General features: G+C 45.5%; 3 protein-coding genes across 6 annotated transcripts; 2 read left to right on the top strand and 1 right to left on the bottom strand.

Annotated features, from left to right (window-relative positions):
* Positions 1-7,845: 7,845 nt before the first annotated feature.
* Positions 7,846-16,746, bottom strand: LOC121586186 (zinc finger protein 135). 4 transcript variants are annotated; one of them, XM_041902703.2, is made up of 9 exons: positions 15,761-16,746; positions 12,873-13,466; positions 12,123-12,289; positions 11,881-11,976; positions 10,990-11,783; positions 10,675-10,810; positions 8,951-10,495; positions 8,597-8,815; positions 7,846-8,547 (listed from the first exon to the last, which is right to left on the bottom strand). In XM_041902703.2, exons 2-8 carry the CDS (start codon positions 13,171-13,173, stop codon positions 8,642-8,644), a joined length of 3,213 nt encoding a protein of 1,070 aa, XP_041758637.1. In that variant the 5' UTR covers positions 13,174-13,466; positions 15,761-16,746; the 3' UTR covers positions 7,846-8,547; positions 8,597-8,641. The 4 variants fall into 4 exon arrangements, with proteins under 4 accessions (XP_041758637.1, XP_041758636.1, XP_041758638.1 ...); XM_041902702.2 differs by having other exon boundaries at positions 7,846-8,815; XM_041902704.2 differs by having other exon boundaries at positions 7,846-8,815; positions 12,873-13,206.
* Positions 16,747-17,101: 355 nt separating this feature from the next.
* LOC121586185 (glycogen synthase kinase-3 beta) lies at positions 17,102-43,088 on the top strand. The gene is made up of 10 exons (XM_041902701.2): positions 17,102-17,688; positions 22,292-22,479; positions 28,999-29,082; positions 29,188-29,298; positions 39,548-39,678; positions 39,998-40,202; positions 40,332-40,427; positions 40,741-40,927; positions 41,116-41,193; positions 41,326-43,088. The coding sequence occupies exons 1-10, from the start codon at positions 17,514-17,516 to the stop codon at positions 41,391-41,393; spliced, it is 1,323 nt and encodes a 440-aa protein (XP_041758635.1). The 5' UTR covers positions 17,102-17,513; the 3' UTR covers positions 41,394-43,088.
* Positions 43,089-48,606: 5,518 nt separating this feature from the next.
* Positions 48,607-65,011, top strand: LOC121585373 (zinc finger protein 585A-like; the record flags this gene model as incomplete). Its single annotated transcript, XM_045216520.1, has 9 exons — positions 48,607-48,692; positions 50,481-50,638; positions 53,405-54,188; positions 54,238-55,248; positions 55,449-55,678; positions 55,921-56,100; positions 56,599-56,696; positions 59,015-59,109; positions 64,863-65,011. Coding segments are annotated over exons 2-9 (2,703 nt in total), but the record flags the coding sequence as incomplete, so codon positions are not given.
* Between the last annotated feature and the right edge of the window lie 3,528 nt (positions 65,012-68,539).

The raw sequence follows: 68,539 nt of genomic DNA, 5'->3' as shown, positions 1-68,539 counted from the left end.
GCTCATTGAGAGCAGCACACATTCCGGGCTACTTGAACGTAGGAGCAGACCTCATGTCAAGAGGGGGTCCTCGAGACGACGAGTGGTGTCTGCATCCAGACATTGTTCTCCAGATTTGGGAACAATTTGGGAGAGCCGAGGTGGACCTATTCGCGCCACGCGTGAACGCGCAATGTCCTCTGTGGTTCTCTCTGAGGGAACAGGACGAACCGCCACTGGGAAGGGACGCCTTTGCGCACCAACCGTGGCCGAGAGTTCTCCTGTATGCATTCCCTCCGCTGTCCTGCATTCTCCCACTGCTAGCCAGGGTGAGGTCAGGGGGCTGTCAGTGATACTGATAGCGCCCGATCGCCCGGGGCTCCTTGGTTTGCGGAGATGAGTCAGATGTTGATTGCGCCACCTTGGCCAATTCCACATCGACGGGACGCGTTGTCTCAGGCGGCTGGCACGATAGGGAAATTGCCCATAATCGGCCAACCACTGAAGGCCTGGCTGCTGAGAGGGACAGGCTAGAGCGCCGTGGGTTATCTGATGCAGTGATCAGGACCATACAGGGTTCACGTGCCAGTTCCACTTCTAAGATGTATGCCAGTAGATGGAACGTGTTTTCACGATGGTGTGTCACACAAGGTGTAGACCCCATGAGCTGTCAGGTGGAGAGTATTCTCTCTTTTCTACAGCTCATGTTTGATAAGCAAAAATCGCCTGCCACGATTAGAATGTTTGCAGAAGCGATTTCAGCTTGTCATGAGGGTTTTGGCAGAGACAATGTCTTTAGCCACCCTCTAGTGAAACGCTTCCTATTAGGAACGCGGCGACTTAGGCCAACACCTAGAGTCACGCTTCCTCAGTGGGATTTGGCTTTGGTACTCGAAGCGCTATGTAAGTCGCCGTTCGAGCCATTGAATCAAATACCCCTCAAGATGCTGTCTATAAAGACAGCACTGTTGCTCGCTTTGACTACAGCTAAGCGGGTCAGTGATTTGTGTGCTCTTTCGACCAGACCTGACTGCTTGGCCATCAATGGTGACCTGAGCAGAGCAGTGTTACGTCCTAACCCGGCATTTGTGCCGAAGGTTATTAAGAGTTCATATAGGTCACAGACCGTGGAGCTGTGGGCTTTTTCTCCTCCTCCTCATAGAGAGAGGAGTGAGGAAAAGCTCCATCGCCTGTGCCCGGTACGTGCTTTGGCGTGTTACGTCGAGCGCACAGCAGCGATTAGGTCATCGCCTCAGTTGTTTGTGTGTCACGTGCGGCTGCACTAGGTAGACCACTTTCAAAACAGAGGTTGTCTCATTGGCTTTGTGAAGGCATTGAGACAGCTTATGAGGCAGCGGGGCGGCAATTGCCTCAGGGTATCAGAGCTCACTCCACTCGTGGAGTAGCGGCTTCTACTGCCCTTTTCAGAGGAACAGGAGTAGAGGATATCTGTAGAGCAGCATCCTGGTCGACGCCGTCTCCATTTATCCGTTTCTATCTCTTAGATATGTCTTCTAATTCTCTGGCTCGATCTGTACTCAGCGTGGCTGAAGGGAGATCTTGAGCAAGAAAGAGAGGAGAAGCAGGACTGTGGACACAGGTTTCCATCAGGTCCGCTTTGGTTAGGAAGACGTGTTTTTTGACAGATGTGTTTTCTAACTCTTTGGCTCGGTCTGTACTCAGCATAGCTGAAGGGAGATCTTGAGCTAGGAAGAGAGGGAAAAGCAGGACTATGGACAGGGTTTCCATCAGGTCCGCTTTGGATAGGAAAACATATTTTGTGGCATGAATCCTGACTGACAGGGTCAGTACAGTAGAGGCATGCGTTGATTAACAGAATGTGAGGTCATCTATCTGCTTGTTCAGTTAGTATGACTCATGTTTTTGTTCCTGCCCACTAATCTCTGGGATTCCATTGAGTGAGTGAGGCGGTCTACCGCGTTTACAATGTAGAGTGACACTTGGTGTCATTCCATTAGTGGTCGGTAGTGTTTTCACAGGATATTGAGGCACATCTATCTGCTAGTACAGATTAGTATGGCTTCTATTCTGGTGATCTGCCCACTAGTCATTGGCATTGCCATTGGACTAGGTGGGGCGGGTCTTTAACCGATGACACAGTATATTGTGACGCCCGTAGGGGTTTTTAGTTGCAGTACTGCGGGACTCGGTTGCAGCCATTGCTAGGCCTGACTTTCTCGTTTCGATGGGAAGTGTTAGGCTCGGCAGGGAGTACATTTTGGAGCGCTACGCTCCACCTTAAACCATTAGGAGCAGAGCTCCCCTATGGGGCGGAGCTCCACGATATAGAACGATTAGTTACCGGAGTGTAACTCCAGTTCTATGAGTGGAGCGGAGCCCCATAGGACTTAAGGCCCTGCCGACCCTCTCTAGTCTCGCTGAAGAAAAATATCTTGGGAGGCTGATTGAGGGGAAGCATCCCCTCTTATAGGGACACCTGTACTCCTATTGGCTGTAGGTGTGTGCATAATTTTGTCTCAGGCTGCTGCTGCCGTAGGGCAGAGGGTAAACCATTAGGAGCAGAGCTCCCCTATAGGGCTCCACTCCACTCATAGAACTGGAGTTACACTCCGGTAACTAATCGTTTTCTGTTATTTATTTTTTCAAATATTTTGAAAAAAAATATTTTTTTCATTTCACCTATTTTGTGTATGCCCATTACATGAAATCCAAACAAAAATCAATTTAAATTACAGGTTGTAATGCAACAAAATAGGAAAAACGCCAAGGGGGATGAATATTTTTGCAAGGCACTGTATGTCCTCCGAGGCCCACCCATGGCTGCGCCCCTGCCCAGTCATCCATAGATTAGGGCCTAATGAATTTATTTCAATTGATTTATTTCCTTATATGAACTACAACTCAGTAAAATTGTTGCATGTTGCATTTATATTTTTGATGAGTGTATATATATATATATATATATATATATATATATACACAGTGGAGGAAAAAAGTATTTAGTCAGCCACCAATTGTGCAAGTTCTCCCACTTAAAAAGATGAGAGAGGCCTGTAATTTTCATTACTGTCAACTATGACAGACAAAATGAGAGAAAAAAATTCCAGAAAATCACATTGTAGGATTTTTAATGAATTTATTTGCAAATTATGGTGGAAAATAAGTATTTGGTCAATAACAAAAGTTTCTCAATACTTTGTTATATACCCTTTGTTGGCAATGACACAGGTCAAACGTTTTCTGTAAGTCTTCACAAGGTTTTCACACACTGTTGCTGGTATTTTGGCCGATTCCTCCATGCAGATCTCCTCTAGAGCAGTGATGTTTTGGGGCTGTCGCTGGGCAACACGGACTTTCAACTCCCTCCAAAGATTTTCTATGGGGTTGAGATCTGGAGACTGGCTAGGCCACTCCAGGACCTTGAAATGCTTCTTACGAAGCCACTCCTTCGTTGCCCGGGTGGTGTGTTTGGGATCATTGTCATGCTGAAAGACCCAGCCACGTTTCATCTTCAATGCCCTTGCTGATGGAAGGAGGTTTTCACTCAAAACCTCACGATACATGGCCCCATTCATTCTTTCCTTTACACGGATCAGTCGTCCTGGTCCCTTTGCAGAAAATCAGCCCCAAAGCATGATGTTTCCACCCCAATGCTTCACAGTAGATATGTTGTTCTTTGGATGCAACTCAGCATTCTTTGTCCTCCAAACACGACGAGTTGAGTTTTTACCAAAAAGTTATATTTTGGTTTCATCTGACCATATGACATTCTCCCAATCCTCTTCTGGATCATCCAAATGCACTCTAGCAAACTTCAGACGGGCCTGGACATGTACTGGCTTAAGCAGGGGGACACGTCTGGCACTGCAGGATTTGAGTCCCTGGCGGTGTAGTGTGTTACTGATGGTAGGCTTTGTTACTTTGGTCCCAGCTCTCTGCAGGTCATTCACTAGGTCCCCCCGTGTGGTTCTGGGATTTTTGCTCACCTTGTGATCATTTTGACCCCACGGGGTGAGATCTTGCGTGGAGCCCCAGATCGAGGGAGATTATCAGTGGTCTTGTATGTCTTCCATTTCCTAATAATTGCTCCCACAGTTGATTTCTTCAAACCAAGCTGCTTACCTATTGCAGATTCAGTCTTCCCAGCCTGGTGCAGGTCTACAATTGTGTTTCTGGTGTCCTTTGACAGCTCTTTGGTCTTGGCCATAGTGGAGTTTGGAGTGTGACTGTTTGAGGTTGTGGACAGGTGTCTTTTATACTGATAACAAGTTCAAACAGGTGCCATTAATACAGGTAAAGAGTGGAGGACAGAGGAGCCTCTTAAAGAAGAAGTTACAGGTCTGTGAGAGCCAAAAATCTTGCTTGTTTGTAGGTGACCAAATACTTATTTTCCACCATAATTTGCAAATAAATTCATTAAAAATCCTACAATGTGATTTTCTGGAATTTTTTCTCTCAATTTGTCTGTCATAGTTGACGTGTACCTATGATGAAAATTACAGGCCTCTCTCATCTTTTTAAGTGGGAGAACATGCACAATTGGTGGCTGACTAAATACTTTTTTCCCCCACTGTATATATATGCACTGCTCAAAAAAATAAAGGGAACACTTAAACAACACAATGTAACTCCAAGTCAATCACACTTCTGTGAAATCAAACTGTCCACTTAGGAAGCAACACTGATTGACAATACATTTCACATGTTGTTGTGCAAATGGAATAGACAACAGGTGGAAATTATAGGCAATTAGCAAGACACCCCCAATAAAGAAGTGGTTCTGCAGTTGGTGACCACAGACCACTTCTCAGTTCCTATGCTTCCTGGCTGATGTTTTGTTCACTTTTGAATGCTGGCGGTGCTTTCACTCTAGTGGTAGCATGAGACGGAGTCTACAACCCACACATGTGGCTCAGGGTTTGCTGTGTCTGTCAGCGTAGTGTCCAGAGCATGGAGGCGCTACCAGGAGACAGGCCAGTACATCAGGAGACGTGGAGGAGGCCGTAGGAGGGCAACAACCCAGCAGCAGGACCGCTACCTCCGCCTTTGTGCAAGGAGGAGCAGAAGGAGCACTGCCAGAGCCCTGCAAAATGACCTCCAGCAGGCCACAAATGTGCATGTGTCTGCTCAAACGGTCAGAAACAGACTCCATGAGGGTGGTATGAGGGCCCGACGTCCACAGGTGGGGGTTGTGCTTACAGCCCAACACAGTGCAGGACGTTTGGCATTTGCCAGAGAACACCAAGTTTGGCAAATTCGCCACTGGCGCCCTGTGCTCTTCACAGATGAAAGCAGGTTCACACTGAGCACATGTGACAGACGTGACAGAGTCTGGAGACGCCGTGGAGAACGTTCTGCTGCCTGCAACATCCTCCAGCATGACTGGTTTGGCGGTGGGTCAGTCATGGTGTGGGGTGGCATTTCTTTGGGGGGCCGCACAGCCCTCCATGTGCTCGCCAGAGGTAGCCTGACTGCCATTAGGTACTGAGATGAGATCCTCAGACCCCTTGTGAGACCATATGCTGGTGCGGTTGGCCCTGGGTTCCTCCTAATGCAAGACAATGCTAGACCTCATGTGGCTGGAGTGTGTCAGCAGTTCCTGCAAGAGGAAGGCATTGATGCTATGGACTGGCCCGCCCGTTCCCCAGACCTGAATCCAATTGAGCACATCTGGGACATCATGTCTCGCTCCATCCACCAACGCCACGTTGCACCACAGACTGTCCAGGAGTTGGCGGATGCTTTAGTCCAGGTCTGGGAGGAGATCCCTCAGGAGACCATCCGCCACCTCATCAGGAGCATGCCCAGGCGTTGTAGGGAGGTCATACAGGCACGTGGAGGCCACGCACACTACTGAGCCTCATTTTGACTTGTTTTAAGGACATTACATCAAAGTTGGATCCGCCTGTAGTGTGGTTTTCCACTTTAATTTTGAGGGTGACTCCAAATCCAGACCTCCATGGGTTGATACATTTGATTTCCATTGATAATATTTGTGTGATTTTGTTGTTAGCACATTCAACTATGTAAAGAAAAAAGGAGTTAATAAGATTATTTCATTCATTCAGATCTAGGATGTGTTGTTTAAGTGTTCTCTTTATTTTTTTGAGCAGTGTATATATACACAGTCCCAGTCAAAAATTTGGACACACCTACTCATTCAAGGGTTTTTCTTTATTTTTACTATGTTCTACATTGTAGAATAATAGTGAAGACATCAAAACTATGAAATAACACATCAAAATATATTTTAGATTTTAGATTCTTCAAAGTAGCCACCCTTTGCCTTGATGATAGCTTTGCACACGCTTGGCATTCTCTCAACCAGCTTCACCTGGAATGCTTTTCCAACGGTCTTGAAGGAGTTCCCACATTTGTTGAGCACTTGTTGGCTGCTTTTCCTTCACTCTGCGGTCCAACTCATCCCAAACCATCTCAATTGAGTTGAGGTCGGGTGATTGTGGAGGCTAGGTCATCTGATGCAGCACTCCATCACTCCTTCTTGGTCAAATAGCCCTTACACAGCCTGGAGGTGTGTTGGGTCATTGTTCTGTTGAAAAACAAATGATAGTCCCACTAAGCGCAAACCAGATGAGATGGCGTATCGCTGCAGAATGCTGTGGTAGCCATGCTGGTTATGTGTGCCTTGAATTGTAAATAAATCACTGACAGTTACACCAGCAAAGCACCATCACACCTCTTCCTCCATGCTTCACAGTGGGAACCACACATGCAGAGATCATCCGTTCACCTACTCTGAGTCTCACAAAGACACGGCGGTTGGAACCAAAAATCTCAAATTTGGACTCATCAGACCAAAGGACTAATTTCCACCGGTCTAATGTCCATTGCTCGTGTTGGCCCAAGCAAGTCTCTTCTTATTATTGTTGTCCTTTAGTAGTGGTTTCTTTGCAGCAATTCGACCACGAAGGCCTGATTCACGCAGTCTCCTCTGAACAGTTGATGTTGAGATGTGTCTGTTACTTGAACTCTGTGAAGCGTTTATTTGGGCTGCAATTTCTGAGGCCGGTAACTAATTAACTTATCCTAACTCTGGGTCTTCCTTTCCTGTTGCGGTCCTCATGAGAGCCAGTTTCATCATAGCGCTTAATGGTTTTTGCGACTGCACTTGAAGAAATGTTCAAAGTTCTTGAAATGTTCAGGATTGACTGACCTTCATGTCTTAATGTAATGATGGACTGTTGTTTCTCTTTGCTTATTTGATCTGTTCTTGCCATAATATGTACTTGGTCTTTTACCAAATAGGGCTATCTTCTCTATACCAACCCTACCTTGTCACAACACAACTGATTGGCTCAAACGCATTAAGGAAGGAAATTCCACAAATTAACTTTTAACAAGGCACACCTGTTAATTGAAATGCATTCCAGGTGACTACCTCATGAAGCTGGTTGAGAGAATGCCAAGAGTGTGCAAAGCTTTCATCAAGGCAAAGGGTGGCTACTTTGAAGAATCTCAAAAATAAAATATATTTTGATTTGTTTAACTCTTTTTTGGTTACTACATGATTCCATATGTGTTTTTTCATAGTTTTGATGTCTTCACTATTATTCTACACAGTAAAAATAAAGAAAAACCCTGGAATGAGCAGGTGTCCAATCTTTTGACTGGTACTGTGTGTGTATATATATATATATATAAATAAATAACAGTTTAGTCATTGAGGAGAATGCAAGGACATACATCATAAGAAATGTATTGAGAAGACGAAAGGCGAATACTGCACATTAAACAATATAAAGTGTTTGTGCCCTTATGTTAACTTTCCCTGGGCTTGATCCATTCTTCAAAAGGAAGGAGAATGGGGTCCAGTCTCACCCCCAATCACAAGACACACAGTAACAGAACAAAACAGTCATAACATATTATCAAACATCATTTAATCATTAATTTATCTATTTACAGCAAAATGAGGAAAAGTCATTGTTTTCAAAGTAAAAATCTCATATTACAGACGAGCACTGAATGAACATCCATGGGCAGTCAAGAACATGACCGAAGCACAGGAAATGGCCCTCGATTCACGTCTGTCACAACTACCTCTCCGCCACCACTGACCGGATCTGACCTTTCTTTCTGAACATGAGATCGTAACACAAGTTGGTCTGTAGGAGTGAATGAACACCCATTGTTGTCCTGCCTGCGGCAATTGTAGACAATCATTTTTATACTCAACAATGACAACCACACCAGCCGTTTTTCTACACTCCTGTAGTTCACTAGATCATAGTTTAATGTTTCTCCCACTCCTCCCCATACATTCACCCCAATGGGATAACGATAACAGTCAGTAAAACATGCTCTCTGCCAGTCAAGAGTCAGTACAGTCCCACAGCCCACACAGGAGGTTCTGTCACGGTTCTCCGATAGTTGAGCCTCTCTCACTGGCTCTCAGTAGCTGTAGATCATTCTGTGAGGCTTGTTTGATGGTTCTATGACGGTTCTGTGATAGTTCTGAGTCGTGTCTCTTTGACCCTCAGAGTATCTAGATAGTCGTGTGTGGGTTCTGTGAGGGTTATCTGATGGTCCTGTCATGGTTCTGAGTTGTCTCTGTCTGGCCGTTAGATGAGCTGTAGGCTTTCTACAGTGATGGAGTCCATCCCCAGACTGTTAGATGAGCTGTAGGCTTTCTACAGTGATGGAGTCCATCCCCAGACTGTTAGATGAGCTGTAGGCTTTCTACAGTGATGGAGTCCATCCCCAGACTGTTCTCCAGGGCTGTGTGGTAGATCTCTATAGCCTCAGCCAGGGGCAGGGTTCCTCCCTCACTGGTCTCTATGATGGCGATGGTCTCCCCAAACTCATTACACATGATGGTGGGAGTGCCCTGGGTCTGGATAGGAAAGGAAGCATTGTATGGAGGATGTGAGAGAAAAACATATTTGAACAACATATTTTTTCAATTTTACAGACTCACACACCCTCAGAGTCCGCAGACAGACAGACCCCGCCAGCCCCTCCCCCTCACCTGCTGGAGGTCCGACGTCTGTATGTGGATCAGCTGAGGCTGCCCATTGGCCAGTTCCACCTGGGATGCCTCCACTAGCGCCACGGCGGCGCTGGTCTCCATGGCAACCTGTGCTGCGGCCGCCTCCTCCTGCCCCTGCTGGCGTGCGTGGGTCTTCCTGTGGTTCCGCAGGTTGGAGAAGGACTTGAAGGCCTTGCCACACACCAGACAGGCGTGGGGGCGCTCCCCCGTGTGTGTACGCCGGTGCTCCGCCAGGTGCATGCTCTGGACAAAGCCCTTGTCACATATTTCGCAGCGGAACGGCCGCTCCCCTGTGTGTGTGCGCAGGTGCTCTCGCAGGTGCGTGTTCTGCCGGAAGCGCTTGCCACACAGGTTGCAGGGGAAGGGGCGCTCTCCTGTGTGGATGCGCTGATGCAAGGCCACGCCAGAGGAGGAGACAAACAGCTTACCGCAGGTGAGGCACTGGTGGGATTTACCCCTGGGCACTGCACCACCACAGGACCGACCAGGAACCAGGCCGTGGCTCAGCTGATGCAGACGCCAGTTCGCTGCAGAGTTGAGCTTCTTCCCACACACAGTGCAGTCCAGGCCCCCTCGCGTGCTGCTGGTGGTCCCTGGGTCTTCTGAGGTGGAGGGCTCTGAGAGGGGCTCCCCATCAGGGCACACTTGGCTCTCTAACCCTCCCTCTCCGTCTGCCTGAGCCTCAGTGGGGTGGACCTCCTGACAGTGGCGGTCTCTCTTCCTCCTGTGCAGGAAGCCAGCCTGGCAGTGGGTGCAGGAGAACGGGGCCGGGGCCCCCGGGTGCACAGTGTAGCGGTGGGCGGCTAGCTTGGCCGGCCGTACAAAGGTGGCGGGGCAGTCCGGGCAGGGCGAGGGAGTGAGGTTGGCATGGAGCAGGCGGTGCTGCCGGAGGTTGGATGACTGGGTAAATGTCCGGTGGCAGATGTCGCAGCGGTAGGGGCGCACGCCAGAGTGGGTGAGGTTGTGGCGAGACAGGTTGGCCAGGGACGAGAAGGTCTTGCCGCAGTCTGAGCACTGGAAGGGCCGCTCGCCGGTGTGTGTGCGCAGGTGGTTGCGTAGGTGCATCTGCTTCTTGAAGGTCTTGGTGCACACGGAGCACTTGAAGCGGCTCTCGGAGACGTGGGCCGTATGGCGGTGTTTGACCAGGCGGAGCAGGGAGGGGAAAGACTGAGAGCAGGAGGGGCAGGGGAACGTGCCCCGGGGGCCAGAGGGGTTAGGGTCAGTAGAGGAACCAGGATCAGCGGTCTGTTCTCCAGGTTGGGACTCTCCACTGCCCCCTAGTGTCCCCTCCACATCCACCCCGTTCTCCTTTTCCCCCTCTGCCCTGCTCAGGGAGCTGGAGGCAGTGTCCTCCCCCGACCCGCCTATCTCCATCTCAGCCTCAGTGAGTGGGGCCATCAGGTTCTCCTCGCCCCCCTCCGCCTCCATGGGGCTGCCCTCACCTCCGTCCCCCTCCCTCAGGGCCCGGGCTCTCTGAAGGATGGACAGGGCTGACAGGGACACCCTCCTGGGGGCTGCTGGGACCTGCAAAGGACAACGTCAAAACACATGCTAATACATTGACCAGTATGGGACTGAATTTAACTGGAGAAACAAAACATTTGCACACATTTCTCATTGATGATTTGCGCAAAACATTTCTCAAGTTAGAATTTGGAACTATATGAACTATATTACCATTTTTAAAAAGAAAACGTGGTTACCAGGACGACAGGGGTAGGTGTAGCGGTGGCCACTTTGGTGGTGTGTGTTCTACGGTGGTACAGGAACTTGGTCATATTGCTGAAGGTCTTGGCACAGTGCTCACACCTGTGGAGCGGCTCTGCTGTGTGAGACTTCCTACAGGACAGAGGAGGGATGAAGAGACAGAGGTAGAGAGGGGAAGATATAAAAGAGAAGAGAAGATTTGTCTCAGAGACTTGAATCCAAACAGCATTCAAAAAAGCAATAGACAGAAAAACATTGGGGATTGTGATGGTTCATGACGATGAGAACATGATGTCTGTTCAGGCACCTACCTGTGTATGATGAGGGTCATTTCGGTGTTGAAGCCGTGACCACAGTCCACACACAGATACCGAGCCTCCCCGGAGTGAGTGCGCATGTGTGTCTGCAGCGACGCCGCCTTCTTAAACACCTTGTCACATTCCCGGCACTCGTACGTGCCATGCTCGTGCACGCGCCTGTGAGCCGCCAGGCGATTGGCTGACGTGAAGGTACGCTGGCATTGGCTGCACTGCAGGCATAGGGGTGTGTTTCCAGATCTTTTAGCCAGGGCGCGTCTCCCTGTTCCCTTCCCCCTCTCCTCTGCCACCCTCCCCCCATTCTCCTCCCTTCTCTCCTCCTCCGTCCCTCTGTCCTCCTCGTATCCCATCATCACCCCGTCCTCGCCGCTCTCCTTCTCCTGGGCCAGGAAGTGCTCCCCCTGGTGTTGCAGGAAGTCCTCTGGGGTCTGGAAGAGGAGGGCACACTCAGAGCACTCATAGGGGTGGAAGATCACCACCTCCCCCTGCTGCTGTTTCTCCTCCCGGACAGCAGACAGCGCCACCTCCAGTCTCTGGAGGCCGTTCTCTGGGACCCCCAGCTTTCCTACTGAGCCCACCCCAAGAGGAGTGAGCAGAGGGGGCAGCAGCTTGGCACGCCGTAGGCCGGGGGTACTGGAGCCATCGGCCAGGGCCTGGGCACTGCAGATCTGGAGACGCATGGTGGCCGAGCCGAGAAGGGGAGAGGCGGGGGGTAGGAAGGTGGCCCGGGAGGGGGTCGAGGGCTGAGGGGCAGACTGCTGTTGTTGTTGCTGCTGCTGGGCCAGGACCTGAGAGGGGGGCACAGACATGATCATTTATGAGTGAGAATAACTGGTAACTGGTTTTTAAAAGCTACGTGTTTTTGACATGAGGTGTGTACAGTACCTGTGCTAAGATCTCCCCGGCTTGTTGTTCACTCAAGACAAAGTTCTGAACACTGACCAAGGGTGTCACAGTACCATCGGGCTGCAGCACATACTCCTGGGAGAGAGAGGAGGGGGGAGGAAGTTTGAGCCAAGAAAGGAAACACCTAATTCTGCCTGTCTGCTTTTGCGCTAAAGAACTTTAGCCTGTAAGCCCTTTGATGAAAGGTTTACTGATGAAATGTGTTGGTATTTAATACTCACAGTCTCTGTGGCACTGTGTGTGCTGCTCTTGCTGTGGGTCTGTCTGTGGGCCAGCCACACCTCCGGAGAGTCAAACAGGGCCAGGCAGTCTAGACACTGGTACTGGATGGGCCCAGACACCTGGCCCTCTGTCCCTGCCTCGTCTGTCTCCAACACCTCACAGAGTTCTGGGGAACACAACGTTCAGCAGGTGAGTCTCACTTTATTTAACCAGGTAAGCCAGTTGAGAACAAGTTCTCATTTACAACTGCAACCTGGCCAAGATAAAGCAAAGCAGTGCGATAAAAACAACAACACAGAGTTACATATGGAGTAAACAAAACATAAAGTCAAAAATACAACAGAAAATATATATATAGTGTGTGCAAATGTAGCAAGTTATGGAGGTAAGGCAATAAATAGGCCATAGTGCAAAATAATTACAATTAGTATTAACACTGGAATGATAGATGTGCAAGAGATGATGTGCAAATTAGCAAAATAAATAACAATATGGGGATGAGGTAGTTGGGTGGGCTAATTTCAGATGGGCTGTGTACAGGTGCAGTGTTCGGTAAGGTGCTCTGACAACTGATGCTTAAAGTTAGTGAGGGAGATAAGAGTCTCCAGCTTCAGAGATCTAGCCCCTCTACGTTCAATCAACCTCTGCCTTTCCTCCTTGAAACAAACCACCACCTTTCACCCCCACTCCCCCTCTCTTCAAGACACATATCCACCCTTTCCAGTCCTCCACCATCCTCCCCCTCTCACCATGCTCCTCTGTCTCAAACCCTGCCTCTCTCATGTGCAGCTCCTGGTGCAGTAGCAGTTCATCTGGGTTCCTGAGGAGGGCGCCACACTCCAGGCACTGGTACTGGCTCTCCCCGTCCTCTGAGATGCCCTGGATGGCCATGGCCTCCCCAGTCTCCCCCTCTTCTCCCTCCTGCCCTGTGTGGATCTGCTGGTGTACCAGCACTTCTTCTAGGGTATTGAAGAGCTGGTGGCACTCGCTGCACATGTACTGGTGCTGCACGTCGTACATGCCCTCTGGGTCCTCCTGCTGGTCATCCATGGCTACTGCAAGGCGGTTTTTGTAGGACCGTGTCTGTGTTAGTCAGCACAATTAAATGAATGAGAAAAAGTATCCAGTCCTGGTCTGAGTTATATCTCAGTGTTACAATCCTGATACAAGTGTGCCTCGATGGTTGAATTGAAGACTTTGAAGTCTGTTAGCGAGCAAACAGTGTGTTGTGAGTTTTAGGGCTTGAACCAGTAACAATGATTTGTAAAGTCTAGTTTAGCTAGCCTCTTTCCTCATGTCTCGCACTATGATGTTCTGTGATGTCAGGACAACAGGGAGGGAGCCTGCAAAAAAGCAAAATACAGTAGGCTCAGTCAGCTATTTGGTATCACCTGTTCCAAACCCCAACTGCCCCATGGACATTATTTTAGTTTACAATGATGTAGGTAATTTCCATATAAAAGGACCCATGAGCACCAACATGTGAAGTTCATAGGAGCATATAACAATCTGGCCCTCATATAATCATGGCCACCTAATCATCCCCAGCTTCCAATTGGCTCATTCATCACCCCTCTTCTCCCCTGTAACTATTCCCCAGGTCTTTGCTGTAAAAGAGAATGTGTTCTCAGTCAACTAACTAAGGGTTAAATAAATACAATAAAATTAATTTAAAAAATATATATATCAAAATGGGTGTCACATTAAAGCTAAGAGTCTATATTTTTGGGAAATGAAGGCATAGATAAATGTTTCTAGTAATTGCTTTGATTTCTGGTCAAACAGATGGAAAAGGGGTCTTAGAAAACATCTACCAGAAAAAGTCTTAAAAAGGTATTAGAAATACATCAAAACACAATAATGTTGAAGTAATATTTAAGTAAATCTATATTTCGTTTTGGAGAAATTATTTGCCTTCTTAAACACTGCCTTGTGCCTTGTAATTCTGTTACCAAAAACCCACATATCTTTAAGATATTTTCTAATTTCTCTCCCTCATGAGGAGGGAGGATAATGAAAGTTCACAGAAGTAACAAGTAAAGGTAGACCTACCAATTAGTTAGTGTTTTTACGGTTTATGAATTATTAAGTGATTAAAACTCAATTCTGTTACCAAACCGGTAACAGAATTACAGATAAAACAGTAACGGAATTACAGCAATTGAATTGGCTACAATGTGAAATCAAATCATAGTCACAAACCACAGTTTGGAGGGCTAATGTCCTCACTTCCACTGGCATACTGTTATGTTCAGCTCATAACTGTTTTCTTTCTCTTTCTGTTTTCTGGTGGTCAAAGCGAGAGTGTGAAAACAGTCTGGACAACCCCTCCCCCTCTCTCTTCTCGCTCTCTCTCCAGTTAATGTTACCTCTCCCGGCTCTTACTGACACCTACCCATGAGCCCCCTCTCTTTCCATTTACTGTTACTGTAACCAGCATCCGCACCCGCTGAGCACCGACCGACACCGGACGTTGAAAAATAGTTGAAATTTCAACGTCCACTGACGTCATTTTTGGGGCCGGTCCAGACAAGCCTTGATTTGGCCCAAACATAGATGTCCATGATTGGTGACCAGACCAAATCTGAACCAATCATAGACGTCTATGTTTCACAAGTTTGGACAGCACAGTACAGTGAAGAAAAGTAGAGTATAGTTCAGTACAGTAGAGTTCAGTACAGTAGAGCACACTAGAGTACAGTAATGTACTGTATTGTACTGTACTCTGCTGTGATGTACTGTACTCTATTGTGCTCTACTGTAATGTCCAAAACTTGTGAAACATAGACATCTATGATTGGTTCAGATTTGGTCAGGTCCAACCGAATTTGGTCTTGTTTGGGGGCAGAGCTCATTAGAATAATAGCCAGCGTGTAGAATGATACCCATATATGCAAAGGATGATATTGCATATTTCTACCTTTGTGTACCTATTCAGGATAAATCACAATAAAGAAAATGACATTCATAGCCATAAATAATGCATTTCTGTGTAGTACAGATCAGGGACCCATGATGTAATTCCGTTTCTGTAATTCTATTACTTCACTTACTGTAGTTCAATAACCAAAAGAGATTTACCGTAATTCTGTTAACAAACTTTGCATCTACACTATTCTTCCAGTAAATGTTTTTTGTTTAGCATACATTTTAAAGTGAGAAATCTGAGTCTCAGCCTAATTCTTGCCCTGTAGCTATTACATGGTTCCATAAAATCGTCATAGAAAATAGAGCTCATAGCTACAAGCTAATCAGAAGCTGTTACAAGCAGCAGAAGCTAGCTGCACGCAGGCGCCAAATGGTGGCAGACGGGATGTGTATTGTTACATGCATTTTTTCCCCTACTCAAATATGGCATATAATTCATGCCATTTAGTTTATACAAGCTACATTGCTGCAGAACTGATCCTGTGTAGCATGATAGCTTGTAACATTGCTTCCTGTGTGTTATCATTCATGTGGCGAGCTGTTGGCGGCGCTCTCTCGGATATCCGAGACCTCATCGGGAGGCACCGCTGTCTCCTGACTGTGGCTCCCCGGCTCAAGGCGGTCGTCAGGCGGCGCTATCCACTTTTCCCCGCAGGTCTCCGGTAGACACGACAGGCCCTTCATTCCCCTCCCGTTCAAATAATCTTACCTCTCATCTACTGTCGTTGGGCAATCCGTCGTGAGGTAGCCACAAAGATCCGCAGAAGCAACAATGCACTCTCCGTTCCGTCTTTAAGCGAATAATGCACTGATTCAACGATACGCTTTTAAAATCGTGAACCTTCTGGCAAAGAAACATTTCGGTGCACGAAAAACATCGTTTGTCCGCGGATCGTTCCCCTGTTGTCGGCACGCTGGGCCGCCTGGCGCTCTGGCCCTGTGACTTTGGAAGGCAGTGATTGGATACATTCCCTGTCAGTCATCAAGCAGTCTTTGCTTGGCAGATAGGGCATTTTCACATAACGTACTGTATATTTGCTGTAGTGGGAGTTTACTGTCGCCATGTCGGTGTAGTTTGTCATTTGTTCTTGTATCTACTTTAGACCTGTTTTACAATTTTTTCAAACAGCACTCATCTGATCCTATTTGTTTAAACTTAAAATAATGGAAACTTTGAATAATGGATAATTGTTACGCTATATTAATATCACCATAATGAGAATATGTTTGCTAACCCTGCCATCTGAAACAGCAATAAAATGACTTCTATAACTTATTGAATTGCCACAGGCTGACACTCACCTCTGCTCCAACTCCTAAGCTGTCTGAATGAAGACTAGAGTGGCTAAAGGTGCTTGCCCACCAGGCAGTGAGAAGAATCCACTCTCAATTCTTCTGGTGATAACACCATGTGGACCTGCTATATTTTTTGATTTTCAAATCTCTTTTCATGCCAAGATGGTCAACTTGGTCTGCTCTTTTCTCTACCTTTGTGTGTGTATGTCTGTCTCACTGTGTGTGTGTGTAATTCTAAGGGGTCAGATCTTCAAACTGCATTGCTGACTTTTCCCAAATATTGCTTGAGATGTATTTATGCTGTTGTTGAGCCCCTGGGTTTCTCTACATCAGTGGTTCCCAACCAGGCGTACTAGGACCCCTGGGGGTACTTGGCCTATCCACGGGGGTACTTGAGAAGATTCAGGAGACCATAGGCTTACTGGTAAAATGCACATGAGGGGGTACTTCATGGCTACTCCGGGCAGAGCAAAATTCAGTTGATGGAACATTAACCGAAAAAGGTTGGGAACCACTGCTCTACATGTTCAACTCCTTAATGCAAATTACATTTTAGAGCAGTCATCATTTCTTCAGTCACCATTCATTTGGGAGCATTACAATTGTCAAGACAAGCACAAGAAGAAGCACTATGAATCGCTGTCTTTGGTGTGCATTTTCTATTAGAAGTTTAAATTATTTATTTATAATGATATGATCGTTATTTGTATACTTTTACCGTTTGTAACCACTATGCTCTGCAAGTGCACTTTCTGGGGTGTAATCATTAGTCCAAACTGTTGCAAACTGTTGCATTTTGCAACGAAAGCGAGAGTTTCTATTGGCCAAATTCAGGTAGGTCCCACCCTGTTTCGTTCCGTTTGCTTCCATTTAAGAAACGTTTTACAACAGAATTGGCGTAATGAATATGCCCCAGTTGGACCTACCCTCAAAACTTCGTTACCCATGAAGCAATGCTATCAGCCAGCGCGTTGCTGTGCGTCAAGTCCAACCACTGTGCCAAGCGAAGAAGAAAGGGGGAGACGTACAAGCTAGCAAAAACGATACGCTTCCAATGCAGTTAAATTTGTAACGAATATTTTAGAAAAGATAGGTCAACTCTGTGCCTGCTTGGCTCTAAATCGCAACAACCTTTTTCCCCTGCCCCGGCTTTAGCGCACATAGATATGAGCGGCAGCGGGCGGCCCAGGACCAGCTCGTTTGCTGAGCCTCCAGGGGCTCCCGGAGCCGCTTCAGCCGCCGCCGGATCGTCTGTTTCCGGAGGGAGTTCTGCAGGAAAATCTGGGGCTTCACAGGCCACAGGGAGCAGCTCGACTGGCTTCGGAAATTTGAAACTAGCCCGTGAGTATAGCTAATTGATCACAAAACGAAGGGGTTGGGATATATGTGTGTACTGATCATTTAAAGCAAGTATCTAACTGAACAAATTGATAAAACTGTCGATGTTATCATTTCGCAAAGCTAACCTAGGTAGCTAGCTGGCTAGGCTATGTATGTTTTTGTAAAAGGGACAGTGGGATCAAGCTGGGCTTTGATTGTGGCTCATCTGGCTAACGTTAACTAGCATAACATTTGAGGCGAAACGTCTACGATGTTAGAAACTGGGAAGAAATTGATGAAAATACGAATGGAACCAGATTTCTGTGATATGTCGTTTGAAGCCAGATTGGAAAACGGGCATCAGTTAGTTAACTAGCGGTACCTACCTTGGTGAAATCAAACCAGGTTGACCGTCGTCCTCATTTAGCTAGTTAGCCTGTAATCTTAGCTATTAGCATTGAAAGTTATGTAGCTGGTTACTTAGTTAGCTAGGTTACCTGTGTAACGTTAGCTAGCTAACAGTTATATATGCTATTTAGGGAGATGGAGTTACCATTAATTCAGTTCACATAACGTAATATATTGGGAACTTATACGACATGGTTTAATGTGACCCTGAACAATTAGCTTGAAAGCTAGCTAACTTGTTCAAGAGCAATTAACGTGCTAGTTTGCCAGTTTGGTTAGCTTGTCCAAGGCAGGAATATAATTAGCCAGCCAGATTGCTGGAGTGTGTTGTGTCAAAGGTGTGTCAATGTCATTTTTATAACGTTACAAGTCCAGTTTTGTTTTGCAGTTCTTTGGTCAACCGTTTTAGATTGAACAATAATGTGGGTGGTAAGGAACCGTTAGGTATCTATCTTGTTATTGGAATAATACTATCATAACCATGTATTTCCAAATACAATATGTGTTGGTCTCATCTCGTTATTTTTCAAGATCTATGATTGATTTTCCTCATATTTGCATAATTTGACACATGTCCATATATTGATCAATCAAATAATCTTCATAAGTAGGCTAGTCCTATTTCTTTCAATTTAGATTATCCGCACAGTGAGGATTCTTCCAAAGGGTCTCATTCTCATCAATTTTCACAGCCAGTGTAATGACAGGAATTTACTGTATGCCCAATGGTAGTTTGAATATGCAGAGGTGGCAGTTGGCAGAATATCTACAGGGAGGGAGGAGGTGTTGACAAGGTCAGACTTAGGAAAAACCAAAGCTGGAACATTGCACCACAATGTACATGTCAAACAGACAGTAGCTAGTCTACTCTGCCATATGTCAGGAGGTGGTTGAAAGTGTATCCATATTTTGGTAACTTTAGTGGGCCCTTATTAAACCTAACACTTGTGTCAATTCAGATGTATTTGCCGCTGACATTTCTTCAGTTGAAAACCATAAATGTTGCATACCAGTTTCCATTCTGATCACTGACTGCTATTCTGATAGCCCTGCCATGTTGAAGACTAGGCCTGGGTCAACCATGACACTTCAGACTGCACTGCGAAAGTGCTCGGCTCACCAATGTAACCCATGGGCTGATGTTGAAGCGTCAGTGTGAAGGGATTTGAGTGGAGAGATTGAGCGTGACAGGGAAAGAAAGGAGGGTGGGAGGGATGAAGGCAGAGTGAATCATTGGAAAGATAGGCTAGAGGTGGGAGATGAAGACAGGAAACAGGTGAGCGACAGATAAATGACGAGCACATAGACGGTGCTGCTCAAATGTCTTCTCAGTCCAGCAGGGTATACATGAACACTTAGCCTATAGCCTAATCAGCAGGTCGTCAGTGGCCCAGTCTCTGTTCAGGCGTTTTAAAGGTAACCCTTGGTTTTGAATGGGGTCTGATTTGGTCTCTCCTGACCACAGCACAGTGTTCCTAGAAAGGTGTGCCCACTGATAACCATTGTTCCTGGTCTGGAGGTGTCTGGCTCTACCAGAAACCCTAACAAAGGTGCTGCGCTACTGTTAGCTTGCTAGAATTAACACTGGGGCTGCACTTAGCATTACTGACGTTTCTCAGATTTTAACTGCTCTATTGTTCTCAGCTCCTACCCTGGGGAAATATGACTGCACATATTTGTTCCAGCCCAGCACTAACACACCCACCCCTGATTCAACTAATAAAGGGCTTGATGGTCAGCGGATTAGTTACAACAGGTGTGTCTATATTAGTACTAGGCCCGGTTTCCCAAAAGCATCTTAAGGCTAAGTTCATCGTTAGAACCATAGGATCATTTGCTTCTAAGATGAACTTAGCCTTAAGATGCTTTTGGGAAACTGGGCCCAGGTCTGGAACAAAACTGCAGTTGTGGGCCACCAGGGCTGGAGTTGAGGAACACTGTATTAGAGGGTAAGTGGCAGTGCCACTAATCTGGTTAATATTGGCTAGTGCCAGACCAGCCACTGCATAGCAATACTAGCCAACTAGCTACCTCTCTCTCTCAAAACTCTGAAGGATACTGCAGCTCTGGCATAAATAAATGTTGGGTTGTAATGCATGGCTGTGAAATCATTAATCCGTTTAGTGAGTAATGTGTACAGTCGCTTTATATTTAGAAATGAGCGATGAGTTAATTGTGTCTAGAATCTGAGTGTTCTGGAAATCACTTCGCTCCCTCTTACTCTTTCATTTGCTCCTACTCATCAGCCCTGTGTGTTAACTTCCTCTTAAGGAACCAAAGCACTTCCCTGACAGCTGATCTGTCTGACTGCTAATCTTTGCATTCATCATTAAAGTGACTATCATGCCACTGCTGTTTCATATTTAACACTCTCCCCTCTGACTCCACTTGTTAAGAAGAGGACTACACAAACGCAAATGCTGTGAGCCACATGATTACAGATCAGATGACGTTCTCTGGTTGTATGTGACGTCAGAAGGAAGAATAGTTTAGTGAGTCATGCAAAGATCTGGTTTGGATTAATCAATGAATCTAATGCCTAACCAGTGTGAAATCTACCATAAGCTATGATGACCCTTGGTATACTTGTATATGAAAAGCTATGTGTGGAGTCTCCGGTGTGTTTATTACAACATACCATCCAGCTCTTTCAGACGTACAGAGGCATCCAGAGGTGTCTAGTCTACATCATAGGAGTTGACTTTAAATCCATCAATCAACTGCGCCCACATAATGCTTTTAGCAGTGCTGAACAAAACCTCCTGCCATTCCATCTCCATTCCAGTCTTATTGCTGAGACTGACATAGTCCGACTTTAGAATTGGAAATTGATTTAATTGATTTCTATCTTCAGCAGAGGAAGATCCAAATTTGTCTTCTCAACAAAATCTCCAGTTAGTCAACCACTTACACAGCTTTGTTCTAGAGGCCTTGTCAGACTTTCGAGTAGAACTGGGAGGTACAGAGCTATTAGAGAAGCATGGTCATGTTGAGGCAGGCGAATGGCGGAGCTGGTGCACACTCACTAGGCGTGCTACTGTACTGTCCATTCAATGTTATCACAGGCTCTGACAAGCTAGTTGGCTCCAGGCCCTACCTCTACTGTAGTGTTCCTCCTCCCTCCACAATCTGTGCTTCTCTGGTGCTACTGGTGTGTCAGTCAGTTCACCCTCAACCATTCTCTCTCACACACACAGCCAACACGCTGAGCTGCACATCTGACCCGAAGTAGAACTGTCACTCACTGCATGAACTCAGAGAATCTTCCTTTCCACAAGGTCGCACATCAGACAGACAGTAGGGCTGTGACGATACCAGTATTGCAATATTTTTTCAATGGCCAAAATGAAAACATGAAGCAGACAACTCTTTGGTCATTTAAAAACCTGCTGTATGTAACATGTTGTGTGCTATCGCTTGGAAAATGAATGACAACATAATGTTTGTTTCCAACAGTAGGTATTTTTTTCCTAAAAAAGTTAAACCGCTTCGTGTTTTGTTTCCTTGCCAAGATACTGAGTAACACAATACTGGTATCATCCCGGCCCTAACAGACAGTGGCCCTGTTCAAACACTTAAAAAACGCACTCTCCCTTCCTTGAAGACAGTAATTATAGATCTGACATGATGACAGTCTGTCAAAGCTATGTTGGAGAGCCCTCACTTTCACCCATCCCATCGTGTTAAATCGCCCATTACCTCCAGAAACTGAGGAAAGCAAGAATGCATTTCTCAGTATTGTCAGGTTCCTAGTATTTAGTCTGGACCAGCCAGTGTAGTGAGGGAGTGAAGAGGTTAGCAGAGGTCAGAGCTGTAACAGCCAGGCGTGCAGCCTCCCTTTGGGGAGCCAGGGAAGGTGACGCAGGGTGGAGGTGGTTCACTGTAGCTACTACAGCTCATTACCAGCAAGTGTTGTGTGTCTGTGGGGAGAGCCTTCTGAGGTTATGGCCATTTAGAGACGGCTGGAGGGAGGAAGAGAGAGGGGGAGTGATGAACATTTGTTGTTGTTTAGTGGTTCCCCTCAGGGGAGTGGGGAAAGGAGGAGGCGACCGTCACTACGTTTCTTGCCTCTAAACCCGAGTCATGGTCCTCTGTGTGTTTGGTGCATGTGTGTGTCCCTGCATCTGGATAACCTCTAAAATACTTGGGGTCCTTTAGCCCCCTCACAAGTGGTCATGTATCATAATGTGTTTTGACCTCTGTACCTCTCCCCCAGGAGACAGTGGCAAGGTGACGACTGTGGTGGCCACACCAGGCCAGGGTCCAGACCGCCCACAGGAGGTGTCCTACACAGACATCAAGGTGATCGGGAATGGTTCCTTTGGCGTGGTGTACCAGGCCCGCCTCATTGACAGCCAGGAGATGGTGGCCATCAAGAAGGTTCTGCAGGACAAGAGGTTTAAGGTACAGAGACTACAGACACACAGCACAACCCACTTCCACTGGCAGTCTACGCCAGTGTTGTAGTACTTGAGTCCAGGACTTGTGACTCGGACTCACCTTCTTGACCATTGGTGACTCGGACTCACCTTCCCGTGTATTTGCACTTGGACTGGACAGGCTACTCTGATAAGCAGAATATTAGCAGCACTGAGTGCACAGAGAAGCGAGGGTTCTGTTCTCTAGCTAGCAGTGGGAAGGACGCGCCACACCGGCACACGCAGCCTGCATCAGCTGGTGAGCTGCGGCGAAAGCAAGCGCTGAGTCTGGGCAGACAGGAAGGCAGGCCCCACTCACACACTGCCTCCGATCATACAGTGCCTTCAGAAAGTATTCACACCCTTTGACTTTTTCCACATTTTGTTGTGTTACAGCCTGAATTTAAAATTAAATTGATGTTGTGGTCCTCTGTAGCTCAGCTGGTAGAGCACGGCGCTTGTAACGCCAATGTAGTGGATTCGATCCCCGGGACCACCCATACACAAAAATGTATGCACGCATGACTGTAAGTCGCTTTGGATAAAAGCGTCTGCTAAATGGCATATTATTATTATTATTATTATTATTATTATTATTATGTTTTTGTCACTGGCCTACACAAAATACCCCATAATGTCAAGGTGGAATATGTTTTTCACAATTTTTACATATTAATTAAAAATGTAAAGCTGAAATGTCTTGAGTTAATAAGTATTCAAATCAAATTTTATTTGCAGAATACAACAGGTGTAGACATTACAGTGAAATGCTTACTTACAGCCCTTAACCAACAATGCATTTATTTTTTAATAAAATAAAACAACAACAAAGTGTTGAGAGAAAAAAAGAGCAGAAGTAAAATAAAACAACAGTAGGGAGGCTATATACAGGGGGTACCGGTGCAGAGTCAATGTGCGGGGGCACCGGCTAGTTGAGGTAATATGTACATGTGGGTAGAGTTAAAGTGACTATGCATAAATAATTAACAGAGTAGCAGCAGTGTAAAAAGATGGGGTGGGGGGGCAGTGCAAGTAGTCCGGGTAGCCATGATTAGCTGTTCAGGAGTCTTATGGCTTGGGGGTAGAAGCTGTTGAGAAGCCTTTTGGACCTAGACTTGGCGCTCCGGTACCGCTTGCCGTGTGGTAGAAGAGAGAACAGTCTATGACTAGGGTGGCTGGAGTCTTTGAAAAATTTGAGGGCCTTCCTCTGACTCCACCTGGTATAGAGGTCCTGGATGGCAGGAAGCTTGGCCCCAGTGATGTACTGGGCCGTACGCATTACCCTCTGTAGTGCCTTGCGGTCGGAGGCCGAGCAGTTGCCAACCAGTCAGGATGCTTTCGATGGTGCAGCTGTAGAACTTTTTGAGGATCTGAGGACCCATGCCAAAATCTTTTCAGTCTCCTGAGGGGGAATAGGCTTTGTCGTGCCCTCTTCACGACTGTCTTGGTGTGTTTGGACCATGATAGGTCGTTGGTGATGTGGACACCAAGGAACTTGAAGCTCTCAACCTGTTCCACTACAGCCCCGTCGATGAGAATGGGGGCGTGCTCAGTCCTCTTTTTGTTCCTGTAGTCCACAGTCATCTCCTTTGTCTTGGTCACGTTGAGGGAGAGGTTGTTATCCTGGCACCACACGGCCAGGTCTCTGACCTCCTCCCTATAGGCTGTCTCATCGTTGTCTGTGATCAGGCCTACCACTGTTGTGTCGTCGGCAAACTTAATGATGGTGTTGGAGTCGTGCCTGGCCATGCAGTCATGGGTGAACAGGGAGTACAGGAGGGGACTGAGCACGCACCCCTGAGGGGCCCCCGTGTTGAGGATCAGCGTGGCAGATGTGTTGTTACCTACCCTTACCACCTGGGGGCGGCCCGTCCAGGAAGTCCAGGATCCAGTTGCAGAGGGAGGTGTTTAGTCCCAGGATCCTTAGCTTAGTGATGAGCTTTGAGGGCACTATGGTGTTGAACGCTGAGCTGTAGTCAATGAATAGCATTCTCATGTAGGTGTTCCTCTTGTCCAGGTGGGAAAGGGCAGTGTGGAGTGCAATAGAGATTGCATCATCTGTGGATCTGTTGGGGCGGTATGCAAATTGGAGTGGGTCTAGGGTTTCTGGGATAATGGTGTTGATGTGAGCCATGACCAGCCTTTCAAAGCACTTCATGGCTACAGACGTCAGTGCTACGGGTCGGTAGTCATTTAGGCAGGTTATCTTAGTGTCCTTGGGCACAGGGACTATGGTGGTCTGCTTGAAACATGTTGGTATTACAGACTCAGTCAGGGACATGTTGAAAATGTCCCTGACTGAGTCAACCCCTTTGACTCAGTCAGGGACAACCCCTTTGTAATGGCAAGCCTAAATAAGTTCAGGAGTAAAAATGTGCTTAAGTCACATAAGTTGCATGGACTCACTGTGTGCAATAATAGTGTTTAACATGATTTTTGAATGACTACCTTATCTCTGTACCCCACACATACAATTATCTGTAGGGTCCCTCAATCAAGCAGTGAATTTCAAACACAGATTCAACCACAAAGACCAGCAAGGTTTTGCAATGCCTCGCAAAGAAGGACACCTATTGGTAGATGGGTAAATATATATATATATATATATATATATATATATATATATATATATAAAAAAGCAGACATTGAATATCCCTTTGAGCATTGTGAAGTTATTCATTACACTTTGGATGGTGTATCAATGCTTTCCACCTGGCTACCACTACCCCAGCCACCAGCTCTGCACCCTCCGCTGCAACTTGCCCATGCCCCCCCCCGCTTCTCCTTCACACAAATTCAGACAGCTGATGTTCTGAAAGAGCTGCAAAATCTGGACCCCTACAAATCATCTGGGCTAGACAATCTGGACCCTTTCTTTCAACAAAAAAAATAGCCGCCGAAATTGTCGCAACCCCTATTACAAGCCTGTTCAACCTCTCTTTCGTAATGTCTGAGATCCCCAGAGATTGGAAAGCTGTCGCGGTCATCCCCCTCTTCAAAGGGGGTGACACTCTAGATCCAAGCTGTTACAGACCTATATCCATCCTGCCCTGCCTTTCGAAAGTTTTTGAAAGCCAAGTTAACAAACAGATCACCGACCATTTCGAATCACACCGTACCTTCTCCGCTATGCAATCCGGTTTCCGAGCTGGTCATGGGTGCACCTCAGCCACGCTCAAAGTTCTAAACGATATTATAACCGCGATCGATAATAGACAGTACTGTGCAGCAGTCTTCATCGACCTGGCCAAGACATTCGACTCTGTCAACCACCGCATTCTTATTGGCAGACTAAATAGCCTTGGTTTCTCAAATGACTGCCTCGCCTGGTTCACCAACTACTTCTCAGATAGAGTTCAATGTGTCAAATCGGAGGGCCTGTTGTTTGGACCTATGGCAGTCTCTATGGGGGTGCCACAGGGTTCAATTCTTGGGCCGACTCTTTTCTCTGTGTATATCAATGATGTCGCTCTTGCTGCTGGTGACTCTCAGATCCACCTCTACGCAGACGACACCATTTTGTATACATCTGGCCCTTCATTGGACACTGTTAACAAACCTCCAAACAAGCTTCAATGCCATACAACACTCCTTCCGTAGCCTCCAACTGCTCTTAAACACTAGTAAAACTAAATGCATGCTCTTCAATCGAACGCTGCTGGCATCCGCCCACCCGACTAGAATCACTACTCTCGACGGGTCTGACCTAGAGTATCTGTCTGGTTAGACTGTAAACTCTCCTTCCAGACTCACATTAAGCATCTCCAATCCAAAGTTAAATCTAGAATCTGCTTCCTATTTCGCAACAAAGCCTCCTTCACTCATGCTGCCAAACATGCCCTCGTAAAACTGACTATCCTACCGATCCTTGACTTCGGCGATGTCATTTACAAAATCCTACTCAGCACACTCTACTCAGCAAATTGGATGTAGTCTATCACAGTGCCATCCGTTTTGTCACCAAAGCCCCATATACTACCCACCACTGTGACCTGTACGCTCTTGTTGGCTGGTCCTCACTACATATTCGTCGCCAAACCCACTGACTCCAGGCCATCTATAAATCACTGCTAGGCCATCTATAAATCATGGCGGCCAAAGGAGGTGTTGGCTTTGGGGATGACCAGTGAGATATACCGCCTTATCTTAGCTCATTGGTCACCATAGCAACACCCACCCGTAGTATGCGCTCCAGCAGGTATATCTCACTGGTCATCCCCAAAGCCAACACCTCCTTTGGCCGCCATTCCTTCCAGTTCTCCGCTGCCAATGACTGGAACGAATTGCAAAAATCTCTGAAGCTGGAGACTCTTATCTCCCTCACTAACTTTAAGCATCAGTTGTCAGAGCACCTTACCGATCACTGCACCTGTACACAGCCCATCTGAAATTAGCCCACCCAACTACCTCATCCCCATATTGTTATTTATTTTGCTAATTTGCACATCATCTCTTGCACATCTATCATTCCAGTGTTAATACTAATTGTAATTATTTTGCACTATGGCCTATTTATTGCCTTACCTCCATAACTTGCTACATTTGCACACACTGTATATATATTTTCTGTTGTATTTTTGACTTTATGTTTTGTTTTACCCCATATGTAACTCTGTTGTTTTTATCGCACTGCTTTGCTTTATCTTGGCCAGGTCGCAGTTGTAAATGAGAACTTGTTCTCAACTGGCTTACCTGGTTAAATAAAGGTGGGAGAAAAAAATAATCAATACACCCAGTCACTACAAAGATACAGGCGTCCTTCCTGACTCAGTTGCCGTAGAGGAAGGAAACCGCTCAGGGAGTTCACCATAAGGCCAATGGTGACTTTAAAACAGTTGCAGTTGGTTGTGATAGGATAAAACTGAGGATGGATCAACAACATTGTAGTTACTCCACAATACTAACCTAATTGACAGAGTGAAAAGAAGGATGCCTGTACATAATTATTCCAAAACATGCATCCTGTTTGCAACAAGGCACTAAAGTAATACTGCAAAAAATGTGACAAAGCAACTAACTTTTTGTCCTGAATACAGTACAACACATTACTGAGTACCACTCTCCATATTTTCAAGCATAGTGGTGGCTGCATCATGTTATGGGTATGCTTGCAATTGTTAAGGCGGGGGGAGTTTTTCAGGATAAAAAAAACAACTGAATGGCGCTAAGCACAGGCAAAATCCTAGAAGAAAACCTGGTTCAGTCTGCTTTCCACCAGACACTGGGAGATTAATTCACCTTTTTAGCAGGACAATAACCTAAAACACAAGGCCAAATCTACACTGGAGTTGCGTACCAAGAAGACAGTAAATGTTCCTGAGTGGCCGAGTTACAGTTTTGACTTAAATCTACTTGAAAATCTATGGCAAGACCTGAAAATGGTTGTCTGGCAATGATCAACAACTAATTTGACGGGGCTTGAATACTTTTTTAAAGAATAAGGGCCAAATGTTGCACAATCCAGGTGTGGAAAGCTCTTAGAGACTTAACCAGAAACACTCACAGCTGTAATCGTTGCCAAAAGTGCTTCTGCAAAGTATTGACTCGGGTGTGAATACTTATGTAAATTAGATATTTCTGTATTTCACTTTCAATAAATGTGGCAAATTATTATTTAATTTTTTTGTTTTCCGTTTGTAATTTAGGGTATTGTGTGTAGATGGGTGAGGGGGAAAAAAATAGTTAATCCATTTTGAATTCAGGCTGTAACACAACAATAAATCAAGGGGGTATGTAGGCTACACATCGCACAGTCACCAGCCTACTATTTAGCTTTGCCTGGTTAAGAGAAACAAACTGCTTTATGAAATTAAACTATAGTATTGAGTTGAAAAGGAAAACAACAGTCTAGCTATTGTCTCTCTCGCCTTGAGTATTGATAAGTAGACTGCCTTTGAATTTGTTTCGCTGTACCCTCCCACTTTCCCCAGTCTTCCTTTGGTTTTCACTCCGGAATAAAAAAAAAACTACACATCAGTGGGCGATTACAAAAAGCAGAGAGCCTGTTACAATTGTTGGAAAAAGGCCTTATTTGTTTCATAGGCTTTTGCATATTGCAGGCAATTATGACCATTGTGCAACTGGAGGAAAATATTTGCGTTACTTCAATGCTCACATGAAAATCTTCCTGCCAGACCGCCACTAGTTGTTGCTGGGCAGATTTCTTCTACCAAATTCGAGCCAAATCAAGAGGGGCGACTCTAGCAACATACGAGCATCACGCTAGCAAGCCGGCAATACAAGCGAGCAAAAAAACATTAGTAACAAATACAAAATATGTCTAAAAAAACGACTCGGTTTAGTGACTTGACTAAAACACTGGTCTACACACACAGCGCAACTCACTTCCACTGTCAGTCTACAGACACACACCATTGCCCCCCATCACTCACACTCTATTAGGTGTATTTCTGTATGTTATCTCCCCATAACTCAATGTTACTACTACTCAATTGATGAAATCTTAAGACCTAAATGACACCCCTTTGCTATTTATGTACTCCAGAACCGAGAACTGCAGATCATGAGGAAATTGGACCACTGCAACATCGTCAGGCTACGTTACTTTTTCTACTCCAGTGGGGAGAAGGTATGTACAACTTTGACTGCCTTTCCAGACTTGTGAAAAAATGTATGACATTAGAAAATGGATTCAACAACATTGCTCTTCTCTCCTATTGTTCTCCCCTCACAGAAAGATGAGGTGTATCTGAACCTAGTGCTGGACTTTGTCCCAGAGACCGTGTACAGGGTGGCCCGGCACTTCAACAAGGCCAAGACCACCATCCCCATTATATATGTCAAGGTAAAGCACTCACTACCTCTTCTCTTCCCCTGTTTCTCTCTCTTTTTACTTTCCCTCCCTTTTATCCTCATTCTCTCTACCCCTTTTCTCTCTCTCGTTCATCTCCCTCTCCCTTTTTCTCACTCAGTCTGTCACTCAGTCTTCTCCTCATCTCTTACCCCTCCATCGTTCCTCTTTAAGCTCCATGCTGCTCGAGGCAGAGTTCTCTATTTAATATAGTATATTGAAAGTCACTTTTTTTTTTTTGCCTCAATAGAGTGATCAGGGACATGGAACTATAGTTGTCCTTCCACTGCTCAAAAAAATAAAGGGAACACTCAAATAACACATCCTAGATCTGAATGAATGAAATAATCTTATTAAATACTTTTTTCTTTACATAGTTGAATGTGCTGACAACAAAATCACACAAAAATTATCAATGGAAATCAAATTTATCAGCCCATGGAGGTCTGGATTTGGAGTCACCCTCAAAATTAAAGTGGAAAACCACACTACAGGCTGATCCAACTTTGATGTAATGTCCTTAAAACAAGTCAAAATGAGGCTCAGTAGTGTGTGTGGCCTCCACGTGCCTGTATGACCTCCCTACAATGCCTGGGCATGCTCCTGGCGGATGGTCTCCTGAGGGATCTCCTCCCAGACCTGGACTAAAGCATCCGCCAACTCCTGGACAGTCTGTGGTGCAACGTGGCGTTGGTGGATGGAGCGAGACATGATGTCCCAGATGTGCTCAATTGGATTCAGGTCTGGGGAACGGGCGGGCCAGTCCATAGCATCAATGCCTTCCTCTTGCAGGAACTGCTGACACACTCCAGCCACATGAGGTCTAGCATTGTCTTGCATTAGGAGGAACCCAGGGCCAACCGCACCAGCATATGGTCTCACAAGGGGTCTGAGGATCTCAACTCGGTACCTAATGGCAGTCAGGCTACCTCTGGCGAGCACATGGAGGGCTGTGCGGCCCCCCAAAGAAATGCCACCCCACACCATGACTGACCCTCCGCCAAACCGGTCATGCTGGAGGATGTTGCAGGTAGCAGAACGTTCTCCACGGCGTCTCCAGACTCTGTCACGTCTGTCACATGCTCAGTGTGAACCTGCTTTCATCTGTGAAGAGCACAGGGCGCCAGTGGCGAATTTGCCAATCTTGGTGTTCTCTGGCAAATGCCAAACTCCTCCTTGCACAAAGGCGGAGGTAGCAGTCCTGCTGCTGGGTTGTTGCCCTCCTACGGCCTCCTCCACGTCTCCTGATGTACTTGCCTGTCTCCTGGTAGCGCCTCCATGCTCTCGACACTACGCTGACAGACACAGCAAACCTTCTTGCCACAGCTCGCATTGATGTGCCATCCTGGATGAGCTGCACTACCTGAGCCACTTGTGTGGGTTGTAGACTCCGTCTCATGCTACCACTAGAGTGAAAGCACCGCCAGCATTCAAAAGTAAACATCAGCCAGGAAGCATAGGAACTGAGAAGTGGTCTGTGGTCACCACCTGCAAAACCAGTTTCTGTATTGGGGGTGTCTGGCTAATTGCCTATAATTTCCACCTGTTGTCTATTCCATTTGCACAACAGCATGTGAAATTTATTGTCAATCAGTGTTGCTTCCTAAGTGGACAGTTTGATTTCACAGAAGTGTGATTGACTTGGAGTTACATTGTGTTGTTTAAGTGTTCCCTTTATTTTTTTGAGCAGTGTATATTAGTGCAACACATTCAGTAGAAATTAGCTTCATTTTCATCAGATGACAACAGAAGTGCAATGCTATTTGGCTGGCAGCCACACATGTAAATGAGCTTACATTGAAAAAGCAAGGTATTTTTTGCAAAAACAATGCATCATATTTCTAATGTTTATCATAGAAACAATGTAGCATGCTACATTTCCTAATATTTTGCTTAAAGTTAATCTTGCATTTTACCAGAGAAAAGTAGCTACACATCAGAGTGCTGTCTGCAGATAGAATGCCCGTTCGTGAATTCTCATCCGAGTGGAGAAGTACAACTGAAGCACAAAATTAGTCTGATGCCGAGCAGAAATTACAATGAGAAGCATTTTAGATCTGCGTTTACAAAACGCAGCAAGATATTTCTTTCCTTCATGAATTATTTAAAAAATATACTTTTTAACCTTTATTTAACTAGGCAAGTCAGTTAAGAACAAATTCTTATTTACAATGACGGCCAAACCCGGACGACGCTGGGCCAATTGTGCGCCGCCCTATGGGACTCCCAATCACAGCCGGTTGTGATACAGCCTGGAATCGAACCAGGGGGTCTGTAGTGACGCCTCAAGCACTGAGATGCAGTGCCTTAGACCACTGCGCCACTCGGGAGCCCAACATGAAGAATTCTTCATTAACGCGACACCTAAGTTTAACTTGCTAGTTATTTTACATTTTTAGTCATTTAGCAGACGCTCTTATCCAGAGCGACTTACAGTTAGTGAGTGCATACATTTTTCATACGGGCGTTATATAAAATACAAATCAAATACATTTTATTTAGCAGACGCTCTTATCCAGAGCGACTTACAGGAGCAATTAGGGTTAAGTGCCTTGCTCAAGGGCACATCGACTGATTTTTCACCTAGTCGGCTCGGGGATTAGAACCAGCGACTTTTCGGTTAGTGGCACAACGCTCTTAACATTTACATTACTTTTACGTCATTTAGCAGATGCTCTTATCCAGAGCGACTTACAAATTGGTGCATTCACCTTATAGCCAGTGGGATAACCACTTTACAATGTTTTTAATTTTTTTGGTGGGGTAAGGGGGGGGTAGAAGGATTACTTTATCCTATCCCAAGTATTCGTTAAAGAGGTGGGGTTTCAAATGTCTCCGGAAGGTGGTGAGTGACTCCGCTGTCCTGGCGTCGTGAGGGAGCTTGTTCCACCATTGGGGTGCCAGAGCAGTGAACAGTTTTGACTGGGCTGAGCGGGAACTGTGCTTCCGCAGAGGTAGGGGAGCCAGCAGGCCAGAGGTGGATGAACGCAATGCCCTCGTTTGGGTGTAGGGACTGTTTAGAGCCTGAAGGTACGGAGGTGCCGTTCCCCTCACAGCTCCGTAGGCAAGCACCATGGTCTTGTAGCAGATGCGAGCTTCAACTGGAAGCCAGTGGAGTGTGCGGAGGAGCGGGGTGACGTGAGAGAACTTGGGAAGGTTGAACACCAGACGGGCTGCAGCATTCTGGATGAGTTGTAGGGGTTTAATGGCACAGGCAGGGAGCCCAGCCAACAGCGAGTTGCAGTAATCCAAACGGGAGATGACAAGTGCCTGGATTAGGACTTGTGCCGCTTCCTGTGTAAGGCAGGGTCGTACTCTCCGAATGTTGTAGAGCATGAACCTACAGGATCGGGTCACCGCCTTGATGTTAGTGGAGAACGACAGGGTGTTGTCCAGGGTCACGCCAAGGCTCTTCGCACCTTGGGAGGAGGACACAACGGAGTTGTCAACCGTGATGGCGAGATCATGGAACGGGCAGTCCTTCACCGGGAGGAAGAGCAGCTCCGTCTTGCCAAGGTTCAGCTTGAGGTGGTGATCCGTCATCCATACTGATATGTCTGCCAGACATGCAGAGATGCAATTCGCCACCTGGTTATCAGAAGGGGGGAAAGGAGAAGATTAGTTGTGTGTCGTCTGCGTAGCAATGATAGGAGAGGCCATGTGAGGATATGACAGAGCCAAGTGACTTGGTGTATAGCGAGAATAGGAGAGGGCTTAGAACTGATCCCTGGGGGACACCAGTGGTGAGAGCACGTGGTGCGGAGACAGCTTCTCGCCACGCCACTTGGTAGGAGCGACAGGTCAGGTAGGACGCAATCCAAGAGTGAGCCGCGCCGGAGATGCCCAGCTCGGAGAGGGTGGAGAGGAGGATCTGATGGTTCACAGTATCAAAGGCAGCAGACGGGTCTAGAACGACAAGAGCAGAGGAGCCTCCGTGACACAGAGAAGAGCAGTCTCAGTTGAATGACCAGTCTTGAAACCTGACTGGTTTGGATCAAGAAGGTCATTCTGAGAGAGATAGCAAGAGAGTTGGCTAAAGACGGCACGCTCAATAGTTTTGGAGAGAAAAGAAAGAAGGGATACTGGTCTGTAGTTGTTGACATCAGAGGGATCGAATGTTGGTTTTTTGAGAAGGGGTGCAACTCTCGCTCTCTTGAAGACAGAAGGGACATAGCCAGCGGTCAAGGATGAGTTGATCAGCGAGGTGAGGTAAGGGAGAAGGTCACCGGAGATGGTCTGGAGAGGAGGGGATAGGGTCAAGCGGGCAGGTTGTTGGGCGGCCGGCCGTCACAAGTCGCAAGATTTTATCTGGAGAGAGAGGGGAGAAAGAAGTCAAAGCATAGGGTAGGGCAGTGTGAGCAGGACCAGCAGTGTCATTTGACTTAACAAACGAGGATCGGATGTCGTCAACCTTCTTTTCAAAATGGTTGACGAAGTCATCCACAGAGGGGGGGAGGGGGAGGAGGATTCAGCAGGGAGGAGAAGGTGGCAAAGAGCTTCCTAGGGTTAGAGGCAGATGCTTGGAATTTAGAGTGGTAGAAAGTGGCCTTAGCAGCAGAAACAGATGAAGAAAATGTTGAGAGGAGGGAGTGAAAAGATGCCAGGTCCGCAGGGAGTCTAGTTTTCCTCCATTTCCGCTCGGCTGCCCGGAGCCCTGTTCTGTGAGCTCGCAACGAGTCATCAAGCCACGGAGCTGGAGGGGAGGATTGAGCCGGCCGGGAGGATAGGGGACATAGAGAGTCAAAGGATGCAGAAAGGGAGGAGAGGAGGGTTGAGGAGGCAGAATCAGGAGATTGGAGGGAGAAGGATTGAGCAGAGGGAAGAGATGATAGGATGGAAGAGGAGAGAGTAGCGGGAGAGAGAGAGCGAAGGTTGCGAAGCCGCATTACCATCTGAGTAGGGGCAGAGTGGGTAGTGTTGGAGGAGAGCGAAAGAGAAAAGGATACAAAGTAGTGGTCGGAGACATGGAGGGGAGTTGCAGTGAGATTAGTAGAAGAACAGCATCTAGTAAAGATGAGGTCAAGCGTATTGCCTGCCTTGTGAGTAGGGGGGGACGGTGAGAGGGTGAGGTCAAAAGAGGAGAGGAGTGGAAAGGAGGCAGAGAGAAATGAGTCAAAGGTAGACGTAGGGAGGTTGAAGTCCCCCAGAACTATGAGGGGTGAGCCATCCTCAGGAAAGGAACTTATCAATGTGTCAAGCTCATTGATGAACTCTCCAAGGGAACCTGGAGGGCGATAAATGACAAGGATGTTAAGCTTAAATGGGCTAGTGACTGTGACAGCATGGAATTCAAATGAGGAGATAGACCGATGGTTCAGGGGAAAAAGAGAGAATGTCCACTTGGGAGAGATGAGGATTCCTGTGCCACCACCCCGCTGACCAGATGCTCTCGGGGTATGCGAGAACACATGGTCAGACGAGGAGAGAGCAGTAGGAGTAGCAGTGTTTTCAGTGGTAATCCATGTTTCCGTCAGCGCCAAGAAGTCGAGGGACTGGAGGGTAGCATAGGCTGAGATGAACTCTGCCTTGTTGGCAGCAGAACGGCAGTTCCAGAGGCTGCCTGAGACCTGGAACTCCACGTGGGTGGTGCGTGCAGGGACCACCAGGTTAGAGAGGCAGCAGCCACGCGGTGTGAGGCGTTTGTATAGCCTGTGCGGAGAGGAGAGAACAGGGATAGACAGAGGCATAGTTGACAGGCTGCAGAAAATGGCTACAATAATGCAAAGGAGATCGGAATGAAATGAACTGAACATCTGGGAAAGGAGAGAGCGGGGCCTCCCTCACCACAACACCCAAATATAACTCTCCCAACTTCCACCTCAGAAACTATAATTGTTGTAAACTACAGCGGTTCAATGTTTTCTAGGAATAGACTAACTTAGTTTATTCAGCTAGCTAACTTGGTACAGTATTCTTCCGTGAAAATCATCCAGGGCACCTAGTCATAAGATGCCACAGCCAGCTAGCATGCCGGACTCCAACAACACAGTTTAGCACCAATACTCGGCCACAACAAACCACCAGTGTGTCAACACGCCAAGCAGATCGTTCGTGTCCGTGTCTAACGTTGTGGGTTAGTCCCGACAGCTTGACGAGTCCGTCGTCAACTTATTCAGCCAGTTAGTTAGCTAGAATAGTTAGCATACTAGCTAGCCATTGCTTTCAGACAAAGAAGAAACCCCTCCTTTCACGGCACGAACAGACAGAGAGAGCCAAGCTAACGTTAACTAGTCACCCATGTTCCGAATTCCTTGAACGACTCTGGCTACCTATATGTAAAAACAAAACACAAATGTAGGTTATGACTTACCCCTAGCAGCTACTGTTAGCTAGCCAAGTGCAAAGCTAGCTACTGAATTGACTCAGCCAGTTCGCGTCTGTTCGCTAGGTCGTTCCAGCTATTGTTTACTAGTAGCTATCCAGGTAGCAACAAGCTAGCTAAATTTCAAGCACAGTAAATTTCGGTTCAGTAAGTGGCTGAATTCAGTAAGTTCAGTAATTGGCTGAATTAATAAGGTGACGGGGCATCAAATGGTGTTCGCTTTCTGCTGTGATTGAGAAGTCAAAGCCCTTTGGATGAGTTATCTGTACAGCTGTCGCTGCTATCTTTTGATTTCCTTGCGTTTTTTCCCCTCTCCGTTCTCAGCCCGTCTGCTCCTCCCCATCTTCTCCGAGCAGAGCAGACAGGCCCGTTGCCCTAGTGACTCCACACAGACACAGCGTGTACACATGCTACTCCAGAGCCAGTACTGTTCTTCCTTCAGACAAGCATGCGTCAAAACCTTGTTCATTTGTACAATGTCTCTTGTTCTCATTCGCTTGTAAATGTCCAAACTCACCAAAAATTACATTCGGTAGCTCCTACCTATATATTTATAACTTTATGAGCTGGATTGCCTGTCTTTGCAATTCGTTTATTTTCGTTTGCGCTCGTTAACGTATTTAGCTATCAGCCTCATGGAAATTCGCCATTACTTGTACTACTTGTACTTGTGGTCCTCTGTAGCTCAGCTGGTAGAGCACGGCGCTTGTAACGCCAGGGTAGTGGGTTCGATCCCCGGGACCACCCATACACAAAAATGTATGCACGCATGACTGTAAGTCGCTTTGGATAAAAGCGTCTGCTAAATGGCATATTATTATTATTATTTATTATTATTATTAATTTTGTTAGAGTTCTGGTAATAGGCGCCCAATGGGCTTTTTTTGTTTTGTGGTGCCCCCTTGTGTACTAAGCCGGTAATACCGTAAATCCCGTTATGAGATGAGGACGGTATGACGATACGAAACTCTGGATACCGCCCAACCCTAAATGGTACTGTATTTGAATAGAGGACTCTTCCCCCAAGGTTCCTGACGAGAATAAAACACATTGATGTTATGTTCTCTCTCTGCTCTGACTCTTCACTGACCTCCGATAGTCTTTGTCTCTCGCCTCTTTTTTACAACACATCTACATTCTTTCTTCCTTTCCTACATCTGATTTTTTGGGGACAATACCTACTTCAGTGTTTTAGAATTGGAGGGAAAGAGAAACTCAGTTTCTCTGTTTGCAATATGCTTGGTTGCCTGTTTAAAAGGGCACTTACGTTGTTAGTAGTGTTGTCTGTGTTAGTATTGTGTGTGCTATGCCCCGTGGCAGCAGAGAGGACTATCTGTCTCATGGCCCATTTGCCTCAGTCCACCCAGCTGCTCTCTCTCTCTCGCTCTCTCCTGTGGTGTGGAGATGCATACTGATTATACACACTGCCCTCACTCAGCACCTCGACACTCTCCTCTCCACCTCTCCCTCTGCTCCTTTCATCCATCCCTAATCTCTTTATCTGTATCTTTCTTCCTTCCCTCACACTCCCTCTCTCCTCTCATCCCTCCCTAATCTCTTTATCTGTATCTTTCTTCCTTCCCTCACACTCTCTCTCTCCTCTCATCCCTCCCTAATATCTTTATCTGTATCTTTCTTCCTTCCCTCACACTCCCTCTCTCCTCTCATCCCTCCCTAATCTCTTTATCTGTATCTTTCTTCCTTCCCTCACACTCCCTCTCTCCTCCCTCCCTAATCTCTTTATCTGTATCTTTCTTCCTTCCCTCACACTCCCTCTCTCCTTGTTCCCTTCTTCCCTCACTACTCTTCAGCCCCTTTCTCTCTCCAATTAAATCCAAAGGGGCTTTATTGGCATGGAAAACATTGCCAAAGCAAGTGAAATAAACAATAAACAGAAGTGAGACACAAAACATCAAACTGTTAGAATTTAACAGTAAATATTGGATTCAAAAAGGTTTAATAAAAATAAAATAAAGGTTTCTCTCTCCTCCTCTGTCCCTGCACCCTGTGTGCCCAATAACACAGCTACAGTGCCTTGCAAAAGTATTCATCCCCCTTGGCATTCTTCCTATTTTGTTGCATTACAATCTGTAATTTAAATTGATTTTTATTTGGATTTCATGTAATGGACATACACAAAATAGGCACATTGGTGAAGTGAAATGAAAAAATAACTTAAGTGGTGCGTGCATATGTATTCACCCCCTTTGCTTTGAAGCCCCTAAATAAGATCTGCTGCAACCAATTACCTTCAGAAGTCAAATGATTAGTTAAATAGTTAAAAGAAGAAGAAAAAAAGTCCACCTGTGTGCAGTCTAAGTGTCACATGATCTCAGTATATATACACCTGTTCTGAAAGGCCCCAGAGTCTGCAACGCTACTAAACAAGGGGCACCACCAAGCAAGCGGTACCATTAAGACCAAGGAGCTCTCCAAACAGGTCAGGGACAAAGTTGTGGAGAAGTACAGATCAGGGTTGAGTTATAAAAAAATATCAGAAACTTTGAACATCCCACGGAGCACCATTATTAAAAAATGGAAAGAATATGGCACCACAACATACCTGCCAAGAGAGGGCCGCCCACCAAAACTCATGGACCAGGCAAGGAGGGCATTAATCAGAGGCAACAAAGAGACCAAAGATAACCCTGAAGGAGCTGCAAAGCTCCACAGCGGAGATTGGAGTATCTGTCCATAGGACCACTTTTTAAGCCATACACTCCACAGAGCTGGGCTTTACGGAAGAGTGGCCAGGAAAAAGCCATTGCTTAAAGAAAGAAATAAGCGAACACATTTGGTGTTCGCCAAAAGGCATGTGGGAGACTCCCCAAACATATGGAAGAAGGTACTCTGGTCAGATGAGACTAAAAGTGAGCTTTTTGACCATCAAGGAAAACGCTATGTCTGGTGCAAACCCAACACCTCTCATCACCCCGAGAACACCATCTCCACAGTGAAGCATGGTGGTAGCAGTATCATGCTGTGGGGATGTTTTTCATCGGCAGAGACTGGGAAACTGGTCAGAATTTAAGGAATGATGGATGGCGCTAAATACAGGGAATTCTTTAGGGAAACCTGTTTCAGTCTTCCAGAGATTTGAGACTGGGACGGAGGTTCACCTTCCAGCAGGACAATGACCCTAAGCATACTGCTAAAGCAATACTTGAGTGGTTTAAGGGGAAACATTTAAATGTCTTGGAATGGCCTAGTCAAAGCCCAGACCTCAATCCAATTGAGAATCCCAGTGGCTAGATGTGCCAAGCTTATAGAGACATACCCCCAAGAGACTTGCAGCTGTAATTGCTGCAAAAGGTGGCTCTATAAAGTATTGACTTTGGGGGGGGTGAATAGTTTCTAGTTCAAGTTCTGTTTTTTTGTCTTATTTCTTGTTTGTTTCACTCAAAAATATTTTGCATGTTGTGTAAATCAAATGATACAAACCCCCCAAAATATCCATTTTAATTCCAGGTTGTAAGGCAACAAAATAGGAAAAATGCCAAGGGGGGTGATTACTTTTGCAAGCCACTGTAACGACCCAACAGAGAGACCCCAACACACACACACACGCGCACACAGTCACATCTTCTTCTATGCTAGCTCTAGGCTTTGCGATGGGAGCATTTTACTGGGATGTCTAGAGCAGAGAACCCACAAGTTGTTGAAATGTGTTTGAGTAAGTTGCATACATCCAGAATGTTTGACTGTTCTGAGTGCAGTGAAGTTGGTGACCAACGGTAGCTGGAAGGTCACTTGGCATGACTGTAGTAGTAATGGAGCAGATTGATGATCAGTGCTGCAGTGACTGTCTGCTGTGCTGCGAACTGTGTGTGCTTATTTTTTATAGCATTTTTAAAAAACATACTTTCCACACCTGAAGTGTGTGTATGTGTTAACATCATGTGTCCTGTGTTATACCTCCAGGTGTACATGTACCAGCTGTTCCGCAGTCTGGCCTATATCCATTCCCAGGGCGTGTGTCATAGAGACATTAAACCCCAGAACCTGCTGGTGGACCCCGAGACAGCCATCCTCAAACTCTGTGACTTCGGCAGGTTAGTCTGCTTGTCTGTCAGTGAGCACCTCTGGCCATCTCTGAATGTTTCAGCCTGTGTCTGTGTGTATTAAGCTGCGTTTACACAGGCAGCCCACTTCTTCTGATATTTTTTACGCTAATTGGTCTTTTCAGATATTTTTCAGAGCTGATCTGATTGGTCAAAAGACCAATTAGTGAAAAGAATATCAGAATTTGGCTGCCTGTGTAAATGCTGCGTTACTGTTCTGTCTGTTTAAATGGATCTCTGTCTTACTCTTTGTCTGTCTGGATATGTATTTTTCTCTGACTGACCACCTCTCTCCCCATATTGTCTCCAGTGCTAAGCAGCTTGTTCGCGGGGAGCCTAACGTGTCCTATATCTGCTCGCGGTACTACCGCGCCCCCGAGCTCATCTTTGGCGCCACGGACTACACGTCCAACATTGACATCTGGTCAGCGGGCTGCGTGCTGGCCGAACTGCTGCTGGGACAGCCCATCTTCCCCGGGGACAGCGGAGTGGACCAACTGGTAGAGATCATCAAGGTAGAGAAGAGGGGACCTGGGAGCTGAGAGGACACCAAACTGTAGGGGTGGGATATGGGAGTATAGGTCTATGGTGGTGGTAGGCGTGATCATTCTTGGAGGAACTTCATGCGTCTTTCACTCTTCCAGGTTTTGGGGACTCCAACGAGAGAGCAGATCCGAGAGATGAACCCCAACTACACAGAGTTCAAATTCCCCCAGATCAAAGCACACCCCTGGACAAAGGTACACTCCGCCCTCAGCTCTATCTAAATAGCCTTAACACAATTGTCTTCCATTGGCACCAGATGAGAGAGAACATGTGGTCCTCTGTAGCTCAGCTGGTAGAGCACGGCGCTTGTAACGCCAAGGTAGTGGGTTCGATCCCCGGGACCACCCATACACAAAAATGTATGCACGCATGACTGTAAGTCGCTTTGGATAAAAGCGTCTGCTAAATGGCATATTATATTATATTATAACATTGTGAAATGGAACAGATACTACAGCCTAAATGAGTCAAACAAGATGCCGTTTTTTTTCTTTGTCCCTGTGTCAGGTGTTTAAGCCACGGACGCCCCCGGAGGCCATCTCCCTGTGTTCCCGTCTGCTAGAGTACACCCCTGTGACCAGGCTGTCCCCCCTTGAGGCCTGTGCCCACGCCTTCTTCGACGAGCTGCGCCAGCCCACTGCCCGTTTGCCCAGCGGACGAGAACTGCCCCTCCTCTTCAACTTCAGCCCCGTCGGTGAGTCCACACTCTACACACCCTCAGTCGGTAGCCATGCCCTCCTCCCTTTTGCCCCAAGCTTCTATAATCCCCTCAGTTTTCCAGAATAGGTCTGAAGCGTGTATGTTGAGGATCCTCTGTGTGTAGTATGAACCTCATCTCTTGCTCTCTTTCTCTCTCTCGGGCTCTCTCTCTCTCTCTCTCAGAGCTGTCTATCCAGCCCCAGTTGAACTCCACACTCATTCCTCCTCACGCTCGCGCACAGACATCACCTGCCTCACACGGTATGTACAGCACACATGCTGATTACATGTTCAATACATGACTACATATTTACAAGACAAGGATAGGGGATATAGCTTGAAATCAACATTTAGTGTGGTGTGTATCTGATGTCATGTGTATTTCTCCACCAGATGGCAGTGTGTCGGACAGTACCACCCAGCCCAGCTCAGCACCTGGATCCATCAACAACAGCACCTGAACCCCCCCCCCCTCTTCTGTCCCCCATTCACCCCGTATTTTCACTTTTCCTCTCAACCCCATCCTACTCTTCTACCCCCTCTTGGCTCCAAACTTTAAAAAACAACTATACACCTACACATACAAACAAAAATACTCAAAAAATCATCTATCCCTTGAATATTCCCATTATAGGTATAAAACATATCAGTTGGTGGCAGTGGTCTAGTGACTGTTGGGTTGTAGAAGATGGGTGAATCTGACGAAAGCTGTTCTGTATTATAATCTCTGCTAATCAACTTTTATCCCTTAAAAAAAAAAATAGTATTTATTTGAAAGTGCATTTTGTTTTAGTGATGTATGCCAGTGAATGGGATGTGTCAACTGAGGCCTGTGTCACGTTTCAGTTCAGACAGTTTACGACAATCTACCGTTGTAGAGGTTAAAAACCAAACGGTCACATGGTCAGTGGACAGATCAGTCCCTGCAGCCAATGGGAGAACATTACTCCCAAACCAAGTCCAAAGTGTTAATTAGTTCTGAAAATTTAAGAACCATGTTTTTATTTGTTTTATCAAATTGGATACCAAACAGCAGCAAATTGAACTGGCCTTTGTCTGTGGCATTTTAAATTGGATGAGGTGATTTTAGAAGCTTTTATCACACCGGTGATTAAAAAAAGAATCCAAAGGTGGGAACCGCAAGCTGTTTTATTAAACTGTTTCTGAGGAGAAACGTTGAGGTGAAAGTCTTAATGTCTTTTATTTGAATAAGAGGGACCTTTTTAAAAGAATGGAATGTACATATTCAGTTTCTATAAGCTCTTGTCCCAGTCAGTTTAGCTGGAGACGTGTGTGTGTGTCTAGGTGAGAAGTAAGCTTTGCACATCTCCAAAGGGGAATAGAGAGGAGCCGTAGGGGCCCGCTGCACCTCTTGTGCAGTGGAGATATGCAACCTGTGTATAGGGAGTGGTAGGGCTCCTCCAGTCACACCTGTACACCAATGGCCATATAGCCGTACTTGAACCAAAGCTCTGTCACGTCGGCTTTGAACGTACTTGGCACTTTCACTCCTCCCCATCTCTCATTTTCTTCCTCCATTCAGTCTAGATGCACAATTGCACTGCATGTAGGGGAGATCTGAAGTGTAAGTGTGCTTGTGTGTGTTGAAATGAATGTGTGTGTGAATGAGTTTTGTGTGTGTTTGACTTTCCCTGGCCATCTTCCATCTCCAAATCAACACACTGTAGCACTCTTGTTTTTGTAAGTCTAGATCCTAACAGCATCACAGTGATTTAGCATCAGTAAAACCTTCTCGTTTTTCTCCGGCCCGCCAACACAGACTTGCATGTTCACCATGCGTTAGAGCGACCACACTTGTTCTCCCTCCCCACTCATCACCGCACAACAACGATGGTTTGATCAAAAATACCCGCACCAAAACAATTCTAATAATCCCCCATCCACTTCTGGAGCCTTCCGTTCCTCTCTCTCCCACTCTCTCCTTCCCTCTTTCTCTCACTGCTAAACTGTAAATATCAAGTAACTTTTATTTTATTTAGTTTTTTTTGTTATTATATTGTTCTTGTAATTTCATTTTATTTTCTCTAGCAGAGGAGAGCTGGCGTAGCAGCGACCAGGCTCCTTCTCCTCAGTCTGTCTGTAAATACAATTTCATTTCAGTCCCTGGCTCAGGGGGGGAAAAAACAGAACAAAATGTTTCTCTCCTTTTTATTCTCTCTCCCTCCATTTCTCTCTCGTTGCCTTTCCCTTTCCCCATAAATGTTATGATCATTTTATTTATTGTATTTTTGGGGGGTTTATTTTATTTCTCTGGGGGGCGGGGGGGTCGTCATCTGAAGGGTTTGTTTTGTAAGAAGTCATCAATGCCCCATGTCATGCAAAATATTCCAACTTCCAAGATACTGTACTTTGATCCAAACTTGGGGGAGTGTTTTCAAATAAAGGTCCTGTATTTGCAAGTACACATCCTAGCCAGTAAGTGGAACTACAGTGTTTTTAGTTGTTGTTTTTTATGTGAAGGGATTCTCACATGACTCTGCGTCTATGGTAGTCTAGCTGATGTCCCAACAGTATAAATGGCTGATCCTATGTGGGGTTATTGGTGATATTGCTGTATCTGGGTGGGTTTGAATGAGGGGATGGGTGGGGATGGAGGTGTAATATGTCCCAAGACGGGTCCCTTCTCCCGTGTCCCAAATAAGTGTTTTGTGTAATGGGTTTAACCTGTTACTTCTGTCTGTGTGTGATTACATGAATGAGTGATTTAATTAATGAATGGATGAACGAACTGACAAATCTTACAAAAGTGTGAGTAGTGGGAGAGCGTGGATACATTTTTTAAATCAATACCCCTTATGTTTTCTTAAAGTGAAGAGCTAACTGTGTTATTTTTGTGTTTTATTTTCCTGGCACGAGTTGATTTTAATTTGTGATCCTGATCTTTATGGCCCTGCACAAGGGTCATACCACATCATTGGTGGGAACAGAACGGTTGTGAAGTGGATGCAGGAGAGGGGGACAGAAAGAGGGACAGACGGAGAGAGAGCGAGGGGAGAGAGACTGTTTTTGTTTGTTGGTATAAATAATTCAACTCATGAATAAAGTGATGAAACTGCCATGGTCTCATGTTATAAAGAATGGAATGGGCACGCACACCATCAATTTAAGTAGTATCAGGTGTGAATGGCACTAGAACATAATCTGCATTTATTGACTAGCGTACTTGACTGTTTTGGCTGCTAGTAGCAGACAGACATCTCATTTATGATCAACTTAATGAGGAACATTAGAACTTGGTGTGTTTACACTACACAGGCCTTTAGTTAAAGGACACACCAATAAGTAGTAATGGCATTTGTTTGTTTTATGTAAATGAAGTCAGGATGGTAGTAATAAGGCAGCTGACGGCAGAGCAGGGGCCAGAATGCCATAAGGCACTTAGGTTATATACAATGTTTCCACAGCTGATTCATCTGTGAGAAGGCCAATGAGCCATCCATCAGGAGGAGGGGTGGCGCTGATTGATTCATCTCTCTCACGATCCTCTTCTCTCCCCACTGGCAACTCGAGATGCAATCTGCCTGTCACTCATGACACCATGCTTTATGGTTCTGAGCTTGAGGAGACCGTCACCATGGAGGGCTGACCAATGTGAGTAGCTTCCTTTCCTCGTCACTTTTTATGCCCACTAGGAAAGGATACTACTGATGAAAGCAGTAGGGTCAAATAAGTCCACTAGAAAGAACATTTTAATCAAATGGAAACAAATAGTCACTTCTACTTCAACAAATGTAATGTAGAGTTAAACCCCATTGACCACAATTTGAACTGTAGTAGTATCTGACATATACTACTCCTATCAAAGCAATATTTAAATAGTTATTGGAACCATGCAAATGTCAGTGAAATTATACCTTGCTTGATGAAATTACAGATGGCGAGCAAAATGGAGGGTGGTGGCCAGGTGTCATTGGCTCATGAATAGGCGGGCATTATAGGCAGGCAGAATAGGCAGATCATAATATTCTTAATAGTTTAATCTGCACATTTGATGGTGTTGTCAAATGAAGTATTCCCCCTTACTGTTTCTGCTTTTAAGAGCCCAGTTGATATCTGGTGAGTCACTAGAATATTCACCTCAGATATGTTACCCTTTAACTATTCCATAACTACAGTGAGGGAAAAAAGTATTTGATCCCCTGCTGATTTTGTACGTTTGCCCACTGACAAAGAAATTATCAGTCTCTAATTTTAATGGTAGGTTTATTTGAACAGTGAGAGACAGAATAACAACAACAAAATCCAGAAAAACGCATGTCAAAAATGTTATAAATTGATTTGCATTTTAATGAGGGAAATAAGTATTTGACCCCCTCTCAATCAGAAAGATTTCTGGCTCCCAGGTGTCTTTTATACAGGTAACGAGCTGAGATTAGGAGCACACTCTTAAAGGGAGTGCTCCTAATCTCAGCTTGTTACCTGTATAAAAGACACCTGTCCACAGAAGCAATCAATCAATCAGATTCCAAACTCTCCACCATGGCCAAGACCAAAGAGCTCTCAAAGGATGTCAGGGACAAGATTGTAGACCTACACAAGGCTGAAATGGGCTACAAGACCATCGCCAAGCAGCTTGGTGAGAAGGTGACAACAGTTGGTGCGATTATTCGCAAATGGAAGAAACACAAAATAAATGTCAATTTCCCTCGGCCTGGGGCTACATGCAAGATCTCACCTCGTGGAGTTGCAATGATCATGAGAACGGTGAGGAATCAGCCCAGAACTACACGGGAGGATCTTGTCAATGATCTCAAGGCAGCTGGGACCATAGTCACCAAGAAAACAATTGGTAACACACTACGCCGTGAAGGACTGAAATCCTGCAGCGCCCGCAAGGTCCCCCTGCTCAAGAAAGCACATATACAGGCCCGTCTGAAGTTTGCCAATGAACATCTGAATGATTCATTGGAGAACTGGGTGAAAGTGTTGTGGTCAGATGAGACCAAAATTGAGCTCTTTGGCATCAACTCAACTCGCCATGTTTGGAGGAGGAGGAATGCTGCCTATGACCCCAAGAACACCATCCCCACCGTCAAACATTGAGGTGGAAACATTATGCTTTGGGGGTGTTTTTCTGCTAAGGGGATAGGACAACTTCACCGCATCAAAGGGACGATGGACGGGGCCATGTACCGTCAAATCTTGGGTGAGAACCTCCTTCCCTCAGCCAGGGCATTGAAAATGGGTCGTGGATGGGTATTCCAGCACGACAATGACCAAAAACACACGGCCAAGGCAACAAAGGAGTGGCTCAAGAAGAAGCACATTAAGGTCCTGGAGTGGCCTAGCCAGTCTCCAGACCTTAATACCATAGAAAATCTGTGGAGGGAGCTGAAGGTTCGAGTTGCCAAACGTCAGCCTCGAAACCTTAATGATTTGGAGAAGATCTGCAAAGAGGAGTGGTACAAAATCCCTCCTGAGATGTGTGCAAACCTGGTGGCCAACTACAAGAAACGTCTGACCTCTGTGATTGCCAACAAGGGTTTTGCCACCAAGTACTAAGTCATGTTTTGCAGAGGGGTCAAATACTTATTTCCCTAATTCAAATGCAAATCAATGTATACAATTTTTGACGTGCGTTTTTCTGGATTTTTTTGTTGTTATTCTGTCTCTCACTGTTAAAATAAACCTACTATTAGAATTATAGACTGATCATGTCTTTGTCAGTTGGCAAACGTACAAAATCAGCAGGGGATCAAATACTTTTTTCCCTCACTGTATTCTAGAGCTTGTAGATCAGTACACACTTCAAACCCGTCTTTCCTGTGGACCGCTCATAGAGGGGTTCTAATTTCTAACTTTTCCATTCAACATGATTCAACCTCTCTCTACTGCCAAGGAGGATAGGATTAATGAAGTCTCTGGGTGTCCCTGAACCTTTTGGCTGCATCTGTTTTTTCTATATTCAACAGAAAATATTGATGGGATCCTACAGAACTTTTGCTGCCTGGTGCTTTAGAGAAATCTAGTGAACATTTTAGTTTAAATCTGCCCCTCAGGTCCAGGCAGCAGCACTACTGAATTAACAGGAAGAGGCCTTGTCTGACCCGCTTAGATCAGTTCCACAGCAGTAGCTCAGTGAGACTGGAAAGTTTCTCTAGAAACAGGAGAGAGGATGAGGAGGACAGACAGAGTGCATCAGTAAGCAGGGGCTCTCCAGTATATGAACCACATCCCTCAAACATATCTGAGATGTCTTCCACTCTTGTGATACAATGCGTCAAGGTTGAATAATGTTATTCTGCAGCACGTCAAGCAGCTTGCACAGTTTCCGTGGAGATTGAGTGGCCCCTAGCTGGCCCTTCCCTGGCTGCCTCTTTAATACCATTTGGTGTCGGGTTAAACACTCTGAAGGAACCGGTCTTCCTCCTGAACAGCCCGGGGCGCAATATAATTCTGGGAGAGAAGAAGTGCCGTGGGACAGTCCATACTTTCCATTTCCATTTTAGTCATTTAGCAGACGCTCTTATCCAGAGCGACTTACAGTTAGTGAGTGCATACATTTTTCATACTGGCCCCCGTGGGAATCAAACCCACAACCCTGGCATTGCAAGCACCATGCTCTACCAACTGAGCTACAGGAGGCCTACCACCAACCTTTCCACCAACCACTGGATATAATGCTTGACGGGGAAGAATCCTGGTGCTTCAGCAGCCTGTTGAGTAATATATATGCATTCAGTTACTGTGGGTTTACAGATTAAAATGTGATTGATTGAGGTCTGAGTTCAAGACTTTCATAGGTTTTATGAATGAATAGCACAAAGCCATAAGATGTGTCACGATCATGTTGAAATTGACATGAAAAAAAAAATAGTTAAACTAATTGGGTAAGGTGGCAGGTAGCCTAGCGTTTCGAGCGTTGGTTCTAATACTTCTAATATGTTGATGTTCTGTAATATTCATATGTGTCAGCATACTGAATTGTAATTGGATGCATTCTACTGTCATATTATACTGTGCTATGATTGGTTAAGACCACCCAGGTGGTGAGGTCATTCTAAAGATGATCATGGCCAGAGACACATGAACATGCCAGTTATAGCTAGTTAATAAAGAGCTACGTTTATAAATATCCTGTCGTCCTGCATTTTATTATTTTGTACAAAGCATACAAAACAAGACGGTGCCTTTGACTTTGTGCCCTTGCTCAAGACTTTCAGAGGTTTTATAAATGAATAGCACAAAACCATAAGCTGCGTCATGATAATGTTGTGATTTAAAAAAAATTTTTTTATGTCAATCTAATTGGGTAGGGCGGCAGGTAGCTTAGCGGTTAGAGCGTTGCACCAATAACCGAAAGGTCGTTGGTTCGAATACACAAGGTGAAAAATCTGTCGATGTGTGGCCTTGAGCAAGGCACTTAACCCTAATTTGCTCCAGTGGCGCCGTACTACTATGGCTGACGCTGTAAGCATTTCACTGCATATATCTGGTGTGTGACAATAAAATATATTTTATTTTATATGAAAGTTGCATGTTCTATCTTATTTGCTACAAAAACAACTGAAATCCGAGTTGATAAACAGAACAACAATTTAAGTGCTCTGTTTGGGACTCTTGACAGCCATCATGTTGCACGAAAGTCATACGCTAAGTGCGCTCTTTTGTGTAGTGTAGTCGAATACTATTGGTGTATCGTATACGAGAGAGCAGACAGCCAATCCGCTCAAGCCTTGTTAACATGTTGCAACAATAACACAACTTGTTTCCTCAAGAGATAACGGCTTCAGTTTTCGGTGAGTTATTTTGTAGTTATCTAACTTAATTATATATTTTTTTTAATGTATGTATGGAATGTGACTTCAGCCAGGACTACGTTTCAGGCACTGATTTCTGTTTTCACGGAGTCTCAACGGGGGGAGACATCTAACGTTTACATCGAATCGACAGCCGCCATTACACCACCGAAGAAGTGAATGCCACCCTTCTTCGTCGTTTTTACAAAGCACAGAAAATATATTTAGAGCGACTGCTGGGAGACATAGTGGTGGATTAGTTTACCTAACCTGACAACTGACTTGTATTGATAAAGCTCAAGCAGTTTTAAGGTGATATTAATCGTGGTTATGTAGCTAAACGTTGCTTGAATTGTTTGTTAGCGGAAACGCTAGCTAGCAGTTAGCTGGCAGTCAATCAATACAGAATAGGCTAACGTTATTTATCTTCCTACAAACCTGCAGCAACTAACTAGTAACGTTAGTTGGCTAAGCTAGTTAAACCCAAGCTAAACTTGCCAGTGCCACCAGCGAGTCAGATAGCCACCCCATAACAAGATAGCAAACAGCTAAATTGCTGACCTCGGGGATTTGTCAGGAGTCTGGATCGACTTTGGCATTAATTTGGCGCCATTAACAAACTTACACTGTAATGCTGCAAGTTAGTGTGAATGTATTGCAATGTACAGTAGTGTAATGTCAGTACACCATTCACTAAAAGGTATTGGCTGTTTGTCGTATTAAGTGTTGCATGTTATCATCTGTAGTTATCTGTTGGGGAAATTATAAGGCTGTATAAAGTAGCCTACAATAATGACCTAATCATATACCTTTGTGGAATAGATTATTATTGCCAGAAGATAGACTACCAGTACACTTGTTTACACTGAGCTGCACTGGGGTCGGAACGCAATCATGGTTACATTAAGACACACACAGCATGAGATATGGGTCGGAAAACATACCTCAATGCAGGGATGGGATATGCCACTGTACTCCAAATTGTACCTTTATCCACACTGTTCCATTGAGATGATTGAAATTCTGCTAGTTTTCACAGAAAACAGCCCTTTTCGTGCTCATGCTAGCTAGCAGTAGTCACAGCAGCCATTCTAGAATGGCATGTCCATTGAACTGATTGGCAGACACTGCTATTCCAAATTGGCTGCGGTGGCTGCTGCTAGCTAGCATGAGGACGAAAAGGGCAGTAATGTGGTCATGTAGTGTATTTTTTATTAACCCATCCACCTCTTCGAAGGACAAAAATAGCTTTTTTTCTTTTTACAGCTTTCTCTATTACATATACACACATTTTAGACAACAGTTGGCAGGACCGACCATCTCTACCTTTAGTAGCACCAGCGTGGACAAAATAACAATTACCTACTGCCATTTTGTCTGAAAGTTCAAATCTCCTGTCTGACCAAAGCCCAGGCACACATGTAGATACTCATTTCCATCAATAGAGGGCAATGATTACAACATGACATCAATCAAATCTTTTTACATCATCCCCATTTAAAATGAGGACTTGCAAGCATTTATAGATGGGGTAATACAACACATTCTCAATAGGTCTGCAAAAATATATAATTATATTTAGATGCATCAGCTCTGTGTGTATGGGGGGGGGGGATAGGCTACATTTAGGTTTGTGAGATGTTAATAACATATTAGTTAGGCTACATTGTAGGCTAATAATTGAGTGCAAGTGTCGCTTGCAGACATAAAACAGGCCAGCCAACCTGAATTGAATATGATCAGTAATGCACTGTTTTGGTCTAGATCTCCTCTCTCTCCCTGTGGCAGGTATGGCGACGGATAGTGCCTCTGTGTACATGTGCTTCCCCTGCTACCAAGAGTTTGACACCTTGGAGGAGGTGCTGGCCCACCAGCTGACCTGCACCACAGAGAACGTGGGGAGTGGGGCCCCCACCCCAGTCTCCGTTCCCTTCCTACAGACTCAGGTAATAGTGGAAGCTTCAAACTCCATGGACATTTACACTAAATAGGCTAGGTCTAGAACATTGTGTACTGTTGCTATATGAGTCAAACCAAGGTCTTGGATCATAAAGAATAACTTTTCATTCTACTTCTCTCATCTTTTGCACATCTAGGCTAAATGGTTCTGGATAAAAGCGTCTGCTAAATGGCATATATTATTGTTATTATCAAGTGGCAGTTCTACAAATAATTCCTACAGAATATCTGCATGTCTGAAAGTTAATGAGTGAGAACATTCCATTCCATCTCGGCACCTGTGTTGATTCATAATTGGAAATTACATGACCTGCACTGTCCTTGTTTTTTGTTTTGTTTATTTTTTTGGGATAAAAATAGACAATACAATATTCAAGTCAGGCAAGAACACATATTACAAAAACCACCTTACGCAAACATCTAAATAATATAAATACAATTAAAAAATGACAGCTCACATTACTTTCTACACCAAACATTGAATTATAATATTCGAATGTACAGATACTTTTTCTGTTACTATGTAATTTGAGGGAAAAACACTGTCCTTGTTCTCACTGTATCGTTGCCTCGTAATGACAGCTACAGTATGCTCTGAGGTTCAGAACAGTGAGCCGTCGACCGTGAGTGACGTTTACCAGTGTCGCTCTACGAAACGTGGCCCCAGCCTCCCATGGTGACTGTCTCCTCCAGCTCAGAACCATAAAGCATGGTGTCATGAGTGACAGGCAAATTGCATCTTGAGTTGCCAGTGGGGAGAGAAGAGGATCGTGAGAGAGATGAATCAGTCAGCTCCACCCCTCCTCCTGATGGATGGCTCATTGGCCTTCTCACAGATGAATCAGCTGTGGAAACATTCTATAAAACCTAAGTGCCTTATGGCATTCTGGCCCCTGCTCTGCCGTCAGCTGCCTTATTACTACCATTCAGACTTCGTTAGCTAGATTATCATAATGTCTGTGTAACATTAAAGTCGACATTGCTATAAAACAGGGGGTGTTTACATTTCAAATGAATGTAGGCTGCTATTATACCAACCTTTTTTTTTACCTTGATGCGTTCGGATCCAGAGAACTGTAATTACATGGAAGAGGCCTAGTAGGAAATTAGAAGCTTTGCTTTTTAGCATTGAAAGGGAAGATGGAAAATGAACACAGAGGTAGAACCGCTTTGTAATATGAATGTATTTAATTACATTTCATTACCCATCTCGCTTACCAAGAGGGGAAAAAATAAGTGTTATTAAAAAGGAACTTCAGTGAAGTGGTGTGCTCCCACAATTACTTTAATGACATGTTGAGCCATGTGTAATATTTTAGTGCACTTCCCGAGTTGAAGTCCAGTTCTGAAATCGGTAATTAAATCAATTCATTATATGGTACAGGCCTCTATACCCACTAGCCAGGCTCACTGACCAAACAGGCATATGGGCCCTGGTCAAAAGTAGAGTACTATAAGGAATAAGGTGCTATTTGGGATGCAGACACAGTTTCCTGTCTCAAGTCCTTCTAGGAGACAGTGACTCAACCACCAACGTCACATTGAAAATGCTCTCTCATCAAGAAGATGTTAATACACACATACATTGCACTATTTCAAGAGCTCCGGTCGGTCCCCAGTAATCGTTTTTGCCACGTTGGATAAGAACAGTGTCAGCGGCAGTTAAAGTTACATAGTCTGGTTTTATAACTCAGCTCCCTCACTGGGCTAAAACGCTGAGTAGTGAGTACTTACTCTGAAACTAAATAAATCAGACATGACTGAAATGTATTGTAATGGTGATTTAGTTTGTGGCATCAAAACAAGCAACAAAAAAGTATTCACTAAAGACTACGGAGATGAAACCATATCCATAATAGCAGTCTGTTTCTACATACGATACCAAATATGTTTCTGCATTCCTCAATTCTAACGATGACACCAACAAATTGGCTAAAGCAGAAACAAGCTGGTAGTACTCAGTCTTTGCTGGTACTACTCAGTCTAGGCTACTATAACAGAATGAGCCACAGCGGTGCCTCTGCTTGAATGAAGACACTCCTGAAGGAACACATTAACCTCAACCTTGATGGTTCTTATCATCCTAATGGATCAACGAGCAGATCTCAAACTCCATCTGAACTCCACTGATAGGCCTATGATATTTATCATCACCCTGCCCAGGCCCTCAGCCCTTATCTGCCTCCCCCCTCAGAGAAACCCTCCCTCCCAGGCTCTGATGATCTAAAGACTGCTCTGTCTGCTCTCATTGACCCCTTTGTCCTCTGAATAATCTATTACTATATTAATCTATTGTCATCCCTCATCTGCCAAACAAAAACACTGTTCCTGTTTGAATTGACTTTGGAATTTTTCAACAAGAACAAAAAAATATTGTCACATACACCAGGTAGGTGCAGTGAAATGTGTTATTTTACAGGGTCAGCCATAGTAGTACGGCGCCCCTGGAGCAAATTAGGGTTAAGTGCCTTGCTCAAGGGCACATCAACAGGTTTTTCACCTTGTCGGCTCAGGTATTCAAACCAACAACCTTTCGGTTACTGGCCCAATGCTATATCCGCTAGGCTACCTGCTGCCCTGTGATGGTATTGCTATCCAGTACTGCCATGGAATCCTCCATTGTTAGGTGGAGGAGTTCTTTCAATTTGACACAAAAAAATATCGACGTTTTCGTTCACTCATTATTGTCCAGACTGGTCAGCTTGTGTTTTGTCTTCTTTTCTCACATTCTCTTTTTCTTTCCCTCGCTCCAGCAGCAGGTGTATACCCGGCCCATTGCTCCATCGCCTGCCCCTCAGACCAAGGCCAGTGCCTCCTCTGTGCTGCCCAGCTCTGGTGCACCAGGCCTGGCCATGGCCAGCCCAAAGAAGCCCTCCTCAGGAGACCAGCCCAAGATCCTGTACCAGTGTGGAGACTGTGACGCCCTGTTCGACTCCCTGATCCTCTGGCAGCAACACCGCAAACATGGCCAGTGTCTGCAGACCAAGGCAGGACCCACCCAATCACAACCAGGACCAGAAGAGACCGGCTCTGGATCCGGATCAGAACTGGCCCCAAAGGGAGGGGGGAAGCAGGGACAGGCTGAAGTGGAGGTGGACCTGGGTCCAGATGAACCAAACGAACCAAACTCACCAGATGAAGGAGGAGGGGGCAGAGGAAGAGAGAGGGGGAGAGGTAGAGGAAGAGGGAGAGGAATGGGTAGAGGAAGAGGAAAGAGTCAGGAGAGGGCACAACAAACCCAGCAGCAGCAGGATGTAGTGAAGACTGAGCTACCCGCGGAGAAAGAGAAAGAGGAGGATGGGATGAGTGCAGAGCACACACCAGCCACCCTGGATCACGCGTACCTGCCAAACACCACCAACAGAGGGCAGGAAGGAGGAGAGAAAGAGCCAGCAACAGAGAGTGTCGAAGTATCCACTGGATCTAAAGCCTCTGAGATCCAGGCTCAGGCAGCCCATTCATCTACAGAGACCCAGTCTGCAGCAGACAGCCAGTCCATCCCCGACCCCGCTCCCTCCCAGGAGCCCCCCAGCCCCCGCTCCCTCCCAGGACCCCCCAGACCCCGCTCCCTCCCAGGACCCCCCAGACCCCGCTCCCTCCCAGGACCCCCCAGACCCCGCTCCCTCCCAGGACCCCCCAGACCCCGCTCCCTCCCAGGACCCCCCAGACCCCACTCCCTCCCAGGACCCCCCAGACCCCACTCCCTCCCAGGACCCCCCAGACCCCACTCCCTCCCAGGACCCCCCAGACCCCACTCCCTCCCAGGACCTCCCAGCCGATAACCCTGGGGAGGAGCAGACGTCCTACTACTTCAGGATGAAGGCAGCCAAGAAGCTCAAGCCCCCGTCCAGCCTGCTGTGTGTGGACTGTGGCTCCAGCTTCGGCATGGTGTCTGAGCTGGTGGCCCACCGCAAGGCCCAGCATGGCCTCAAGGAAGCCCTGCACCACTGCACCGTGTGTGGGGAGAGCTTCCTCAACACCACCCTCTTCCTCTACCACCGCAAGCAGCACAAGGAGAAGGGAAAGGAGGGGGTTACACAAGCCCAGGCCCAGGGAGGACAGACGCAGAATGCAGAAGACCAGGATTATAAAACCGTAACAGTGCAGCAAGAGGTGGTGGAAGAGATGGTGGAAGAGTCTAAAGAGGAGACAGCGGGGGTGGCTGATTCCCAGAACAATGGAACTGATGAGCAGGACCAGGATGGTACCCCCTCTACTTCCACTGTCTCTACCTCTGCTCCGGTTCAGGTGCCCAAGGTGGTCCAGGGCCAGAGTTTCCTGTGTGCCCAGTGTGGAGCCAGCTTCAGTAAAGAGCCAGAGCTCAGTACCCACCGTAGGGACAAGCATGGCCTGAACGAGCTGCTCCACCACTGTTCCCAGTGTGGCCAGAGCTTCATGAACACCACCCAGTACCTTTACCACCGACGCCAGCACCGTGGGGAACCAGGGACTGGGGCAGGAGCAGCCACGGCCCCCCAGGGAAGCCCCCGCGCCCCCAAGAGGATGCTGTCCCCCCCTTCCGCCTCGTCCAGTGCTGCGTCAGGCTCACCGGCTAAAAGACCTGCTATCAGGATACGCAGCATCAACAATCTCAAAGGTAGGTTCAACCCAATGGCAGCTGGGTTCAACTCAATGGGAATACTTAACTCTGCTGTAAGGGTACCTAAAAATAGCCTGGAATCCTAACTGATTCCAATTCAAACTGAATATTGCTAAGTTTCACTATTGTTGAAGGTTATTTTGACTGACCGTCGCTAGTTTCTGACCATGCTCTCTTTCCTCATTGGGAAAACAAAGACAAGGGTAAAGAGGTGAATCCAGTCATCCTTAAGGAAGAGCAAGAGGAGAAGACTGTAGCGGAGGAACAACCTGACACCAACCTCCCCCCTCCAGCCAAGCTGATGCAGGACTGGTCCCGCACCCCTCTCCCCCACGTCTGCCCCCACTGTGGCCAGACCTTCACACGCAGGGGGTTCCTCCGCGCTCACGTCTTCAGCCACACTGGAGAGAAGCTCTTCACCTGCAAGGTACTTCTAGACTGGAGATGTGTTCTATTGAAAAGGATGTGAAATATTGATGTTAATGACTGAAACTAGTTGTGTATAAACAAGTAGCAGGAGTTAGTTAGGAATAGCTCTCCTATTATATACTTAATTAGTCTTTCTCTGTTTAATCTATGTAACGAAATCTCAGTGCTCTTGTGCTATGTGAAATAGCTATGTTGTACTGGGCTTTCTTCAATCAAATTCCTCCTCCTTGGTTAATTCAGGTGTGTCAGAAGTCGTTTGCGTCCTCTCCCAACCTGCTGCGCCACAGCCTGACCCACATGGGCACCAAACCTTTCCCCTGCTCCGTGTGTGGCAAGCGCTTCTCCCAGCCGGGCGTCCTGAAGAGGCACAGCCTCACCCACAGCCAGCCCAAAGCCCGTCGCCGCAGGTCCCGATGGAAGGTCAGACATGGGGGGAGTCATTGCACCCTATAGCACCCTATAGCACCCTATTCCCTATGTGGTGCACTACTTTTGACCATTGCCCATAGGGCTCTGGTCCCCATAGGGCTCTGGTCCCCATAGGGCTCTGGTCCCCATAGGGCTCTGGTCCCCATAGGGCTCTGGTCCCCATAGGGCTCTGGTCCCCATAGGGCTCTGGTCAAAAGTAGTGCAATATATAGAGAATGCGGAGCCATTTGGGACACAGCCTGATTACCTGATTGTTTTTAGAACATCTCTGAACATACCACAGACAAGTCCTGGAGAGCCACAGCGTGAACAGGGTTTTGCTCCAGCCCAAACGGGTGTGTTGATGCTGGGCTGGAACAAATATTTGTACACACTGTGGCTCTCTAGGATCTGAGAAATTCAGGAATGCTATTTGTCTCTACGTTAACATTGAGACAGACTGTTAGTTGTATCTCCTGATGTTGTGCTGTGTCAATGACGTCCCTGCAGAAGCGGACACCTGAGGGGGAGGATGGAGAAAGCCAGCTGTTTGCCTGTCCCAACTGCACTGCTCGCTTCCAGACTGACCAACAGCTGCAGGAGCACAGGTATGGCTGTGACTGGGCTGTGACTCATTTAAATGTGCAGGTTGAAATCAACCCCAAAGGCCTGTTTCACAGAACTAGATTAGACAAGGAGCACAGGTGACGCATTTCAATGTGTAAGTTACCTTGATTGAACCCTGCATGTTTTACAGGTAGAAACAAACACACGGCTGTACCGTATTTACAGTGAAAGTAGAGCACAAGACAGGACTGAGAACAGGAGATGTGCTACACATAACCCAAACACAGGCCAGACCCTGTTCCTACACAGGCCGGACCCTGTTCCTACACAGGCCGGACCCTGTTCCTACACAGGCCGGACCCTGTTCCTACACAGGCCGGACCCTGTTCCTACACAGGCCGGACCCAGTTCCTACACAGGCCGGACCCTGTTCCTACACAGGCCGGACCCTGTTCCTACACAGGCCGGACCCTGTTCCTACACAGGCCGGACCCAGTTCCTACACAGGCCGGACCCAGTTCCTACACAGGCCGGACCCAGTTCCTACACAGTGAGGAGATTTAGGCAGAGTTGTTAACAGAGACAGAGATGCCTTGGTGCCCTTGAGCCCTCGCCAGCGATGATTGACAGGCGGGCGGCGGTAAATTAAGATAATAAGGGGTAGGACGAGAAAGCGATGGAGACAGACAGAAAGGTGTCAGAGTTTGGCCCTCTTATTCTTAGGCCGAGGAACTAGAGGTGGGGGATGCGAGGAGGGAGGGGGTGAGGCAGGAGAAATGATCCGAGGATCAATAGGAGGGCGTGATCAGGGAGTGAATGGAGCGTTACCCTTGAACTGCCTGTCAGTGTGTAGTTAGAGCGAAGCAGGAAGTCCCAGTGTCTCTGTGCAGGGTACAGTCCGTATCCCTACACCCCATCTCATTAGCGAACATTGGGGGGTGTGGAGAGACGACCTGGACTGAAACTTTAATTCTCAGGGTCATCTCGGCCTGAAATATTGATTCCTGTTGTCAGCCCTGTGTAGAGGGAGGATCGACCAGACAGTTTATATAAGGCCGTAAGTGGTCCACAGTGCACACACTATTTTTAGCATCTAATATTAAACGATGGGGTTAAGTACTTTACAAATCCATTATCATCAGTCATGAATTTTACATAGAACACAATGTATTTATCAGTGGTTCATAATCATTATTTCTTTAGCTTGACTGTTGTCTTTACTCGCCTGATGCCCACACTGACCATTTAGGACAGTGTGACGAACATTATCGTTGCCAAGGCCATTGACTCAGCTGCCTGTAATGCATTGGCTAGCGGTGAGCACTAAAACACCTGCTAACCAGGGTTGATTAGTGGAATCTGAGTGTTTTAATGCTTGGCTAGAATAAAATGTTGACACTGCAGGACTGTAGTTAAGAGTTGAATACCTCTACTGCTGAAGAAATGTGTTTAGGTGAACTCTTCCACCACCCTGATTTCCACTAGTGCAGTGTTTCCCAAACCCTGGTCCTCCAGTACCCCCAACAGTACACATGTTTATTGTAACCCTGGACAAGTACACCTGAATCAACTTGTCAACTAATCATCAAGCCCTCAATGAGTTGAATGAGGGTTGTTTGTCAAGGGCTAAAACGAAACTGTGTACTGTTGGGGATACTCGAGAACCAGGGCTGGGAAACACTGATCAAACACAACACTGATCCAGCCAGTTAAATACATCCCAGTGGTTCTCCTCCCTCTCCTTCCCCCAGGCTATATCCTTTCATTATGGAATGGATAAACATAGGCTCTCATATCTCATCACACACTGAAACCACCCGTTTATCTGCAGCCATTGTATTTTTTGACACACCTAATAACTCCGTATTGAACCTTTAAAAAGGCTTAACAACACGGTTAAGCACACAGGTCTGGAGCTAATCCTAATACTGTGACACTAAGGTGATAGCCAGCATGTGGTTGTTTGTGTTATTCCTCCTCTGTGTGGATGCGGATTACAGTGGGCCCTTGAAGCGTGGCTTACATGCATCTACAAATGACACACTCCAGTGTTATTAGTACCAGTGAGCTGCTGCACATATTGTTGATGATGGTGGTGAGCTTTTGTCCCTTATTTTCAATTCCTCACAGCTTTATTTCTTTCTCAGTTTCCAAGAAAAACATATTGCTCATTGCAGTACTGTATTAATAGCGCTTGTTTTATAGCTCTTTGTCTTTCTAGCCCTCTCTCTTTTTTCATTTTCTGCTCTGAAAACCCCCCCAAACATTTCTGGAGTAATTTATTCAGTACTGTATTACTAACATTAGTTGGTACATGTTGTTTATACTTCTTCCCTTTTCATTGTGTTCTGTCCATCAGACTGCTCCACACCAGCCACCCGTTCCCCTGCTCTGTCTGTGGAGAGGCCTTCAAACGCAGGAAGGAGCTGGACCTGCACTCCCTCACTCACCAAGGTAGCTCCTCCCCTCTCCTCTCAGCTGCCCTCCTCTCTGTGTGTCTGATAAGTACTGGACGAGACAGAGACCAGTGCCCGTATCCATAAAGCGTCTTTTGGATCATAATGAATTAGATTATAAGGACAGTGGTGACTATGTAGTGTGTACTAGTGTATGTGTGGGCTGTGAATTAGTGAAGCTGCTCATGATGGGGCTGATTTCCATGTTAAGTATGCAGAAGTAATCCCTATGCCTTAGTAGTAATTAGGGGTATAACGGTTCACCAAACCCATGGTTTGGTACGTATTGCAGTTTTGGGGTCATGGTTCAGGAAAATTAAATGCCATTCACAATGTTCCTTGCATTGTCTGTTGTGACCGGATTGTTATGTTGGGCCTGAAGTTTCCACACAAATGCTGCGTTTGTAACCATGTGGGAGGTGGGACTTTACCAGATGTGAAGTCGTAAATACCAGTTGGATGCATTCATGTGATTTGAACTCGTTGAGAAACGCAGATTGGCTAATGGCCAACAAGCTGTGTCAACCATAAACTAAAAGTACAGCTATAATGCTTGTAAACAAATTATAGTTAAAAAACCACATTAATAGATTGCTTTTTATAAATAATATTTAGTTGCATTTAACTGCCAACAATGCTGTTATAGAGGTCATTTCCTTACTAGGTGACGTCAGAGGTCACCATGTGGGAGAAGTGGGTGCTCAGGATGATAGACAGGTTTCCCACTAGTAATTACCCGTTTGAGTGCCGTTCAAGTGGATTATTCCCAGTTGAATGTGGTAAATTCAAGATTCCCACTTAGTTAAGAACGCACCATGACATTGCCTCCTTCAGTGCCAGATGTGGACTCTAATAAAGGGGGCGTGTCTGTAGCACAGTACATCTCCCACTCCGGGATAAATGTGATGGGCTGTTTATTTTTATTTAACCTTTATTTAACTGGGCAACACAGAGTGCATTGGCCAATTCATTGAAAACTTTGGCTTTGGTTTGCCTATATAGAGCGTGTACTACCTGTTTGCTGAAATGGGTCGAAGAGGGACGTTTGTAACGTGGCTCAAGCACTTTCATAAGGTGCTAAAACCCACTATTCTAAACCACAGAGAATGGGCGCATACCAAAGACTGTAAAAAATATAGACTGTAAAAACTATAAACACAGCCTACCTATCGCTCTTGTAATTTATTTGGCCCGGTTAAAACCAGCTGCCAAGGGCTGCTTGAATGCAGAGGGGAGACGATGTTGTATAGTAGTTTCTTTGCGTTTCCATCTTGCTCTGGTATACTGGGGTGATGTTGCCATAAATGTGTCAACATATTTGAAGTGTTGGCAGCTACATAGGCTATTCTCGTTGAGCGTGGCGACATACTGTTACTGTTTTAGCTACAACTATCCATCACCGCTGTAATCTACTGGGAAGCCAAAATGTTCCCAAACTGGAGATTTAAACGATGATGGAGGATCCTCCAATTCTGGTTTATCGAATCGACCCCACCAATGAATGGGTCAAAATATCGGCTGATCTTCAGGTTTGGCATCACGGCAACATAGCTGCCGTTGACAGCATCGGTGCGGTCGGGGTCAGAAATGAACGCACCTCGGAGAGCTAGAGATACAGTTGAAGTCGGATGTTTACGTACACCTTAGCCAAATACATTTAAACTCAGTTTTTCACAATTCCTGACATTTTAATCCTAGTAAAAATTACCTGTCTTAGGTCAGTTAGGATCACCACTTTATTTTAAGAATGTGAAATGTCCGAATAATAGTAGAGAGAATGATTTATTTCAGCTTTTATTTCTTTCATCACATTCCCAGTGGGTCAGAAGTTTACATACACTCAATTAGTATTTGAGAGCATTGCCCTTAAATTGTTTAACTTGGGTCAAACGTTTCGGGTAGCCTTCCACAAGCTTCCCACAATAAGTTGGGTGAATATTGGCCCATTCCTCCTGACAGAGCTGGTGTAACTGAGTCAGGTTTGTAGGCCTCCTTGCTCGCACAAGCTTTTTCAGTTCTGCCCACACATTTTCTATATGATTGAGGTCAGGGCTTTGTGATGGCCATTCCAAAACCTTGACATTGTTGTCCTTAAGCCATTTTGCCACAACTTTGGAAGTATGCTTGGGGTCATTGTCCATTTGGAAGACCCATTTGCAACCAAGCTTTAACTTCCTGACTGATGTCTTGAGATGTTGCTTCAATATATCCACTAAATGTTCCTTCCTCATGATGCCATCTATTTTATGAAGTGCACCAGTCCCTCCTGCAGCAAAGCACCCCCACAGCATGATGCTGCCACCCCCGTGCTTCACGGTTGGGATGACTTGTTTTACTGTTCTCTAGCTTGCAAGCCTACCCCCTTTTTCCTCCAAACATAACGATGGTCATTATGGCCAAACAGTTCTATTTTTGTTTCATCAGACCAGAGGACATTTCTCCAAAAAGTATGATCTTTGTCCCCATGTGCAGTTGCAAACCGTAGTCTGGCTTTTTTATGGCGGTTTTGGAGCAGTGGCTTCTTCGTTGCTGAGCGGCCTTTCAGGTTATGTCGATATAGGACTCGTTTTACTGTGGATATAGATACTTTTGTACCTGTTTCCTCCAGCATCTTCACAAGGTCCTTTGCTGTTGTTCTGGGATTGATTTTCACTTTTCGCACCAAAGTACGTTCATCACTAGGAGACAGAACGCGTCTCCTTCCTGAGCGGTATGACAGCTGCGTGGTCCCATGGTGTTTATACTTGCGTACTATTGTTTGTACAGATGAACGTGGTACCTTCAGGCATTTGGAAATTGCTCCCAAGGATGAACCAGACTTGTGGAGGTCTACAATTATTTTTCTGAGGTCTTGGCTGATTTCTTTTGATTTTCCCATGATGTCAAGCAAAGAGGCACTGACTTTGAAGGTAGGCCTTGAAGTACATCCACAGGCAGGGACGGCTTGTTCAATAGGGCGATATGGGCGACGCACTGCCAAACGGGAAAAGGAAGGGATTTTTTTTCTAATCAATTATATCACGGCAACAGCAGTTATCAGTGTTCACGTCTGATCTGCCAGCCACTAAATGTCAAATCAGGCTAAAGTCGTGCTTCAAATGGCCCCGCCCGTTTTTGGGGCGATTTCAGTCAAGTTGAAAATCGCCCAGAAGTCTCTCATAGCCTGTCATGTAAAATCTATTTTTTTCACATTTCAAAGCTTTCAATACATTCTCTATGGGTGTCTGTGGGCTTGCACTTACGCTTTCGTCATACGTGACGTAACGTTGAACGTAACTAAGACAATGGCGGCTATCAGCGTCTCTGTTGCGACCTGCAGTGCGGCGTTATTTTATGTTTTTAATTTGTAGACTTAGTTTACAACATTCTGCCAACCATGGATTTCCAGTGGTTGGTTTTGGACTGATCTTGTTGATCGTGTACATACCCGCTACGAACGGACTAAATAATGAAAACGCTGCTGGCAGCTGAATCCCAATACAGCTGGGAGACTTGGCTGGATGAGTCCCGACAGAGAAGTGGAGCCGGCCACCTTCACCCTGGTCAGAGCGGACCGCGATCCTGGTAAGAGAGCGACTCTGTACCCGACATTGAACTGCTTTCTGTGTCATTGCGACCTTACTATCAATTCAATTCAATTTAAGGGCTTTATTGGCATGGGAAACGTGTGTTAACATTGCCAAAGCAAGGGAAGTAGATAGTAAACAAAAGTGAAATAAACAATAAATATTAACAGTAAACATTACACTCAGAAGTTTCAAAAGAATAAAGACATTTCAAATGTCATATTATGTATATATACAGTGTTGTTACAATGTGCAAATAGTTAAAGTACAAATGGGAAAATAAATAAACATAAATATGGGTTGTATTTACAATGGTGTTTGTTCTTCACTGGTTGCCCTTTTCTTGTGGCAACAGGTCACAAATCTTGCAGCTGTGATGGCACACTGTGGTTTTTCACCCAGTAGATAAGGGAGTTTATCAAAATTGGGTTTGTTTTCGAATTCTTTGTGGATCGCTGTAATCTGAGGGAAATATGTGTCTCTAATATGGTCATACATTTGGCAGGAGGTTAGGAAGTGCAGCTCAGTTTCCACCTCATTTTGTAGGCAGTGTGCACATAGCCTGTCTTCTCTTGAGAGCCAGGTCTGCCTACGGCGGCCTTTCTCAATAGCAAGGCTATGGTCACTGAGTCTGTACATAGTCAAAGCTTTCCTTAAGTTTGGGTCAGTCACAGTGGTCAGGTATTCTGCCACTGTGTACTCTCTGTTTAGGGCCAAATAGCATTCTAGTTTGCTCAGTTTTTTTGTTTGTTCTTTCCAATGTGTCAAGTAATTCTCTTTTTGTTTTCTCATGATTTGGTTGGGTCTAATTGTGTTGTTGTTGTTGTTGTTGTTGTTGTTGTTGTCCTGGGGCTGTGTGGGGTCTGTTTGTGTTTGTGAACAGAGGCCCAGGACAAGCTTACTTAGGGGACTCTTCTCCAAGTTCATCTCTCTGTAGGTGATGGCTTTGTTATGGAAGGTTTGGGAATCGCTTCCTTTTAAGTGGTTACTATCTGCCCCGTGAGTTCCCCCAATTGTTTGTTACCGTTGTGTACTGTTGATAATCACAAGTTTACTGGAGAACTGAGACCAAGTAGAGACTTTGGACAGGGTGGATATGGTATAATAAAGGCAGTTTATTCAGAGGTAAAGATATCTGGAATCGCGTGCACGGACTCGTGCACGTGTGTAGGTCACCTAAATCATCAGAAAAATTGCCCCTCCTGAGAATTTTTTCAGGAGCCGCCACTGTCCACAGGTACACCTCCAATTGACTCAAATGATGTCAATTAGCCTATCAGAAGCTTCTAAAGTCATGACATCATTTTCTGGAATTTTCCAAGCTGTTTAAAGTCACAGTCAATTTAGTGTATGTAAACGTCTGACCCACTGGAATTGTGATACAGTGAATTATAAGTGAAATAATCTGTCTGTAAACAATTGTTGGAAAAATTACTTGTGTCATGCACAAAGTAGATGTCCTAACCGACTTGCGAAAGCTATAGTTTGTTAAGAAGAAATTTGTGGAGTGGTTGAAAAACGAGTTTTAATGACTCCAACCTAAGTGTGTAAACTTCCGACTTCAACTGTATGTGATTGGTTGGAATTGAGCCATTGATTATTAGTTAATGGTCTATTGATGGAGATTATCCTTATTAAATGTTTCAAAGGAGGGCTCCTCAGGGAGGACTGGTGAACGAACGCTCCAACCCGGAGGGAGGATTCTGCTGGGTTGGCGTTGCCGTGGTAACTGTAGATGCCAGCGGCTAAGACAGGATACATCAAAGCTCAGCGGCTTCTCTCTTTTTCTCTCCTCTTCCTTTGCTCCTTTAGCTTCACAAACAGAGAGCCTGAGTGTGTTTTCCAACATCCAGACTGTCAACAGTAGTGCATGTGTCTGTCTGTGTGTCTATAAATAAGTTACCTTAAGCCACATAATGTAGCCTATACTGAGTGATGACTATACAGATAGAATACCCTGTAACCGAGTGTGAACCCAGTGTGTGTTTTGGTGGGTAGTTACGGGAAGGGCCTGTGACCAGGGCCTGTGACTGTCTAAATACCCACTCAATCTATACATCCCGGCCTTTCCATATTTTTAGTGTATTTCAACTGATTTCATGTACACTCTCGAAACACTGTTTGGACTGTGATAAACACTAATTTAGTAAGTAATTAACTCATTCTGCCCACCCCCTCTCCCCAGATAAGGAGCCAGTGTTGTGCCCCCACTGTTCCTCCCAGTTCCTGAACCAGTCAGTGTTGGACATCCACCTGCAGCGCTGTACCAGCTCAGAGGAGGACAAGACTGTGGGCCGCGGCCGGGGACAGGGACGGGGACGCTCCATGGGACAGGTACACTGGCCGCCTACTCTATACTAGTTATTCCTTATATACAGTTGAAGTCGGAAGTTTACATACACAAGTAATTTTTCCAACAATTGTTTACAGACAGATTATTTCACTTATAATTCACTGTATCACAATTCCAGTGGGTCAGTAGTTTACATACACTAAGTTGACTGTGCCTTTAAACAGCTTGGAAAATTCAAGAAAATGATGTCATGGCTTTAGAAGCTTCTGATAGGCTAATTGACATAATTTGAGTCAATTGGTGGTGTACCTGTGGATGTATTTCAAGGCCTACCTTCAAACTCAGTGTCTCTTTGCTTGACATCATGGGAAAATCAAAAGAAATCAGCCAAGACCTCAGAAAAAGAATTGTAGACCTCCACAAGTCTGGTTCATCCTTCGGAGCAATTTCCAAACGCCTGAAGGTACCACGTTCATCTGTACAAACAATAGTACGCAAGTATAAACACCATGGGACCACGCAGCCATCATACCGCTCAGGAAGGAGACGTGTTCTGTTTCCTAGAGATGAACGTACTTTGGTGCGAAAAGTGAAAATCAATCCCAGAATAACAGTAAAGGACCTTGTGAAGATGCTGGAGGAAACAGGTTCCTATATCCACAGTAAAACAAGTCATCCCAACCCTGAAGCACGGGGGTGGCAGCATCATGCTGTGGGGGTGCTTTGCTGCAGGAGGGACTGGTGCACTTCACAAAATAGATGGCATCACGAGGAAGGAAAATTATGTGGATATATTGAAGCAACATCTCAAGACATCAGTCAGGAAGTTAAAGCTTGGTCGCAAATGGGTCCTCCAAATGGACAATGACCCCAAGCATACTTCCAAAGTTGTGGCAAAAGGGCTTAAGGACAACAAAGTCAAGGTATTGGCGTGGCCATCACAAAGCCCTGACCTCAATCCTATAGAAAATGTTTGGGCAGAACTGAAAAAGCGTGTGCGAGCAAGGAGGCCTACAAATCTGACTCAGTTACACCAGCTCTGTCAGGAGGAATGGGCCAAAATTCACCCAACTTATTGTGGGAAGCTTGTGGAAGGCTACCCGAAACGTTTGACCCAAGTTAAACAATTTAAAGGCAATGCTCCCAAATACTAATTGAGTGTATGTAAACTTCTGACCCACTGGGAATGTGATGAAAGAAATAAAAGCTGAAATAAATCATTCTCTCTACTATTATTCGGACATTTCACATTCTTAAAATAAAGTGGCTATCCTAACTGACTGAAGACAGGGAATTTTTACTAGGATTAAATGAAAACTGAGTTTAAATGTATTTGGCTAAGGTGTATGTAAACTTCCGACTTCAACTGTAGATGGTGTCGTGACGTGACTTACTTTAATGTATGACTATCGAATCACCTAACTATGTTTAATTGTCACTCGATTAAATTAATCATGTAAGAATTAACTCATTAGGAATTTGGGCCACCATGGAAGAAGTTGTTTAATGAGTTACCATCTCCCGAATTAAACTCTTAGAAGATATATGTTTTATATATATATATATATATATCGATAAGTCACTTATTAAATAATTACCTCTTATCAGTCTCATTCTGAACGTCGCATAATCCTGGAACCTGCAAGAACCCTAACCTTATTGATGAATCAGCAAATCACAAATTGGCTTAATTATTTATTTATTTACTAACTAACTAAATAATAACACAATACAAACACACACACATAGGTTATTGATTACTAACGTAATCCAATGAAAACAGGTCCCTAGTGGACTGGACTAACAATAGCATGAATGCTTGGAGGGTCAGAGTGGAAGGGAGAGACAGATATTCGAACTATCGTGGTTACTTTGGAAACTACGCTAATTTGGATTAGAAATGCAACCTGTATTTACGTGTAGCTGTCCTCTCATTAGAAGACTAAAATCACATTCCTATCTTCACCAAAATACTCTCATACTTAATCATATATTTTATACAACATTTAGATGTAAACTTGATAGATAGAATATGTACACTTTCCGAGTTACAGTTATTACTTGATACCATCCTTAATGACATCACAAAATAATAAACAATATGACATGATTATTCTTTAGATCCCCACTGACCAGTCCAAACACTTGGAGGTCAGGAATAATGTTCCAATGTCCAATCTTTTGATGTTGGAGTCTTGGCGGGAAGAGTTCCTTTGTTAACAAAGGGGTCCTTTCTCCCACTACTTCATGGCAAGGAAGAGAAAGTCTGCACGGTATTTACGACCGGTCATAAAACTGGCCCCCAGGAAAGGGGGTGTTCAAACCTTTGCCTAGCCGGCATGTTTGGTCCTCAACCCATGAGGGTAAGTTATGACAATGGCTACTGTAATAGTAGGATACCTTATATACACTAGTTATACCTTAAATGGCTACTGTAATAGTATGATTAAGTGATAATGCCTGAGAAGCCAGTGTTTGGAGGATGTATTGGTACGGGTGTTTTCGTCTCGGGCCCGCAAACTGTGCCAATACATTTTAAAAACATTTTAGTCATTTAGCAGACGCTCTTATCCAGAGCGACTTACAGGAGCAATTAGGGTTAAGTGCCTTGCTCAAGGGCACATCGACAGATTTTTCACCTAGTCGGCTCGGGGATTAGAACCAGCGACCTTTCGGTTACTGGCACAACGCTCTTAACCACTAAGCTACTTGCCGCCCCATGTATATCCTCCAAACACCGGCTTCGAGGGTATTATCACTTTTATACAATGGGTTACCAACATATTCAAATAAAGATTTACATATTTTCATTAAAACCGTTATTTTGATTAATTTATTCATACTATTTCATCCTTCCACAAGATATAGTCCCGACACATATCCAGGATTGCTACCGAAGCCGGCTGGTTGTCCGTTCTATCGGTTTGGTTACCAGAGATGCGACCCAGTCGTTAAGTCTTTTAGTTCTGTATCTATGGACTCTGCGACCCAGTCATTCATTCTAAATATTCTATTGCCATACTGGCTTGCAACGTTCTTATCCCTTGCTTCTTAACTAACCAACTACGGCTAACTTACAGTCACGTCAAACAGTGCAGCCAGAATAACAACAAAGTAGCTGCATTTGCATTTGTTTAAGCTGTTTTCCTAGTGAAATGTTTTGGATACATCCATAACAATGATCTAACGATGCGCGATTTCACCTGGCATAGAAAATGTGCTCTCTTGTCAGGACACTGTTGTTCAGAGGAGCTAGCCAACAACACAGCTAACACAATCACTTCAAACTGAAGCTGGAAAGACTGCAAACTAGCTGCACTTCGTTTCGTTTTACCTGTTTTCTATTGATATTTCTTTGTATATATATCCATAAAAAAATGATGCTGATTCATGATTTCGACTGGCAAAAAAAGCTGCCTACCTGTCTGTCCCACCCCGACACATTCATTACTATGTGACAGCTGGAGATCAAATTTTAATATTGAAACAATGGTGCAAATGTCGGAGAGACAGACAGCAAGGTTTATACAAATCTCCGCTGTTGAAAACAGCATTCAGGATAAGACCCA

This window comes from Coregonus clupeaformis, unplaced genomic scaffold (genome assembly GCF_020615455.1).
Source record: "Coregonus clupeaformis isolate EN_2021a unplaced genomic scaffold, ASM2061545v1 scaf0731, whole genome shotgun sequence".
NCBI lineage: Eukaryota > Metazoa > Chordata > Actinopteri > Salmoniformes > Salmonidae > Coregonus > Coregonus clupeaformis.
Note: the sequence above shows the minus strand (reverse complement) of the source record. Positions and strands in the feature narration are given on the sequence as shown.

Coding starts and splice junctions, on each gene's coding strand:
- LOC121586186 (XM_041902702.2), bottom strand. CDS start 13,173: ATGGATGACCAGCAGGAGGACCCAGAGGGCATGTACGACGTGCAGCAC. Junction 12,290..12,872: donor GTTTGAGACAGAGGAGCATG/GTGAGAGGGGGA, acceptor TGTGTTCCCCAG/AACTCTGTGAGGTGTTGGAG. Junction 10,811..10,989: donor ATGACCCTCATCATACACAG/GTAGGTGCCTGA, acceptor TCTGTCCTGTAG/GAAGTCTCACACAGCAGAGC.
- LOC121586185 (XM_041902701.2), top strand. CDS start 17,514: ATGAGCGGCAGCGGGCGGCCCAGGACCAGCTCGTTTGCTGAGCCTCCA. Junction 29,083..29,187: donor TCTACTCCAGTGGGGAGAAG/GTATGTACAACT, acceptor CTCCCCTCACAG/AAAGATGAGGTGTATCTGAA. Junction 41,194..41,325: donor GACATCACCTGCCTCACACG/GTATGTACAGCA, acceptor TTTCTCCACCAG/ATGGCAGTGTGTCGGACAGT.